Below are 72,089 nucleotides of genomic sequence, written 5' to 3' on the forward strand. Positions count from 1 at the left end.
TCAGCACTGCAGCCGGGATGCTGTTGGGGCCCATAGCTTTTGCTCTGTCCAGTGCGCTCAGCCATTTCTTGATGTAATGTAGGTTGAATTGAATTGGCTGAAGATTGGCATCTGTGATGGTGGGGACCTCAGGAGGAGGCTGAGATGGATCATCCACTCGGCACTTCTGGCTGAAGATGGTTGCAAATGCTTCAGCCTTGTCTTCTGCTCTCACGTGCTGGGCTCTGCCATCATTGAGGATGCAGATGTTCATTGAGCTTCTTCCTCCCATCTGTTGTTTAATGGTCCAACATCATTCACGACTGGATGTGGCAGGTCTGCAGAGCTTTGATCTGACCATTTGATTGTGGGATTGCTTTGCTCTGACTTTAGTATGCTGCTTCCACTGTTTAGCATGCATGTAGTCCTGTGTTGTAGATTTACCAGTTTGGCACTGCATTTTTAGGTACGCCTGGTGCTGCTCCTGGCATGCTCTTCTACACTCCTCATTAAACCAGGGTTTTCCCTTGGCTTGCTGGTAATGGTATAGTAAGGGGCATGTTGGGCCACTTCGTCTCCACAAGGACTGTGCAGTGGTAATTGCTACCAACACTATCACGGACGGATGTATCTGCGACAAATAGATCATAGAATCATAGAATGGTTACAGCACAGAAGGAGACCATTCAGCAGGTCGAGCCCATGTCGGTTCTCTGCAAGAGCACTTCAGCTCATCCCACTCCCCCGCCCTTTCCCCATAGCCCTGCAAATTTATTTTCTTCAGGTACTCATCCAATTCTCTTTTGAAAGCCACAATTGAATCTGCCTCCACCAGCCTTTCAGACAGTATATTCCAGATCCTAACCACTCGCTATGTAAAATACTTTCCCCTCATATCACCCCTTCTGCCAATCACCTTAAATATGTGTTCTCTGGTTCTTGACCCTTACTCTATCTACTCAGTCTAGACCCCTCATCATTTTGAACGCCTCTATCAAATCTTCTCGCAAACTTCTGTGCTCTAAGGAGAACAAGCCCAGCTTCTCCAGTCTATCCATGTAGCTGAAGTCCCTCATTCCTGGAGCCATTTTTGTAAATCTTTTCTGCATCCTCTAAGGCCTTCTCAACCTTCCTAAAGTTCATTGCCCAGAGTTGGACACAATATTCCAGTTGAGGCCGAACCAGTGTTTTATAAAAGTGGTTCATAACTTCCTTGCTTTTGTACTCTATACCTCTGTTTATGAAGCCCAGGTTCTCATATGCTTTTTTAACTGCTTTCTCAACCTGCCCTGCCATCCTCAATGATTTGTGCACATATACCCCCAGGTCTCTGTTCATGCACCCCCTTTAGAATTGTACCCTTTAGTTTATATTGCCTCTCCTCATTCTTCTGACCAAAATGTAACACTTCACAGGTTTCTGTGTTAAATTTCATCTGCCCATTCCACCAGCCTGACTATGTCTTCTTGAAGTCTATCACTATCCTCCTCACTGTTCAATATACTTCCAAGTTTTGTGTCATCTGCAAATTTTGAAATTGTGCCCTGTACACCCAAGTCTAAGTCATTAATTAATATCAAGATTTGGTGAGGACGAGATCAATTAGGTTTTTCCCCTCGTGTTGGTTCTCACACCACCTGCTGAAAGCCCAGTCTGGCAGTTATGTCCTTCAGGACTCGGCCAGCTCGGTCAGTAGTGGTGCTACTGAGCTACTCTTGGTGATGTATGTGCAGGTGGTCACAGTCTCAATCGCTGATAGCCTGCTGTCTGGAGTTGTAGGCTACCTTCTCCTGCAAGAAAGAAGCGTGTGTGTCATTGACAGTTTACTGATCTGTTTAGATAATGTGCCATGGTATGGAATAGCTGGTATGAAGTGTAGACAATGTGAAGTATGGGTTGCAATAGTGGTGAGTTTGTGAGTCTGAGGAGAAGCAGCTGTGGTGAATTATGGTGCAGTGATTGCAGGAGAGAGAATGTGAGTAGTGAGCTCCCACTCACTCAGTGCTTCTGCCATGGAGGAGTACTGATTCATCAGCTGAGGGCAGGAAGTAGGTCATATTCAGCAGGAGGTTTCCTTCCCATGAGACTTCATGGGGTCTGGAGTCAATGTTGTGTATTCCCAGGGCCACTTCCTCCCGACTGTATATCACTGTGCCGCCCCAGTGGACATACCCATGGATGGTGATGGAGGAGTCTGGGATGTTGGCTGACAGGTAAGATTCTGTGAGTAAGACCATGTCAGGCTGTTGCTTGACAGCTCTCCCAATTTTGGCACAAGTCCCCAAATGTTATTAAGAAGAACTTTGCAGTGTTGACTGGGCTGGGTGTGCCTTTGTCAGGTAGTCTGTCCAGTTTTATTCTTATTGTAGTTTTTCGTATCAGTTTGATACAACTGAGTGGCTTGCCGAGTCATGTTAGAGGGCAGTTAAGAGTCAACCACGTTGTTGTAGGTCTGCAGTCACACATACGCCAGAGCAGGCAAGCACGACGGGTTTTCTTCCCTAAAGGACACCAGTTGGGTTTTTACAACAGTAATGGTCATCCATTACTGATACTAGCTTTTTATTCCAGATTTAGTTATTTAGCTGAATTTAAATTCACCAACAGCAACGGTGGGATTTGAACTCATGTCTCTGGATTATTAGTCCAGGCCTCTGGATTACTAATACAAAAGCAAAATACTGTGGATGCTGGAATCTGGAATAAAAACAAAAAATGCTGGCAATCTCAGCAGGTCAGGCAGCACCTGTGGAGAGAAAGCAGAGTTAACGTTTCAGGTCAATAACCCTTCGTCAGAACTGGAGGGTGTTCGGAAAGAACAGATTCTTAACAAGCACTGAAAGGGGAATGGGAAGAAAGAGCAAAAGGTCAGTGGCAGTAGGTCATTATCCCGTCATTCACACCCTATCTTGACTAATGTTTTTCTAACTCCTGGCATTATCATTTGAATGTGGGCCATCATCCCTTTTGTCTCTTTAGTCTCTCCTGTCTTCCAACCTATCACAGACCTTCCTAGATGCTGCTTGGCCTGCTGAGATTTCCAGCATTTTCTATTTTTATTACCTCTGGATTACTAGTCCGGTAACATAGTGGAAATACCCCACGACATGACAATTTGGGTTCAGCTCGAATCACTCACCTCCAGATCTCATCACAGTCTTAATCCAGACATGGACGGAAGAGCTAAATGCTTCTTTAGTAGAAGGGAGGGAGGAGATCCTCTCTGCTGCTGGGGTCCCTGAAGAGGTCATTGCTAGGAGCTTAGCTCCAAGGACATGGCTGCAGTGCCGTAAAAATTTCAATGATCTCATCAGAGTTATCAAAGAAAGAAAACTGCTCTCTCACTCTCAGTTCACACCTCCACCACCTCCAGGCTCACTACTCAAAATACTACCCTTTCTCTCCCACAATCACTGCACCATGCTGCTCCTTCTCCCCAGACTCACACACTCACCACTACTGCAACCCTTACATCCCGACACCACACATTATATACACTGCATACAAGTTATTCTACCAAGACAGACACATTCTCTAAACACATCGGAAGACTGTCAGAACATATTCCCTTTTCTCTTGCAGGAGAAGGTTGCCCACAACTCCAGACGGCAGGCTGCCAGCGGTTGAGGCCAAACCCACCTGCACACCCTCAGAGAAACCATGCTGGCCAATGTTCCCATTAAGCTGGCGGTCTGGAGGTCTCACACAGGTCGTTCGCCGGTTTTTATATGGAAAAACCTGCGCATGTGCGATTATTTGAATGGACCGCATAGCCCATTACAGGGGCTACGCACCCAAAAAGAAATTAGCGGGAACATCGGTGCTGGCCATCATTGGGCAGGGGCAGTGTCATGTCCGTGGCATCTGGTAATGCTGGAGCAGACATCGCACACCTTATCCCCTTTTCCCTTTTTTACTTCTATCTTACCCTACACACTCTGCATGATACCCGCCACTTCTCTCCCTGCGCTCTCCCTTTACACTAAAAGCCAACCCTCATCCCTCTCTTTCATTTCAGGTGCTGAAGACATGGACATACCTCTACTACTTTAGAAATATGAGGCCAGCCTTCCTGGTGATGCAGCATCATTCGACCTCATCCTTGCAAAAACCAGCTCAGATATTGACACTATGTACACTTTAGAGGCTAGGCTAGAGATGAGGTATTCACGTGGTTAATCATCAGGCATAAGTGTGCAGGAGCTAGGGTAGATAGATGGGACGCTACAGATGTAGTGGACGAGATCGCATGCTAGCTCTGCTGAATGGGACTTAGATGCTGACTTTGAGGCCCCAGGCTGGAAGAAGGCTGATGGGCATATTTCAGGAAATGTTCTGATGAAAGGTCATCAACCTGAAACGTTAGCTCTGTTTCTCCACAGATGCTGCCTGACCTGCTGAATATTTCCAGCATTTTCTGTTTTTATTTCAGATTTCCAGCATCTACAGTATTTTGCTTTTTTACCAGGAAAATCTAGATGCACTGGGCAGACTGCCAGTGAGCTTGTGCACAATGCCACAGAGCATTGAGGAGTCTAACTCCATCTTGTGTCAGGGTTTCATGCTGAGCATGGAAACTATTCTGTTCAACATGGACCAAGTGGTCAGCTCCATCAACAGTGGCACCCCCTGTCATGGAGCCCCTACTGACAGCTCTCACAGCTGTCATGTAAGTTCAGATGGCTGACATCTTTGTTTTGGGGGCACTGTTGACAGGGACTTGCAAAGTGTCACAGAAGTCCTAAACTCTATTCTCTTATAGTGCCGTAAGTGTGCTGAGGTGCCACCCCATGTTAGCGTCATGAATTGCTGGGTGAGTTTAACATGTGTCAAGTCAGGTACTAGGACATACCAAAATTGGAAAAGGATTCCTTCCACAAGCCTACGATCCTTATTTGCTGAAGTTATTCATTGGCCCATAATTTGTGGTCGCCGTTGGCCCTGAAGAAAGCTGCCCAGTGAGAAGTTTGCCTCTCTTGACGTCCAATTCATTGTAGCGCTGTGTAATGGGGATTCCCAGCAAAGAGCTGCAGTGACATCAATAAGCTTTCTAAGCAGCCAATCACATTGAAGAATTCTTATAGAGCATACACCAGGAAATGAAAAGCTGCTTTTATCCGCAACTTTTTAAGTGTTACAGAGAGCGAAATAAAAATATCAGACTTTCACATGGGGATAAGGTAGAAGCTGAAATATCATGAACAAACTTTAAATATCTATCTTTTTTAATTGTAATTTTTATCATAATGGAGAATTTTTACACTCCACAAAGATAAAAATTAGCTTTTCAGGGCCATTACATAAGAACATAAGAATTAGGATGTGTAGGCCATTCGGCCCCTTGAGCCTGCTCCACCATTCAATGAGATCATGGCTGATCTTCGACCTCAACTCCACTTTCCTGCACTACCCCCATATCCTTTGATTCCCTTAATATCCAAAAATCTATCTATCTCTGTTTTGAATGTACTCAAAGACTGAGCCTCCATAGCTCTCTGGAGTAAAAAATTCCAAAGTTTCACCACCCTCTGAGTGAAGAAGTTTCTCCTCATCTCAGTCCTAAATGAACGATCCCATATTCTGAGACTGTGACCCTTGGTTCTAGACTCCTGAGCCAGAGGAAACATCCTCTCTGCATCTACCCTGTCAAGCTCTGTAAGAATTTTGTATGTTTCAATGAGATCAGCTCTCATTCTTCTAAACTCTAGAGAATATAGGCCTAGTCTACTCAATCTCTCCTCATAGGACAATCCCCACATCCCAGGAATCAGTCTGGTGAACCTCCATTGCACTCCCTCAATGGCAAGTATATCCTTCCTTCGGTAAGGAGACTAAAACTGTACACAATGCTGCAGGTGTGGTCTCACCAGGGCCCCATATAATTGCAGTAAGACATCTTTACTCTTATACTCAAATCCTCTTTTAATAAAGGCCAACAGACCATTTGCTTCCTTAATTGCTTGCTGCACCTGCATGGTAACTTTCAGTGATTTGTGTACAAGGACACCCAGGTCACTCTGAACACCAACATTTCCCAATCTCTCACCATTTAAAAGATACTCTGCTTTTCTATTTTTCCTACCAAAGTGGATAACTTCACATTTCTCCACATTATATTCCATTTACCATGTTCTTGCCCACTCACTTAGCCTGTCTCTATCCCCTTAAAATCTTTTTGCATCCTCCTCACAACTTACATTCCCACCTAGCTTCATATATTCATCAGCAAACTTGAATATATTACATTTGGTCCCCTCATTCAAATCATTGATATGGATTGTGAATGGCTGGGACCCAAGCACCGATCCTTGCGGCACCCCACTAGTTACAGATTGCCAACCCAAAAAGGATCCGTTTATTCCTACTCTCTGTTTTCTGTCCGTTAACCAATCCTCAATCCATGCTAGTATATTACCCCCCAATCCCGTGAGCCCTAATTTTGTTCAATAACCTCTTGTGTGGCACCTTATCGAATGCCTTTTGAAAATCCAAATACACCACATCGACTGGTTCCCCCTTTATCTATTCTGCTCGTTACATCCTCAAAAAACTGTAAAAGATTTGTCAAACACAATTTCCCTTTCATAAATCCGTGTTGACTGCCCAATCCTATTATTATTTTCTAAGTGCTTTGTTACCATGTCCTTACCAATAGATTCTAATATATTCCCTACTACTGATGTCAGGCTAACTGGGCTGTAGTTTCCCGTTTTCTCTCTCCCTCTTTTCTGAAATAGCAGGGTTACACTAGCTACATTCTAATCTGCGGGGACTATTCTTGTTATGCTCATAATAAAGTAATGTAACTGAATACTGTAGACAATGAGTAAGTGTGACCTTAGCTCCTTTATTCAAACTCCACAGTGCAGGTACAGCATGGGAGGCCTGTTTATATACAATGCTCCCAAGGGATTCTGGGATCGCTTGGGACTCCAACAGGTATGCCCTTTGGTGGCAGTATGCTACAGGTTGCCTAGGGTTGCATACATAACATCACTCCCTCCCAAAGTCAATAGTACATATATTTACAGGGTGAGACGATCTGGAGCTTTTCGCTCCCTTGTCGATCGTCTCGGTACAAATGCAGGTGTGTGGGTGAGTTGGTTGGTTCTTCGCTGGGCTGCTGGGCAACTGGCCTTGCCAGGCTGCTGGGGATGGTGAGTTTGGCTTCGTGGTCGACCGTGATTTCGGTTGCCACTTGTGTGTGTGTTGGAGTGTCGAAGTTGGTGATGTCCTCTTCGGGTTGCTCATGGCTGTTTGTGAATCGCAGTTTGGTTTGGTCCAAATGCTTTCTGCAAGTTAGTCCATTAGCAAGTTTGACCTGAAACACCCTACTCCTTTCTTTGGCTATGACGGTGCTAGCAAGCCATTTGGGACCATGTCCATAGTTGAGTACAAATACAGGGTAATTGACTTCAATATCGCGTGACAAGTTTGTGCGATCATGGTACATGCTTTGTTGATGGAGATCAAGGTGGACAAGAGAGAGCCTTGTTTTGAGTGCCCTTTTCATGAGCAGCTTGGCTGGGGGAACCCCGGTGAGCGAGTGGGCTCTGATGCGGTAGCTGAGCAGGACCCGGGACAGGCGGGTCTGCATGGAGCCTTCCGATACACGTTTCAAGCTTTGTTTGATGGTTTGGACTGCCCGTTCTGCCTAGCCGTTGGATGCGGGCTTGAATGGGGCCGATGTGACGTACTTGATCCCATTGTGGGTCATGAATTCCTTGAATTCAGCACTGGTGAAGCACGGCCCATTGTCGCTGACAAGGACATCAGGCAGGCCGTGCATGGCGAACATGGCTCGTAGGCTTTCGATGGTGGCAGTGGACGTGCTTGCAGACATTATTACACAACAATCCATTTTGAATAAGCATCCACAACAACCAAAAACATTTTGCCTAGAAATGGGCCCACAAAGTCAACTTAGATCCTAGACCACGGTTTGGAGGGCCATGACCACAAACTTAGCGGTGCCTCTCTGGGTGCATTGCTCAGTTGAGAGCAAGTGTTGCACTGGCGCACGCATGACTCCAAATCTGAGTTGATGCCGGGCCACCACACATGGGATCTGGCTATAGCTTTCATCATTACTATGCCTGGGTGGGTACTGTGTATTGTGTTCTTAACACAGATGAGGCTGCATACAGGGAGGTTCAAGTAACAGTGACCTCAGTCTTTAATAAGACACTCCAGAGTGAGGAACAGGCCTTAGGGGCTGGCTTATATACAGTGCTCCCAAGGGATGCTGGGATCCCTTGGGACTTCAGGGGATGAGCTCCCTGGTGGCGGAACATGGGAGTGCATGTTTTACAGATACACAACACTGTGTAGGTCACGTATGAAAGTTTCCCTGTCTCTCTTAGGCAAAACCACGCGATTGCCCCACAAAAGACAGTCTGCCTGTATGCACATTTCACCTTTGCGTTGCTGGAATGGCTTGATCTCTTCCTGCATCTCCGCTGGGAAGCTGGACCAGCTCCCATGGAGGATGCAGTTTTTTTACAAGGGACAGTAAAGGATCCTGGCTGGTCCAGGTCCTGATCTGGCGGGCCGTAATGGGTGACTTTTCGTTTTCAAATGCATCCAGCACCAAGAGCAAGTCTGCAGGCTGTGCCATTTCCACTCCGGTGGTGGGCAATGGTAGCTGAGAGCATCAGCGCAGTTCTCTGTGCCTGGTCTGTGGTGGATTACATAGTTATATGCAGACAGCATGAGCACCCATCTTTGGATGCGGGCAGAGGCATTGATATTAATTACTTTGCTCTCTGTGAATAGCGATATGAGCGGCTTATGGTCAGTTTCTAACTCAAACTTGAGACCAAACAGATACTGGTGCATTTTTTTCACCCCGTAAACGCATGCCAGAGCTTCTTTTTCAATCATGCTGTAGGCCCTTTTGGCCTTGGACAAACTCCTGGACGCATAGGCGACTGGTTGCAATGTTCCCGATTTGCTTGCTTGTTGTAACACACACCCGACCCCGTACGAAGATGCATCGCAAGCTAGCACTAAACGTTTACATGGGTTATACAGAGCAAGCAGTTTATTGGAACATAACAGATTTCTGGCTCTCTCAAAAGCAGCCTCTTGTAATTTCCCCCATACCCAGTCATCTCCCTTGCATAGCAACATATGTAGGGGTTCTAGCAAGGTGCTTAACCCAGGTAGGAAATTACCAAAATAATTGAGGAGTCCCAGGAATGACCGCAGTTCCATCACGTTCTGTGGTCTCGGCGCATTCTTGATGGCCTCCGACTTGGTGTCGGTGGGTCTGATGCGGTCTGCCGTGATTCTTCTCCCTAAGAACTCGACCTCTGGTGCCAGGAAAACGCACTTCAAGCATTTCAAACTGAGTCCCATGCAATCTAGCCGACTTAGAACCTCTTCCAGGTTCTTCAAATGTTCGATGGTGTCCCGACCTGTGACCAGTATATCGTCCTGGAAAATTACGGTGAACGGAACTGACTTTAGCAGGCTCTTCATGTTCCTTTGAAAAATTGCCGCGGCCGATCGAATCCCAAACGGGCATCTATTGTAGATGAACAGATCTTTGTGCGTGTTGATGCAGGTGAGGCCTTTCGAAGATTCTGCCAGCTCCTGCGTCATGTAGGCCGAGGTCAGGTCCAATTTGCTGAACGTCTTTTCTCCAGCCATCGTTGCAAATAGGTCGTCTGCCTTGGGTAGCGGGTACTGGTCCTGTAGCAAAAAATGGTTAATCGTTACTTTATAGTCCCCACAAATTCTGACTGTGCCATCGCCTTTGAGAACCGGAACAATCGGACTGGCCCACTCGTTGAACTCAACCGGCGTGATGATGCCTTCTCGCTGCGGCCTGTCCAGCTCAATTTCCACTTTCTCTTGCATCATACATGGCACCGCCCATGCCTTGTCGTGGATGGGTCTTGTACCGGGAACCAAGTGGATCTGCACCTTCGCCCCCGAGAAACTTCCGATGCCTGGCTCAAATGACGGGAACTTGCTCAGATCCTGGGCACATGAGGCATCGTCGACGGATGAAAGCGCTCAGATGTCGTCCCAGTTCCAGCAGATTTTTCCCAGCCAGCTTCTGCCGAACAGTGTGGGGCCATCTCCTGGTACAATCCATAGTGGGAGTTCGTGCACTGCTCCATCATAGGAGACTTTTACTGCTGCGCTGCCAATGACAGCTCTTTAGTGTAAATTCTCAGCTTGGTATGAATGGGGCTAAGCTTCGGTCTGTGTGCCTTGTTGCACCACAGCCTGTCGAAGGCCTTTTTGCTCATGATCGACTGACTCGCACCCGTGTCCAGTTCCATGGATACTGGAATTCCATCCAGTTTGACTTTTAGCATGATCGGTGGACATTTCGTGGTGATGTTGTGTACCCCGTACACTTCTGCCTCCTCGGTTCGAGTCTCTAGTTCAGCCTGATCTGCCATGGATCGATCCTCCTCTGCAACATGGTGGTTTGCAGGGTTTGCAGCTCGTCTTCACATTCGCTGGAGGTGTCCCATTGTTCCACAGCCTTTGCACACATAGTGTTTGAAGCGGCATTGATAGGCTCGATGATCACCTCCGCAGCGCCAACAAGGTGTTAACTGCCTCGCATTAATGTTTGATGGTGGACTCTGGGTCATCCGAGGTCGTGCACTTCCAGGCATGTATGTTCTGCCACGTACATTCCTGCCTGAAAACGACATTACTTTGTGTACAGTACTAGCCGAAACCTCTTTATGCAGCAAAATTTGTTTGGTGTTATCGCTGGTGGACATAAATGTCTGGGCTATCATTATGGCTTTGCTCAGGTTCGGTGTTTAAACAGTCAATAGTTTGTGAAGGATAACCTCATGGCCAGTGCTAAGCACAAAGAAGTCTCTTAGCATTTGCTCAAGGAATCCATTGAATTCGCAATGTCCTGCAAGGTGCCTTAGTTCGGTGACGTGGCTTGCCACTTCCTGGCCTTCAGACCATTGACACGTGTATAATCGATACCTTACCATCAGAATGCTTTCCTTCGGCTTTAGGTGCTCTCAGACCAGCGTACACAGTTCTTCATACGATTTGGTTGTTGGTTTCACTGGAGCGAGAAGATTCTTTATGAAGCCATAGGTTGTTGCCCCACAGACAGTTAGGAGGATCACCTTCGTTTGGCAGCGCTCTCGTCCCCTTCCAGTTCGTTGGCCACGAAGTATTGGTCGAGTCGCTCCACGAAGGCCTCCCAATCATCCCCTTCTGAGAATTTCTCCAGGATACCAACAGTTCTCTGCATTTTCACGTGATTGTTCGTTATCTCATCGCCAGTTGTTACGCTCATAATAAAGTAATGTAACTGAGTACTGTAGACAATGAGTAAGTGTGACCTTAGCTCCTTTATTCAAACTCCAGAGTGCAGGTACAGCATGGGAGGCCTGCTTATATACAGTGCTCCCAAGGGATGCCCTCTGGTGGCGATATGATACAGGTTGCCTAGGGTTGCATACATAACAGTTCTAGAATCAGTGGAATTTTGGAAGATGACAGCCAATGTATCTACTATCTCTCTAGCCACCTTTTTCAAAACCCGAGGATGTAGGCCATCAGGTCCAGGGGATTTATCGGCTTTCAGTCCCATTAATTTCTCCAGTACTATTTTTTTACTAATACTAATTGTATTCAGGTGCTCATTCTCGCTAGACCCTTGATAGTCCACTATTTTTGGACCAATGTTAATGTTTGTTTAGCAGTCAATACACTGATAAAATCCCAATTACAGCTATTCCAACAAAGTTGAACATTTAATGGGGTATTTAACAGCGATATTAACTTGGAAAAGCCCAAGTTTTCATCAGTTCACCGATTTCACTGATTACACTGATTGCCAGCTATGGGGGACGGGGGGTGGGGGGAAGGGGGTGATGCGGGGTGGAGGAGGAGTCCATGCGCAGCCTGTGTTGGAGCAGTGAATGACTGACTGCAACTTTAGGATTTCCGCAGTTTGATGCGCATGTGCTAAATCCTGAAGTTGCGGTCAGTTTCAGAGGGGTAATGATGGCGAACGCTGACAGTTCGTCATCATTACCCACTGCAAAATCCAGATCAATGTTTTAAATAGCTCTGAGGTGCGCTCTGGATGCTGATGGAGAAACTCGATCCAATATGACCGATGGCATGTTGGCTCGAAATGAGCACACACTTCCTGCTTACCATATTAATGACTTCTGCCCCCATTTAACACCCGAAAAGCAGGCATGGCATGATCAAATTTCTCACCCAATGAGTTTTAATTGCACCTGATCTCACCGATATAAGTTAAGTTATCATGCAGTTAAATGTCTTTGTTTTATAATTCTCAATTTGGATAGACACGTCTTCTTGAATATATTAGTCATGCCCTGCCTGTAAAGGGGAGGGGCATTTAGTTATTGTCCCAGTGAAACTCCCAATCCCACAAATTACTGATCTAGCACAATGGTATACTCAGGCTGCGCGTGGACCCCTCCTCTGCCCCGCATCTGCTGCCCCCCTCCCCACCCTCCATAGCTGACAATCAGTGTAATCAGTGAAATCAGTAAACTGATGAAAACTTGGGCTTTTTCATGTTAATATAGCTGTTAAATACCCCATTAAATGTTAAGTCTTGTTGGAATAGCTGTAACTGGGGTTTTATCAGAGTATTGACTCCCTGCTGGAGTGGAACTAAACTATAGAACCAGTGGGAACCCGTTCAACCTTTGTCGCCTCAGGCTAGATCCAAGACCATCTCATCGTCTCTCATCGAACTACAGTATGCGGACGACGCTTGTGTCTGCGCACATTTAGAGGCTGAACTCCAAGCCATCGTCAACATCTTCACCGAGGTGTACGAAAGCATGGGCCTTACACTGAACATCTGTAAAACAAAGGTCCTTCACCAACCTGACCCCGCCACACAGCACTACGCTCCCGGTCATCAAAATCCACGGCGCGGCCTTGGACAACGTGGACCACTTTCCATACCTCGGGAGCCTACTATCAGCAAGGGCAGACATCGGCGATGAGGTCCAACGCCGCCTCCAGTGCTCCAGTGCAGCCTTCGGTCACCTGAGGAAGAGAGTATTCGAAGACGAGGCCCTCAAATTTGGCACCAAGCTTATGGTCGACAGGGCTGTAGTGATATCAGCCCCCCTGTATGGCTCAGAGACGTGGACCATATATAGTGGACACCTCAAATCGCTGGAGAAATACCACCAATAATGTCTCCGCAAGATCCTGAATATCCCTTGGGAGGATAGACACACCAACAGTGTATGCAGGCACCTTTGGTAATGACTCCACGAGGCAGGGTATGGTACTTAAACTGTGTAAACTTTAGTCTTTATTTGCAATTCATGTGAGGAAACCAAGTTGTGAGCTCCCTTTTATACTCGGTTGCCTGCAGTGTGTAGGTAACTCTTAGGTCCCCAGCAGCAGCACCCTCTGGTGTACAGTAAGGTGTGTACAGTGTAAGGTGCATTCAGTGTTACAGATATCATATAACTATACAAGCATGCATATATAACAACACTCCCCCCTGCCACCCAATCATTTTTCAAGTTCTTATTGCCATGACCAGGGGAGGTGATCAGTAGTGGGCTTTGGGAGGTTGTGGTGAGGTTTGTGTGGGTGCCAAGTGTGATCCCTGTACTTGAGGCTGGCCTCATACATTTCCCCCCCTTCACACACAGACCATGTGGGTGTCACTGTTGTGGGATCCCTCAGTGGGGTAACCATTGCAGCAGTGGATAGGGTGCATACTCTGTGATGTGGGTGGTTGTATGGTGGTGGACAGGGCCACAGGACTGTGTGGGCTCCTTGTCCTCCAACTGGGATGAGAGTCTGGTCATCCCAGGGTTTGCCAGGAAAGCTGGCAGGTATTGGCCTCTCGCTCCTGGTGTTGGCCCTCGTGGCCAGGGGGTGTAGGGCTGGTCTGGGGCAGGTTGCCAGTGGTGGTGGCTGTGCTGCCCATTGACCACTGTCCCTGTAGTGGGTCTGCTCCCACTGGGGCATCACACTAGTTCCAAAGGTCCAGGCTGCATGGTTTGGTAGCCAGTTGGACCTGGGGGTCTCCCATGGGGGGATTCCTCTAGCATTTGCATGGTCCCTGTAGAACCCAGTGTCCTTTAACAGTGTTCTACCTGTATACATGACACCACGGCTCTGGTCATACATTGTCGAGTCTACATTATTGACTGCCTTTACAATGTTAATAACAGCATTTGCATCACTCTTTGGTATCATGGTCTCACTAGACATGGTTACATTCGGCATTTCAAACTCTCTGTCATAATCATCACACATAACAAGCTTGTTCTTAACCTTCCTTACACAAGCATTCATTTCATTTTTCACATTAGTTACACCAGCACCACAATTCATGGTTACATTATCAGACTTGCACCCTTTTACTGCATTTTTAGCTTTAAAGTCCCTGTCATCTTTAAGTTGAAACTGTCCCTTTAAATTTTTTGGGTTACCGGTCTCCTTTAAGGGAGCCTTCAAATCCGATTGGCTGCTCGGTGTCACGTGTCGCTCCTCCAATGCTGCCCCTCGTGGTCTGGTCGCGGCCATTTTGATTTTAGGTTCTTCTCCTCGTGGTGCAGCCGCCATCTTCTGGCTCTCCGCCAGGTAGGCTGTGGTGATTTTTCTTCCTCGGGTTCGGCCATAGACATCGGGAATCCACTTCTTTCAATGATGTTCGCCTCTTGGAGTCCTGCCCCGGCCTGGAAGGTGGAGTTTGGGTTTTTGGTCCTGGAGATTTCGCCGTGGTGTGGTCCTGGAGATTTTGCCGCGCAGTCGAGCTGGACAGTGGGATCTCTAGATGCAGCGATGGATCCATGTTCGATGTCGATTACTGGAGCCCGAGGCCATCGCCAATTCGACTGATTTGGACCGGGTTCATCCAATTCCTTCCCAGCAGCGTGGGACCATCTCCGGCAATGATTCACAGGGGGAGTTTGTTCAACAAGCCACCCTGGGAATCCACGCTGCCAATGATTTGAATTTTACCTTTGGTGTAGGTGAGCCTGGACAGGAGACAGTTTTGGTCAAGTGGCGGGAGTCATCCAAATATTTTCAACGGTCGTTTGGGTCATCACAGATTGGCTCGCCCCTGTGTCGATCTCCATGGAAACTGGGACCCCGTCGATGTCTACTTCCATCGTCCACGGAGAACTTTCGGTGGAGCAGGTATAAACTCCATACTCTTCTTCCAGGGGTTGAGCAGCTTCATCTTCATCTGTGTTGGAGCCCCGATGATCAGCCAACTCTTCAGTGATGCGGTGAGTAAAGCTTTTTCTGCACATTCTCTGAAGGTGTCCTTTTTCTTTGCAGCCTTTGCATGTATAGTCTTTGTAGCAGCACTGGTGGGCCCTGTGGTTTCCTCCACAGTGCCAGCATGGGGCCAGCCAGTTTGCCCCATGTGGCGGACTCAGGGTTGCGGGACTTGGGGCAGCATTTCTGCCTTTAGATGTAGCCATGCGGTGCACTGCATTCATCGGTTTAGAGTCCTGGGTCAGTATTCGTCTGGAGTCGCCGGCCGAAGCCATGTAGGCCTCGCTCACTTGAATTGCTTTCTGCAGGGTGATTGTGATGTCCACAGAGAGCAATTTGTGGAGGAGGCCCTCGTGGCCGATTCCAATGACAAATATGTCCCTTAGTGCTTCATTAAGGTGGTCTCCAAAATCACAAGGTGCAGCTAGTCTTCTTAAATGTGCAGCATACTCAGTAATTTTTTGGCCTTCGGGTCGCCGGTAAGTGTAGAACTGGTGTCTGGCTGTGAGGATGCTTTCTTTCGGTTTTAGGTGCTCCTGTATCAGTGTTACAAGTTCCTCATTGCTCTTGGTGGTTGTCTTCTCCGGGGCTAGCAAGTCCCTGACGAGACAATGGATGGTGGGCCCACAATTGCTAAGCAGGATGGCCCTGCGCTTTTTCGGTCGTGCAACCAGTGTGTCCCCATCCAGGTCGTTGGCTATGAAGAAATGTTCCAATCTTTCTACAAAAGCGTCCCAATCTTCCCCATCGATAAATTGCTGAAAGTTGCTGAGATTTGACATGCTGAGCATGTAATTCGTGATCTTGTCGCCAGTTGTAATGTATGCAGGCACCTTTGGTAATGACTCCACGAGGCAGGGTATGGTGCTTAAACGGTGTAAACTGTAATCCTTTATTTGCAGCTCCTCAAGTGAGGATGCCAAGCTGTGAGCTCCCTTTTATACTGGGTTACCTGCAGTGTGTAGGTAACCCTTAGGTCTCCAGCAGCAGCACCCTTTGGTGTACAGTAAGGTGTGTACACTATAAGCTACATTCAGTGTTACAGACATCATATAACAATACAAGCATGCATACATAACAGACTGACCATACTCAACCAGCTCCGTTGGGCAGGTCACATTGTCCACATACCCGACACAAGTCTCCCAAAGCAAGCGCTCTACTCAGAACTCCTATACGGCAAGCAATCCCCAGATGGGCAGAGGAAATGTTTAAGGACACCCTCAAAGCCTCCTTGATAAAGTGCAACATCCCCATCGACACCTGGGAGTCCCTGACCAAAGACCGCCCTAAGTGGAGGAAGAGCATCCGGGAGAGCGCTGAGCACCTCGAGTCTCGTCGCGGAGAGCATGCAGAAAACAAACGCAGGCAGCGGAAGGAGCGTGCGGCAAACCAGGCTCCCCACCCACCCTTTCCTTCAACGACTGTCTGTCCCACCTGTGACAGAGACTGTAATTCCTGTATTGGACTGTATTGTACATTGTATATTGGACTGTATTGGACCTGAGAATTCACTTTGAGAGTGGAAGCAAGTCTTCCTCGATTTCGATAGACTGTCTATGATGATACTCAGCTCTGTTATCATGTTGGAAGATCACAATTAAGCTGAGCAATAAAATTGCAGCAGGCAATGTATTATCCAAAGCAATCGCGAAGCATTAAACTGTCGTCTTCCTGTGTAGGTGGCGATGTTCTTGGAGTTGTTAAGTTCTGCTTTCTTCATACCACTCTGTAATTCTAAAGATGTTGTTGGCGGTTGCATTTCCGATTCTCGAATAAGCATCTTGCAAAGTAAAAGGCAGCCAATCGAATAGGTAGATGAGAGTAGCTTTGGTATTAACATACTAAGTGCAAGTAGATGGTGTTCGAATCTCTGAATTCAGTAGACTAGAGTAGGTTGCAGTGTTATTTTTTTTCAGTATATTAAACTCATATGGTTGACATTTTGCATTTCAGTACATTCGTGGATGACAATACTATACAGTTGACTGCTTTTATTTTCCCACCGTTGTATTGACTTGGTCCTCTAATTCAAATGTGATGCATTCACTTGCCGACGAAATCAAGGCTTTCTCAAAGTCTTCGCTCAAGAAACAGAGCACCCGAGTGACAACCATAACTGGGAAAAGACTGATCGAAACACTGAGAGATGCTCGAGTGCAGTTAGTAGAAGACGCCCATCAAACGGATGGAGCTTGTGGATATGTCGAGGACACCAGTCTTGATCTGAAAGTTGGAGTTGTCAGGCCGTGGCTTATGCTCGGTGAGCTAAACGTAACATTTTCTGAAGCTTCTGTTGATCTATTATTGCTCCATTGTTGCAGACTGTAGGATTGCTACATTTATTATGGTTGCTGAAGGGGGGGGGGGGGTAATAAACGTCTTAAGTTTTATATTTTAAAATAAGTTATTATTCAGTTAAAATACGATTGCAACAACGCCAAATTATCTTATAATACGGTGCGATACCCTTCCATTCTATAAACTAAAAGATTTGTAGTAAGACTTCTCGCCGTGCTAACCGGAATGAAACGTACTAATTGTGGCTCAGTTCACTAGAAAGGATTTATTTCTGAATTAAAATATTGCAAAAAGTCAAAGATTTCCCTGGCTACAGTCGGAGAAGGCAATAACCAGAGTGACAGGGCAGATGCACACACAGCGGTTTATGTACCTGTACAGGTCCAGAATGAACCAGTTCGGGGATGGCGTCCCAAACTAGTTTATTTTCCAATATGCCATTTGACAGTGAGGTGTTTTCCTGTGATTGTTTCCATATCTGATTGATGGGGCAAAAACTGCTTCAATAGAGTGTTTTGCATCTTTTTAATTCCTACAGTCTCTTTATGTAAGGACTTTAGTTCCCCTTTTCCAGTATTCTCCCGTATTCTAAGAATTCGTAGGTAGTACGACCGCATCTTAGTTCTCCTGTGGGGTCGTATATTTAAATGAGACTGCACTTTTCATCAGTCCGTGCAATTTATTTCACAAGTAAATGTAATATAATATCAGAGATTATTATTGTCAGAATTTATCTGATGATCTCTTATAAAATAACATGCTTGCGTAAATGAAATAACTGGTTTTACAGTATTGCAACGTGAGAAATAATTTACACAAGGTTTGAAAGATTCTGCAGGTTAAGTCCTTTTGATGGTGTCAGAACTTGCAATGATTCTCCTGTTATTAATCTAAGGTATATTTATTGAAAGATGCCATTAAAGAAGGACTGATTCTTGGTGACTTGTGATAATGTGATATCTTAATTTGTTGAAGACGAAATAAATTACGAGTAAACCAACAATTCTTGGATCACATGTAAATTCAGCACACTCTGAACTAGTATTTATGCCACTTGTGATACATTCATCATTTTCTATTTCCAGCTCATGCATACCGACTTGGTTTGTTGATAGATATTCTATCCAGCACTTCAGTGCATACAATTACATGGTAGAAAAGCTGCAATTTAGGATCAAGTTACTGTTTAGATCAACTGATTTCTAAAATGTTTAAGAAAACTGCATGGGCTAATGTTTGCCTGAATGACTTCATCCTAAGTTTGCTCCTGCATGGGTATTTGCATCTCCTGCCCTGTCCATGATTCTCCAAAATTAATAGAGTCACTGATCATTTTGTTTGTATTTATTTTTCTTCTAGCATCACAAGATGTGGCCCATGATTATGAGAAATTAAAAAATTATAAGGTAAAAAGAATTACATTAGATGTTGAGTGTTTCAGTAAAAACATCTTTGCCAGCAGTAGAGTGCTACCACAGAATAGATGTTGTGGGCTTGTGCATATAGTTACCTCAGGGCACTAAGCTACATTGCTGTGGGGAAGCAGGGCTTGTTACAGATGTAAAACTGGAGGTGAAATCACTACTGAGTGTCTCTGAACTATATACCTCTACACCTTCAAGCAGCCAAATCAGTGCAGCACCAGTGATGCTGGGAGCAGGTGGCTTGTCCACTGCTTTAGCTGCAGTTGCTGGATGGCTTGGGGGCAGTGGGTTGGGGTGGTGGGGGGTGAATTAAATGCTTGTACCCTCCAATCAAAAAGTGCAAATACTATGTTGACTGGATAATGAGCTCCCATGATGGCCTAGAGAGTAAAGGCACTGCCCGGGGTAGTATTGTCACGCAGACCAGTAGGTCTAGGTTCAATCATTGGTCAGTGCAGACTAAGGTGATTTTAGCTGGGGTGGCAGTTCAGACACTAGAATGAGTTTCAGCACTCGTTGGCTAAGGAGATGAAAAATATCCAGGGCTCCCTCTCCTGACTTCTGTACAGTTACCTCTGCTGGATAGTGACTATCTGTGACTACATCCTTATCCTCCTTACTATCTACACCTCCCAGACCATCTCCAGCCTTAGCCCCTAGGAAATAAAACTGTCCCAGATGACTTAACAACTTCCCTTCCTCTGGCCTTCAACTTGTCATGAAAATTGACCTGTTAAACAGTTCTCACATTTCTGCCTATGATGTTTCCTCCCATCCTGTTGCTTAGCAGCTCCCACTTCCATTTCTTACTTGTAGCTCCCACCCTTAAGTCTAAGGGCTCATCATCATAAGCAGTCCCTCAAAATTGAAGAACACTTACTTCCACTCTAAAAGTGATTTCTCAGGTGACTGTACAGTCCAATATGGGAATTACAGTCTCTGTCACCAGTGGGGCATATACTTGAGTACATCATGTGCATAACTGGTCTTGTCATCCAGCATCAAATTTGGTTGGACCATGTTGCGCACTATCTCACTTCCTTTCCATGGTTAAATCCTTGTATTACAGCAGAATCATACTGGAGAGCAAAAACCCACAACTCCTTTACTCGACGAAAAATCTGCCTCCTCCAATCTCCTTCCCTCACCCCTTCCACCCTGACTTCCAACACCCACTGTGAGGAGCATATGATTCTTTGAAAGGCTGAGACCAGTTGCTTTGGGAACTAACCTACGCCCACCGCCGCCCCCCCACCTCCCCCCGGCCTAGGCTGATCACCTCCTAACTCCACTCATCCTAACACAAACCCCTGTCTTTTCTCTCATCTTTCTCCAACCCTCCTCAAGCTAATTTCTTCTATGATATCCATCTTGTGTACTCATACCTTTTCCACCAACTCCTGACCACTCAACTACCCTTTCCTGGCCCCTGTGTTCTCTCTCTTCAGACACTGTCCCAAAACGTCATTATCAAATCCCTCTTGACAAAAGGCACACTTAACTTGCCCATCCCCTCTAAATACTGTCCAATCACTAACTTATTTTTCTTGTCCAAGGCGGTAAATATGCCATCACCTCCCAGCTACATGTTGACCTCTGCTACAGCTTGGAAACCCTTTAATCTGGTTTCCCCCTTGCCCACATCACTGCGTCTGCCCTGGTCAAAGCTGCCAATGGTTATCCTTTGTGACCATGGCGCTTTATTCCTCTTTGTCCTTCACTGCCTCTCCTCTATGGTACACCTCAGGGACTGCTCTTGTGTGGTTCTACATCTACCTTTCCCTCTGCAGCCATGGCATCTCCCGCAATGGCTTCTCTTTCTGCTTTCACACAGTCACCTCTAAATTCAACAACAACAACAATCTATATAGCGCCTTTAACATAGGTGCGTCACAGGAGTAATACGTGATCCTGACCAACGGATCCACCACAGACCCAATCCACGTCCGGACCAGGGTCAAGCAGGGCTGCGTCATTGTGCCAACCCTCTTCTCGATCTTCCTCGCTGCAATGCTCCACCTCACACTCAACAAGCTCCCTGCTGGAGTGGAACTAAACTATAGAACCAGTGGGAACCTGTTCAACCTTTGTCGCCTCCAGGCCAGATCCAAGACCATCCCATCCTCTGTCGTCGAACTACAGTACACGGACGACGCTTGCGTCTGCGCACATTCAGAGTCATCGTCAACATCTTCACCGAGATGTACAAAAGGATGGGCCTTACGCTAAACATCTGTAAGACAAAGGTCCTCCACCAACCTGATCCCACCACACAGTACTGCTCCTCCCCCAATCATCAAGATCCATGGCGCAGCCCTGGACAACGTAGACCACTTTCATACCTCAGGAGCCTATTATCAGCAAGGGCAGACATTGACAATGAGATTCAACATCGCCTCCAGTGCGCCAACTCAGCCTTTGGTCGCCTGAGGAAGAGAGTGTTTGAAGATCAGGCCCTCAAATCTGGCACCAAGCTTTTGGTCTACAGGGCTGTAGTGATATCCGCCCTCCTGTATGGCTCAGAGACGTGGACTATATACAGTAGACAACTCAAATCGCTGGAGAAATACCACTAACGATGTCGCCACAAGATTCTGCAAATCCCCTGGGAGGACAGACGCACCATTAGTGTTCTCGATCAGGCCAACATCCCCAGCATCGAAGCACTGACCACACTCGACCAGTTCAGTTGGGCGGACCACATTGTTCGCATGCCCGACATAAGACTCCCAAAGCAAGCGCTCTACTCGGAATTCCTACACGGCAAGCGAGCCCCAGGTGGGCAGAGGAAATGTTTCAAGGACACCCTCAAAGCCACCTTGATAAAGTGCAACATCCCCACCGACGCCTGGGAGTCCTTGGCCAAAGACCGCCCTAAGTGGAGGAAGAACATCCAGGAGGGCGCTGAGCACCTCGAGTCTCGTCGCCGAGAGCATGCAGAAAACAAGCGCAGGCAGCGGAAGGAGTATGCAGCAAACCAGGGTCCCCACCCACCCTTTCCTGCAACGACTATCTGTCTTACCTGTGACAGAGACTGTAATTCTCGTATTAGACTGTTCAGTCACCTGAGAACTCACTTTTGGAGTGAAAGCAAGTCTTCCTCGATTTTGAGGGACTGCCTATGATGATGAAGATGCGATTAAAAATTTGACACCGAGTCACATAAGTAGAAATTAGCTCAGGTGATCAAAAGCTTGGCAGAAGAGGTATGTTTCAAGGAGTGTCTTGAAGGAGGAAAGAGAGTTAGAGAGGCAGAGAGGTTTAGGCTGGGAGTTCCAGAGTTTGGGGCTTCCAATGGTTGAGTGATTATAATCAGGGATGCTCAGGAGGACAGAATTGGAGGGGTGCAGATATCTCGGGGAGTTAGAACATAACATAAGAAATAGGATTAGGAGTAGGCCATACGGCCTCTTGAGCCTGCTCTGCCATTCAATAAGATCATAGCTGATCTGATCATGGACTCAGCTCTATTTTCTGCTCCCCATAACCTTTTATCCCCTTATCATTTAAGAAACTGTCTATATCTGTCTTAAATTTATTCAATGTCCCAGCTTCCACAGCTCTCTGAGGCAGCGAATTCCACAGATTTACAACCCTCTGAGAGAAGAAATTTCTCCTCATCTCTTTTAAATGGGCGGCCCCTTAGTCTAAGATCGTGCCCTCTAGTTCTAGTGGAAACATCATCTCTGTATCCACCTTGTCAAGCCCCCTCATAATCTTATACGTTTTGATAAGATCACCTCTCATTTTTCAGAATTCTAATGAGTAGAGGCCCAACCTACTCAACCTTTCCTCATAAGTCAACCCCCTCATCTCCGGAATCAACCTAGTGAACCTTCTCTGAACTGCCTCCAAAGCAAGTATATCCTTTCGTAAATATGGAAACCAAAACTACACGCAGCATTCCAGGTGTGGCCTCACCAATACCCTGACTTCTCTGATTTTATACTCCATCCCCTTTGCAATAAAGGCCAAGATTCCACTGGCCTTCCTGATCACTTGCTGTACCTGCATACTATCCTTTTGTGTTTCATGTACAAGTACCCCCATGTCCCGCTGTACTGCAGCACTTTGCAATCTTTCTACATTTAAATAATAACTTGCTCTTTGATTTTTTTTCTGCCAAAGTGCATGACCTCACACTTTCCAACATTATACTCCATCTGCCAAATTTTTGCCCACTCACTTAGCCTATCTATGTCTTTTTGCAGATTTTTTTTGTCCTCCTCACACATTGCTTTTCCTCCCACCTTTTATCCTCAGCAAACTTGGCTACGTTACACTCAGTCCCTTCTGTTGTGGGGCTGGAGGAGATTACAGGGATAGGGAGGGGTGAGGCCACGGAGGGATTTGAAAATAAGGATGAGAATTTTGAAATCGAGGCATTGCTTAACCGGAAGCCAATGGAGGTTAACGAGCACAGGGGTGATGGGTGAACGGGACTTGGTGCGAGTTAGGACACGGGCAGCCGAGTTTTGGATCACCTCTAGTTTACGTAGGGTAGATTGTGGGAGTCCAACCAGGAGTGCGTTGGAATACTCAAGTCTAGAGGTAACAAAGGCATGGATGAGGGCTTCAGCAGTGGATGAGCTGAGGCAAGGGTGGAGACAGGCGAAGTTACGGAGGTGGAAATAGGCTGTCTTAGTTATGCTGTGGATATGTGGTCGTAAGCTCATTTCAGGCTCAAATATGACACTAAGGTTGCAAACAGTCTGGTTCAGCCTCAGACAGGATTTGGGGAGAGGGATGGAGTCAGTGTCTAGGGAAATTCCCCAAGGAGCCATATTTGGCCCCTCTCTTTGTCTACATGCTGTCCCTTGGTGACATTATCCAGGAGCGCGGAATCATAATAAGGACATAAGGACATAAGCATTAGGAACAGGAGTAGGCCATCTAGCCCCTCGAGCCTGCTCCGCCATTCAACAAGATCATGGCTGATCTGGCCGTGGACTCAGCTCCACTTACCCGCCTGCTCCCCGTAACCCTTAATTCCCTTATCGGTTAAAAATCTATCTATCTGTGACTTGAATACATTCAATGAGCTAGCCTCAACTGCTTCCTTGGGCAGAGAATTCCACAGATTCACAACCCTCTGGGAGAAGAAATTCCTTCTCAACTCGGTTTTAAATTGGCTCCCCCGTATTTTGAGGCTGTGCCCCCTAGTTCTAGTCTCCCCGACCAGTGGAAACAACCTCTCTGCCTCTATCTTGTCTATCCCTTTCATTATTTTAAATGTTTCTATTAGATCACCCCTCATCCTTCTGAACTCCAACGAGTAAAGACCCAGTCTACTCAATCTATCATCATAAGGTGAGCCTCTCATCTCCGGAATCAGCCTAGTGAATCGTCTCTGTACCCCCTCCAAAGCTAGTACATCCTTCCTTAAGTTATGTGACCAAAACTGCACGCAGTACTCCAGGTGTGGCCTCACCAATACCCTATACAGTTGCAGCAGGACCTCCCTGCTTTTGTACTCCATCCCTCTCGCAATGAAGGCCAACATTCCATTCGTCTTCCTGATTACCTGCTGCACCTGCAAACTAATCTTTTAGGATTCATGCACAAGGACCCCCGGGTCCCTCTGCACCGCAGCATGTTGTAATTTCTCCCCATTCAAATAATATTTCCTTTTACTGTTTTTTATTCCAAGGTGGATGACCTCACACTTTCCGACATTGTATTCCATCTGTCAAACCTTAGCCCAATCGCTTAACCTATCTAAATCTCTTTGTAGCCTCTCTGTGTCCTCTACACAACCCGCTTTCCCACTAATCTTTGTGTCATCTGCAAATTTTGTTACACTACACTCTCTCCCCTCTTCCAGGTCATCTATGTATATTGTAAACAATTGTGGTCCCAGCACCGATCTCTGTGGCACACCACTAACCACCGATTTCCAACCCAAAACGGACCTATTTATCCCGACTCTCTGCTTTCTGTTAGCCAGCCAATTCTCTATCCATGCTAATACATTTCCTCTGACTCCGCGTACCTTTATCTTCTGCAGTAACCTTTTGTGTGGCACCTTATCGAATGCCTTTTGAAAATCTAAATACACCACATCCATCGGTACACCTCTATCCACCATGCTTGTTATATCCTCAAAGAATTCCAGTAAATTAGTTAAACTTGATTTCCCCTTCATGAATCCATGCTGCGTCTGCTTGATTGCACTATTCCTATCTAGATGTCCCGCTATTTCTTCCTTAATGTTAGTTTCAAGCATTTTCCCCACTACAGATGTTAAACTAACCGCCCTATAGTTACCTGCCTTTTGTCTGCCCCCTTTTTTAAACAGAGGCGTTACAATAGCTGCTTTCCAATCCGCTGGTACCTCCCCAGATTCCAGAGAATTTTGGTAGATTATAACGAATGCATCTGCTATAACTTCCGCCATCTCTTTTAATACCCTGGGATGCATTTCATCAGGACCAGGGGACTTGTCTACCTTGAGTCCCATTTGCCTGTCCAGCACTACCCCCCTAGGGATAGTGATTGTCTCAAGGTCCTCCCTTCCCACATTCCTGTGACCAGCAATTTCTGGCATGGTTTTTGTGTCTTCCACTGTGAAGACTGAAGCAAAATAATTGTTTAAGGTCTCAGCCATTTCCACATTTCCCATTATTAAATCCCCCTTCTCATCTTCTAAGGGACCAATATTTACTTTAGTCACTCTTTTCCGTTTTATATATCTGTAAAAGCTTTTACTATCCGTTTTTATGTTTTGCGCAAGTTTACCTTCGTAATCTATCTTTCCTTTCTTTATTGCTTTCTTAGTCATTCTTTGCTGTCGTTTAAAATTTTCCCAATCTTCTATTTTCCCACTAACCTTGGCCACCTTATACGCATTGGTTTTTAATTTGATACTCTCCTTTGTTTCCTTGGTTATCCACGGCTGGTTATCCCTTCTCTTACCGCCCTTCTTTTTCACTGGAATATATTTTTGTTGAGCACTATGAAAGAGCTCCTTAAAAGTCCTCCACTGTTCCTCAATTGTGCCACCGTTTAGTCTGTGTTTCCGGTCTACTTCAGCCAACTCTGCCCTCATCCCACTCTAGTCCCCTTTGTTTAAGCATAGTACGCTCGTTTGAGACACTACTTCCTCACCCTCAATCTGTATAACAAATTCAACCATACTGTGATCACTCATTCCGAGAGGATCTTTTACTCGGAGATCATTTATTATTCCTGTCTCATTACACAGGACCAGATCTAAGATAGCTTGCTCCCTTGTAGGTTCTGTAACATACTGTTCTGAGAAACAATCCCATAAGTATTCTATGAATTCCTCTTCAAGGCTACCCCGTGCGATTTGATTTGACCAATCGATATGTAGGTTCAAATCCCCCATGATTACTCCCATTCCTTTTTCACATGCCTCCATTATTCCCTTGATTATTGCCCGCCCCACTGTGAAGTTATTATTTGGGGGCCTATAAACTACACCCACCAGTGACTTTTTCCCCTTACTATCTCTAATCTCCACCCACAATGATTCAACATTTTGTTCATTAGAGCCAATATCGTCTCTCACAACTGCCCTGATATCATCCTTTATTAACAGAGCTACCTCACCTCCTTTCCCTTCTTGTCTATCTTTCCGAATCGTCAGATACCCCTGTATGTTTAATTCCCAGTCTTGGCCACCCTGCAACCACGTTTCTGTAATGGCCACCAAATCATACCCATTTGTAATGATTTGTGCCGTCAACTCATTTACTTTATTTTGAATGCTGCGTGCGTTTAGGTAGTGTGTTTTAATACTAGTTTTTAAACCATGATTTTTAGTTTTGATCCCTCCTGCAGCCCCTTTATATTCAGTGACACTTTTTGTTTTTTGCCTTGGGTTTCTCTGCCCTCCACTTTTACTCATCTCCTTTCTGTCTTTTACTTTTGTCTCCTTTTTGTTTCCCTCTGTCTCCCTGCATTGGTTCCCATCCCCCTGCCATATTAGTTTAACTCCTCCCCAACAGCACTAGCAAACACTCCCCCGAGGACATTGGTTCCGGTCCTGCCCAGGTGCAGACTGTCCGGTTTGTACTGGTCCCACCTCCCCCAGAACCGGTTCCAATTCCCCAGGATTTGAATCCCTCCCTGCTGCACCACTGCTCAAGCCATGTATTCATCTGAGCTATCCTGCGATTCCTACTCTGACTCGCACGTGGCACTGGTAGCAATCCTGTGATTACTACTTTTGAGGTCCTACGTTTTAATTTAGCTCTTAGCTCCTTAAATTCGTCTTGTAGGACCTCATCCCTTTTTTTACCTATATCGTTGGTACCAATATGCACCATGACAACTGGCTGTTCCTTTTCAGAATGTCCTGCACCCACTCCGAGACATCCTTGACCCTTCCACATGTGTGCTGATGACATCTGGCTCTATGTTTCCACAACTTCCCTAGACCCCGTGACCATCTCTGCGCTGCCAGACTGCCTATCTGACATTAAGTGATGCATAAGCCTGAATTTTCCAAACTTGAATATTGGGAAAATAAAGCAATTGTTTTCAGCCTCCACCAATAACCGCATCATAAGATCAACTCCAACCTTGGCTGCTTGTTCCAGCTGAATCTAACTACATCCAACCATGGCGGTCTCTTTGACCCACAGCTAAGCTTCAAACACTGTATCCTAATCATCAACAGGACCACCACTTCCAACTCTGCCACATTGCTTGCCTCCGCCCCTACCTATCTCCACTGTTGCCTAAACATTTATCGATGTCTTTGTTACCTCTAGACTCAACTTCTCTAGCACTCTTTCTGCTGGCCTCCTAATCTCCACTCTTCATTAACAAATTATTCAAAACTCTGCTGCTCACATCCAATACCACACTAATCCTTGCTCCCCATCACTTCCAGTCACGCTGATCTTCTTTGGCTGATCGTCTCCAATGGACTGAATTAAAAAATTTTGCCCTTATCTACATTTCCCTCCCTTGCCTTGTCCTACCATAGAAACATAGAAAATAGGTACAGGAGTTGGCCATTCGACCCTTCGAGCCTGCACCACCATTCAATAAGATCATGGCTGATCATTCACCTCAGTACCCCTTTCCTGCTTTCTCTCCATTACCCCTTGATCCCTTTAGCCGTAAGGGCCATATGTAACTCCCTCTTGAATATATCCAATGAACTGGCATCTACAACTCTCTGTGGTAGGGAATTCCACGGGTTAACAACTCTCTGAGTGAAGAAGTTTCTCCTCATCTCAGTTTTAAAGGCTTACCCCTTATCCTTAGACTGTGTCCCCTGATTCTGGACTTCCCTAAGATCGGGAACATTCTTCCCGCATCTCACCTGTCCAGTCCCGTCAGAATTTTATATGTTTCTATGAGATTCCCTCTCATCCTCCTAAACTCCAATGAATACAGGCCCAGTCCATTCTCTCCTCATATGTCTTTCCTGCCATCCAGTCCCGGACCTTTGCATTCTTCAGTTCCATGAATCTGGTCTGCTGTGCATCCTTCCTCCCTCCCTCTGCTCCACCTTTAGTCGCGGAACTTAGAGCTGCCTTGACCCCACTACCTTTAAAAGCACTCTCAAAACATATCTCTTCCATTAAGCTTTTGCCCATCTCTTCTAACCCTTCCACAAAGATTCAGTGCCTACTGAAGAACTTTGGGATGCTTTTCTATCTCAACAGTGATTTACAAATGCAAATTGGTGTTAGTACCCGTGGACATGTTCTCGTTCATGATTTCCTACACTACAAGTACCTGATCAAATTATCTGGAAGTGGTTCAGAGACACTTTCCCTTACTGAGGAAGGGAAAGCCAGAGGCTGAGTCAGTCTGTGTGACTCAATGTGCATGTGCTAATGATCAGCCAATGGTCCAGACAGCTTATTATAGAGGGAATTTAAATGTGAAACAGACAGCTTTGTACCAATTAATTCTAACTGTTTTTCTCTCAAGATTTCTCACATCTTGAATGTAGGCTATGGAGTAGAAAATGCCTTTCCATGTGAGTTCATTTATAAAAGCATTTCCATACTGGACCTCCCTGAAACTGCTATCACGTCATACTTCCACGAATGCTTCCAATTTATTGACCAAGCAAAGGCACAGGTGAGAAATATAGGTACTATAGACAATATTAATTCCTTTTAATGAGAACACATTTAAAGAACATTTCAGATGAAAGAAAATGACTGACATTAATAAAATATACAAATATTTTAAATTGTTGATGTGTGTGCAATGAATAATTTATTCTTTTTTCCACTGAACTATGTTGACTTAGTTTACCTTTGACAAAGCAATGTATACAGGAAGAAATTGACTCCACACACACACTGGTGAACAACTGTTTTTTATTATTCATTGCTGAAGACTCGTGTGAAAGACTATTCCACTAATAGCCATTGCTCTTTTATAGTGTCCTTATCAGGCTTTAGATATCATGACTGGCAATATGAAACATTCAGATTCAAAAGTACTGGGGCAGTTTTAAAACCTTCATCAGGAATTAAGTATGATGGTCGTTTTGCAGAGAGAATGCACTTGAGATAAAAAAGAAAAAAATCAATAAAATGAAGCAATTTCAAAATCGAGTTCCTGCAGATGCCTAGAATTTACCCATAATATGATAATTGTACTTAATTTTAATCGGAAGCAAATACCCATTTGTAGTAAATATAAACTCTGCAGTAATAAACTGATCAGGGCTGGTTTAAATATAACATTTTATTTTTCATTCAAACTAGTGGATCTCCTGTGGCATTGCTCACTCAGTTATCTGTATGTGTCATGTTTGTGTTCTGTGTGTGTCGATCAGCTGCACTGCTTCCCAGTCTCTCTCTGTTTTGCTTCCCTCTGGTTTTCTCTTCCTCTTTCTTTCGCTCAGTGTGATGTTCTGCTTGCCTCTTTTTGCGGGTGTGAGGTGTTCGGTGGTGTGACAGGGAAGGGAGCAGTGGAGGGCCATAGGTAATATTTTTTATTAACAGGTCTAGTGTGCTGGTAGGGACGCAAGTTACGATGGATGAAGGGAGCATTTTCAAGTGGGCACCATTCAGGGGAGGGATGTTGCAAGGGTACAGGCCAGTGGGTAACGAGTAGAGTGGAGCAGGATTTGATAAAACTATAGGTTTGCTTTGCATTGGTGTGTGGCTGGGTGAGTATTGAGCTACAGATGATGGGAGGTAGATACGGGATGGAATGGCAAAATTTGCAGGTTGGCTTTTCGGTTGTGGATTTGAAAGTGGATGCGGACAGGGGTGTAGTAGATTCTGAGTCACAGGTAAAAAAAGAGATTTTGTCAAGTCATGGGATGGTACTAGAAAATAACATGAAGAGCTGTAACCACCTTGCACTACATCTGTTTCCCCAGCGCCATATTCCTTCCTTTCTCAAGTGTCCCCTAACCCGATGGTTCCTCTATCGTCTGAATGCACCTGTATTCTCCCTCCCTATGTTTCATTTGTGTTGCCTTCCCTTGCAGTCATTTCTCTGCCTTCTCCAATTCTGCTACTTATCACTTTCCCCCTTCCCATTGAAGCTTTCTGTGATCCTTTTCCCCTGACCACTCCTAACATTTCTGTTGCCTCCAATAATTTCTAACCCCTAATATTCCCTTTTTTCCATCCCTTTTCTTCCCTCTCTGCTCCTTTGTCCCCTTAACATTTCCCTTTGGTGCCCTAATACACTTAGTTTCCTTACAACATCCTGCCCCACAACATCCATGTCCTTACATTCCACTCCTCCTCACTTCCAAAATGTCTCTTTCGCAATCTGCCCTCCTTTGCTCCTTCCCAAGCCTGACTTGAAATTTTCACAAAACAAGTTGGGAAACTTTTAATGCTAGAACTACCAATCTGTTGGCAGCACTGATTAGCCTGCAGGCTGTAAAACAGCTGAGAGAGGAGGTGGAGGGGACAATGCAGCAGTTGGCAACAGTCTCCAAGTTGGTGAGTAGTGGAGAATAGACCAGAGAGTGTCCCATGGAGGCAGAGATGTGAGAAGAAGTCCATAAATTGACAGGGTTGGGTAGAGAATGCTGTTTGGAGCCCCGAATGCTGTTTGGAGCCCCAGATGCTGTCAAATGGCAGAGAATTGGAATGGTAGCATAGTAGTTATGTTACTGGATTAGTCATCCAGAAGCCTGGACTAATGATCCAGAGAGTTCAAATCCCTCTACGGCAGCTGGGGAATTTAAATTCAGCTAAATTAAATAAATCTGGAATAAAAAGATAGTGTCAGTAATGATGACCATGGGGCCGAACTTGGTTGAAGTTCCGCCCACAGCCGCCAAACTTCCGCTCGCCGATGCCGCGCAGAGATTTCTCCGGCGCTACTTGCTGCCACCCACCGATGCCGGAGGCTGGAAATCTGGGATTTACCTCAGGCACCATGGACTAAGATTGCTCTGCTGCCCACGAGAAGGACCGCTGGCAAAAAGCTGGTCTGAGCTGGCTGTGATTTGGGCGGCAGGGAGAATCGCTCAGTGCGCTGCAGTGCTTCACATGCCGGGTATTGAGCACATGCAGCAGCATTAACAGTGGCACAGAAATAGTAATGTGATGGGCCTCAAGCCGCACATAAAGAGTTGAGATATGTAACCAGATCAGACCGTTGAAGGGAAGGTGTGATGGAGGAAGGGGCAATGAGTGTTGAAAGATGATAAAGCCTTAATGGAGATGCCCTGCAAGAGTCTTGAAACCATTTCGGGCGGAAGATTTTTAGTGAGATTGTGACTGCGCATATGAAATGATCTTATGTCAGAGAAAATGTGCGAGAGTTAGAAGATGTAAAGCTCTGGCAGGTCTCGGCATGTGATAGTGAGAACAGCATGACATGAGGTGTGGAAGATGGAAAAATACATACAATGGATTGCAATTTCACTGATGCATAACTCATCTCAGGGGTCTCAATACGCGATGTTTGGCATGAGAAAAAGTTGGGAGAAGTGCAAGCCTTAATGTGTGCCCTGCAAGTAGTTCAACTGACTCTCGTTGAATGGAAGCCTTCTTGCATTGGTGACCCTTACTTGTCGTGGCGAGATAGTCCGATGGAAGGACCCATTATACAGTAGAATCAGAGGTGGAGGGTAAGATATATCGCATACAGTGGAACACCAGAAGGCACCACACATTATGCAAAAATGAGACACTGACCAAGAGTGGGTGAACAATGTGAATTTAGTAAAAAGTGCAACATTCCAAAAGTGAAAGAACATCATACCTTTAACGAGCATCTCCACCACCAACACCCACCCTTCTACCCGGCACCACCACCTCTCTTCCGCCCCCCCCCTCCCCCGATGTGAGGCCCATCATCCTCTTCTTCGCTCAGCCTCCAACACCACGCCACATCCCTGCCCCTCACTGCCTCTGTTTGATCAGGTTGTGCAGGAGGGCAGCAGGATCTCTGCAGACGTCTGTCTTGCCGAAAAGGTAGGGGGCGTGATTGATCGAGCCGGCATGCCCAGCTCCTCGGGATCTGTGTGCCATGAGGGTGTGGGCTCAGGGGCTTGCACGACCTGGCCAGAAGCCATCGCTTGCCTCATTGCCTCGACAGACTGGGTGTTGCGCTCCACCGCACTAATGAGCCACTCCATACTGTCAGTATGGTGTTGAGCAAAGGTCGCAATGCTGGTAGCTATCCCAGCCATGGTCTGCAGCAGATTGCGACCTAGCTTGGCATTCATCCTCGATAGCTGGACTATCTCATTAATGGCCATCTTTCATCCTCAGGTGATTGTTGGGTCTGTGTGGGTGAATGCGCCATGGTTGGTTTAATGCGACGGCTTCTGCGCCTGCTAGCACTTGTTCCTGGTCCGTCTGGTTCAAACCCCATGAATTCGGACCCCAACGCCGAGGCTCTCTGGACAGGTGGCACATATATCAGGACGCTAGTGTCTTCCTCTTGCAGCTCCTCAAGTTCATTTGGCTCTATCACAGGCCCTTCTCCCTCCTCTCCTTCCTGGTCTTCCTGACTCTGGGTGGCAAGGTGGGTGCAGTGGACATGGGTGATCTTGGGCGGGGGGAGGAGTTGGATGAATGAGCCGCTGTCTCGGGCTAGTGATAACGTAGGGGGATGGAGAACTTGGGATAATACTTCTCCTTTGTGTGCCAGAGGTGGATGGTGTGCATTGCTCGTTGCTGACCAACTCACCATCTGCAAGTGGAGGACAACATTTCATTCTATAGCTGGAGGGTGGGATTGGTCAGGATGACATATGAGCTGTCCAATCTCACATTGTGCCATCAAGGCTTTCCATTGCTACTTGGGCATACCAAGAATGGCCGACAAAGTGTGCGTGAAAATGCTTTTGACTTAATATTGCATGACCTTTCATGATGTAAGCGTCACGCACACTGGAGATTAGTTTAATCGTACCATGCTCTACATCGGGATCTGCATCAACCTTTGTGGTTGCACGGCGCTGCTCACCCACCAATGTCAAGGCACGCTCCTCCAGGCTGCTCAACTTTATGACCTCTGCTGGGCCCCCTCCCATGGCTCTTAGGCTTGCTGTCGTGGATGTCTTTTTCTTCTGCGGAAAGAAACGTTGCAGCCTTGACCCCTTTTGCTCATGCCCCACATACACACTCACATACACAGACACTTCTGGCACACAGCCTTTTGGAGTTGTACGAGAGGGCTCCAATAAATGGTAACTCACTCTTGCTGATGCCAACACATCGTTCCAACGTTTCCTACACTGGTCTCCATCCCGTGCAATGTTGCCCATTGAGGACATGGCCTCACCAATCTCACTCCAGATGTGTCTGTATTGGGGTGGTGGAGGCTTTCCACGACTAACCTGGGTGAGGTCTTTATACCTGCGCTCCACCTGATACAAGCTTCTCCAGTTCTTCATCGTTAAACCAGGGAGCTCTGGGCCTGGTTTTAACAGTGGTCCTTGAAGCTTTTAGTCCACTCATTTCAATTGCCTATATGGATGACTGCTGAATACTTTGTTGCTCTCTATTTCCAACACTCTCCCTTCTCCAACTGGCAAGTGCAAAGGAGTGATCAGCATTTAAGTGCATGCGCAGATGTCCCATCAGCCCGATTCGCCTCAACAATGACGTCAGCTGGCAAATTAAATTACAAACAAAAAACCCCATGCGCGGTGCACGGCCTCCAAAGTCTTCCAAGTCGATAGGCCTGCACATACCGCCCACTGCAGCTGCTGTCCGCTGACACCCACTCCTGGCTGCCAACTCCCGCTGCCGCCGACACAACCACGGCAAAGCTCACTCCTGACTGGCGCCGACGGCAGCGGACGGAAAAAAGGTATGGCCGCCCGGGGACCGCCGAGAAATGGACGAGCCTTAGAGTCGACCAAGTTTGGGCCCCATGAAACTATCGTATTGTTGTAAAAACCCATCTGGTTCGCTAATGTCCGTTAGAGAAGGAAATCTACCATCCTTACCTGGTCTGGCCTATATGTGATTCCAGGCCCACAGCAGTGTGGTTAACTCTTAAACTCCCTCTGAAATGGCTTAGCAAGCCACACAGTTGTAAAAAACCGCTATGAAAAACAATAATATGAATAAAGCTGGACGGAGCACCCAGCATAGACCTTGGTGCCGGCTACAGGCACGACAATGGCACACCCAGCCCAGTCAAACCTGTAAAGTCCTCACGAACATCTGGTGCTTGTGTCAAAATTGGGAATCAAGGAGCCCTAGTAAAACTGGGTCAATGGGAATTGGGGAAAAAATCTTACTGTCTGGAGTCCTACCTAGCAAAAAGGAAGATGGTTGTGGTGATTGGAGGTCAATCATCACAGCCCCAGGACATTGCTGCAGGAGTTCCTCACTGCAGTTTCTTAGGCCCAACCATCTGCTTCATCAATGACCTTCCCTCCATCATAAGGTCAGAAGTGGGGATGTTCGCTGATGACTGCAGTGTTCAGTGTCATTTGCAACTCCTCAGATAAAGAAGCAGTCCATGCCCGCATGCAACAAGACCTGGACGACATTCAAGCTTGGGCTGATAAGTGGCAAGTAACATTCACGCCACACAAGTAGCAGGCAATGACCATCTCCAACAAGCAATCTAAATACCGCCCCTTGATATTCAATGGCATTACCATCACCGAATCCCCCACTATCAACATCCTGAAGGTCACCATTGACCAGAAACTTAACTGGATCAACCACATAAATACTGTGGCAAGAACAGGTCTGAGGCTGGGTACTTTGCAGCAAGTGTCTCATCTCCTGACTCCCCAAAGCCTATCCACCATCTACAAGGCACAAGTCAGGAGTGTGATGAAATACTCTCCACTTGCCTGGATGAGTGCAGCTCCAACAACACTCAAGAAGCTCAACACCATCTGGGACAAAGCAACCCTTTTGATTGGCACCCCATTCATCACCTTAAACCTTCACACCGTGGCTGTAGTTTGTACCATCTACAAGATACACCGCATCAACTCACCAAGGCTTCCATGGCAGTGATGGGCAATAAATGCTGGCCTTGCCAGCAACACCCACAACCCAAGAATGAATTAAAAAAATGAGGCTACAGACAGTGAGAGGTGTAGAATGAGCAAGGAGAGGCCCTAAACATTGCTGGGCAACAGGAAGAAGGCTGTGGGATGGTGAGTGGCCGAAAACCTGCTGGGAGTGGATAAAAACAGGCAGGGGGAGATCAATGCTAAAGGGTGATGATTGGTAGGAAGCAGCTGAGAATAGGCAGTAAGAGGTTGATGGAGATCAGGGAAGCCATGTGATGGTAATAGACCACAATCTGGAGATGGATGCATTGTAGCAGCACCAATAGGGCTGGAGCGGGGAGATGGTGGACTTGGGTGCTACATAGCCATAAAAGCCATAGGGTAAATAAGATCAGAGAATTAAACATGTGGCTCAAAGACTGGTGTGGGAGAAATAGGTTTTGGTTCGTGGGACACTGGCATCAGTAGTGGGGTAAGAGGGAGCTGTTCCGTTTGCAGGGGGATGGGAATCTATGCAGGGGAGCAGAGGGAAGTAAAAAGGGGGCAGAAGCAAAAGGTAGGAAGGAGAAAAACAAGAGTGGAGGACAGAGAAATCAAGGGCAAAAATCAAAAAGGGCCATATTACAACATAATTCTAAAAGGACAAAGAGTGTTAAAAAAACAAGCCTGAAGGCTCTGAGTCTCAATGCGAAGATCATTCGTAATAAGGTGGATGAATTGACTGCGCAGATAGCTGTTAACGGATATGATGTAATTGGTATTATGGAGACATAGCTCCAAGGTAATCAAGGCTGGGAACTTAACATCCAGGGGTATTCAATATTCAGGAAGGACAGACAGGAAGGAAAAGGAGGTAAGGTAGCGTTATTGGTTAAAGAGGAGCTTAACGCAATAGTAAGGAAGGACATTAGCGTGGATGATGTGGAATCTATATGGGTAGAGCTGCGAAACACCAAAGGGCAGAAAACATTCATGAGAGTTGTGTACAGACCACCAAATAGTAGTAGGGAGGTTCGGGATGGCATCAAACAGGAAATTAGGGATGCGCGCAATAAGGGTACAGCAGTTATCATGGTGACTTTAATCTGCATGTTGATTGGGCTAACCAAACTGGTAGCAATATTATGGAGGGGGATTTCCTGGAGTGTATAAGGGATGGTTTTCTAGATCAATATTTCGAGGAACCAACTAGAGAACAGACCATCCTAGACTGGGTCTTGTGTAACAAGAGAGGATTAATTAGCAATCTGGTCGTGCGGGGACCCTTGGGGAAGAGTGACCATAATATGGTAGAATTCTTCATTAGATGGAGAGTGACACAGTTAATTCAGAGATTAGGGTCCTGAACTTAAAGAAAGGAAACTTCAACAGTATGAGACGTGAATTGGCTAGGATAGACTGGAGGATGATACTTAAAAGGGTTGACGGTGGATATGCAATGGCAGACATTTAAATATCACATGGATGAATTATAACAATTGTACATCCCTGTGTGGCGTAAGAATAAAAAAGGGAAAGTGGCTCAACCGTGGCTAATAAGGGAAATTAGGGAAAGTGTTAAATCCAAGGAAGATGCATATAAATTGGCCAGAAAAAGCAGCAAACCTGTGGAATTCCCTACTGCAGAGAGTTGTTGATCCAGTTCATTGGATAGATTCAAGAGGGAGTTAGATATGGCCCTTATGGCTAAAGGCATCAAGGGATATGGAGAGAAAGCAGGAATGGGGTACTGAAGTTGATGATCAGCCATGATCTTATTGAATGGTGGTGCAGACTCGAAGGGCCGAATGGCCTACTCCTGCACCTATTTTCTATGTTTCTATGTAAACCTGAGGACTGGGAGAAATTTAGAATTCAGCAGAGGAGGACAAAAGGTTTAATTAGGAGGGGGAAAATGGAGTATGAGAATAAGCTTGCAGGGAACATAAAAACTAACTGCAAAAGCTTCTATAGCTTTGTGAAGAGAAAAAGATTAGTGAAAACTATTGTAGATCCCTTGCAGTTAGAATCAGAGGAATTCATAATGGGGAACAAGGAAATGGCAGACCAATTGAACAAATACTTTGGCTCTGTCTTCAATAAGGAAGACATGAATAACCTCCCGAAAATACTAGAGGACCGAGAGTCCAGCGAGAAGGGGGAACTGAGGGAAATCCTTATTAGTCAGGAAATGGTATTAGGGAAATTGAAGGGACTGAAGGCCGGTAAATCCCCAGGGCCTGATAGTCTGCATCCCAGAGTATTTAAGGAAGTGGCCCTAGAAATAGTGGATGCATTGGTAGTCATTTTCCAACATTCTATAGACTCTGGTTCAGTTCCTATGGATTGGAGGGTAGCTAATGTAACGCCACTTTTTAAAAAAGGAGGGAGAGAGAAAACAGGGAATTATAGACCGGTTAGCCTGACATCGGTAGTGGGGAAAATGTTGGAATCAATTATTAAAGATGTGATAGCAGCGCATTTGGAAAGCAATGACAGGATCAGTGCAAGTCAGCATGGATTTATGAAAGGGAAATCATGCTTGACAAATCTTCTAGAATTTTTTGAGGATGTAACTAGAAGAGTGGATAAGGGAGAACCAGTGGATGTGGTATATTTGGACTTTCAAAAGGCTTTTGACAAGGTCCCACACGAGAAATTAGCGTGCAAATTTAAGGCACATTGTATTGGGGGTAATGTATTGACTTGGATAGAGAAGCGGTTGGCAGACAGGAAGCAAAGAGTGGGAATAAACGGGTCCTTTTCAGAATGGCAGGCAGTGTCTAGTGGGGTACTGCAAGGTTCAGTGCTGGGACCCCAGCTATTTACAATATACATAAATGATTTAGATGAACAAATTTGAATGTAATATCTCCAAGTTTGCAGATGACATTAAGCTGGGTGGCAGTGCGAGCTGCGAGGAGGATGCTAGGAGGCTGCAGGCTAACTTGGACACGTTAGGTGAATGGGCAAATGCATGGCAGATGACGTATAATGTGGATAAATGTGAGGTTATCCACTTTGGTGGTAAAAACAGAGAGACAGACTATTATCTGAATGGTAACAGATTAGTAAAAGGAGAGGTGCAATGAGACCTGGGTGTCATGGTACATCAGTCATTGAAGGTAGGCATGCAGGTACAGCAAGCAGTAAAGAAGGCAAATGGCATGCGGGCCTTCATAGCGAGGGGATTTGAGTATAGGAGCAGGGAGGTCTTACTGCACTTGTACAGGGCCTTGGTGAGACCACACCTTGAGTATTGTGTGCACTTTTGATCTAATCTGAGGAAGGACATTCTTGCTATTGAGGGAGTGCAGCGAAGGTTCACCAGACTGATTCCCAGGATGGCAGGACTGACATATGAAGAAAGACTAGATCGACTAGGCTCATATTCACTGGAATTTAGAAGAATGAGAGGGGATCTCATAGAAACATATAAAATTCTGATGGGATTGGACAGGTTAGATGCAGGAAGAATGTTCCCAATGTTGGGGAAGTCCAGAACCAGGAGACATAGTCTTAGGATAAGGGATAGGCCATTTAGGACCGAGATGAGGAGAAAATTCTTCCAGTGAATTGTGAACCTGTGCAATTGTCTACCACAGAAAGTTGTTGAGGCCAGTTCATTAGATATATTCAAAAGGGAGTTAGATGTGGCCCTTACGGCTAAAGGGATCAAGAGGTATAGAGAGCAGGAAAGGGGTACTGATGTTGAATGATCAGCCATGATCATATTGAATGGTGGGCAGACTCGAAGGGCCGAATGGCCTACTCCTGCACCTACTTTCTATGTTTCTATGACCTGGGGATCCTTGTGCATGAAACACAAAAAGTTAGTATGCAGGTACAGCAAGTAATCGAAACATCGAAAATCGGTGCAGGAGTAGGCCATTCGACCCTTCGAGCCTGCACCGCCATTCAATAAGATCATGGCTGATCATTCCCTCAGTACCCCTTTCCTGCTTTCTCTCCATACCCCTTGATCTCTTTAGCCATAAGGGCCATATCTAACTCCCTCTTAAATATATCCAATGAACTAGCATCAACAACTCTCTGTGGCAGGGAATTCCGCAGGTTAACAACTCTCTGAGTGAAAAAGTTTCTCCTCATCTCAGTCCTAAATGGCCTATCCCTTATCCTAAGACTATGTCCCCTGGTTCTGGACTTCCCCAACATCGGGAACATTCTTCCTGCATCTAGCCTGTCCAGTCCCGTCAGAATCTTATACGTTTCTATGAGATCCCCTCTCATCCTTCTAAACTCCAGTGAATAAAGGCCCAGTTGATCCAGTCTCTCCTCATATGTCAGTCCAGCCATCGCTGGAATCAGTCTGGTGAACCTTTGCTGCACTCCCTCAATAGCAAGGACGTCCTTCCTCAGATTAGGAGACCAAAATTGAACACAATATTCCAAGTGAGGCCTCACCAAGGCCCTGTACAACTGCAGTAAGATCTCCCTGCTCCTATACTCAAATCCCCTAGCTATGAAAGCCAACATACCATTTGCCTTCTTCGCCACCTGCTGTACCTGCATGCCAACTTTCAATGACTGATGAACCATGATACCAAGGTCTCGTTGCACCTCCCCTTTTCCTAATCTGCCGCCATTCAGATAATATTCTGCCTTCGTGTTTTTGCCCCCAAAATGGATAACCTCACATTTATCCACATTATACTGCATCTGCCGTGCATTTGCCCACTCACCTAACCTGTCCAGGACACCCTGCAGCTTCTTAGCGTCCTCCTCACAGCTCACACTGCCACCCCAGTTTAGTGTCATCTGCAAACTTGGGGATATTACCCTCAATTCCTTCATCCAAATCATTGATGTATATTGTAAAGAGCTGGGGTCCAAGCACTGAGCCCTGCGGCACTCCACTAGTCACTGCCTACCATTCTGAAAAGGATCCATTTATCCCGACTCTCTGCTTCCTATCTGCCAACCAGTTCTGCCAACCAACATTGAAAAGTTTTTCTGTAAACATTTAGAACGGAACAAACCCATCTAAAAATGTAAAACACAGGCCTGTCATGACATTGTTTCAAATTTATAATTATTTTACATAACATAAGAAATAGGAATAGGAGTAGGTCACCTGGCCCCTCAAGCCTGCTTCGCCATTTAATAAGATCATGACTGATCTGATCAGTTCCACTATCCTGCCCGCTCCCCATAACCCTTTATTCCCTAATCGCTCAAATCAGGAAGGCAATTGGAATGTTGACCTTTATTGCAAGGGAGATAGAGTATAAAAAGAGAGAAGTCCTGCTACAACTGTACGGGGTATGGGTGAGACCACACCTAGAGTACTGCGTATAGTTTTGGTCTCCGTGTTTAAGGAAGGATATACTTGAATTGGAGGCTATTCAGAGAAGGTTCACTAGGTTTATTCTGGAGGTGATGGGATTGACTTATGAAGATAGGATGAATAGGTTGGGTCTATACTCATTGGAGTTCAGAAGAATGAGAGGTGATCTTATCGAAACATAAAAGATAATGAGGGGGCTCGACAAGGTGGATGCAGAGAGGATATTTCCACTCATAGGGGAAACTAAAACTAGGGGGCATAGTCTCAGAATAAGGGGCCGCCCATTTAAAACTGAGATGAGGAGAAATGTCTTCTCTGAGGATTGTAAATCTATGGAATTATCTGCCCCAGAGAGCTGTGGAGGCTGGGTCATTGAATATATTTAAGGCGGAGATAGACAGATTTTTGAGCAATAAGGGAATAAAGGGCTATGGGGAGCGGGCAGGGAAGTGGAGCTGAGTCCATGATCAGATCAGTCATGATCTTATTAAATGGCGAAGCAGGCTCGAGGGGCCAGGTGACCTACTCCTGCTCCTATTTCTCATGGTGTTATGTAAAATAATTACAAATTTGAAACAGTGTCATGACAGACCTGTGTTTTACATTTTTAGATGTTTACATAAAAGCTTTTCAATGTTGGTCTGTAAATTGTTTTTAAGAGTTACGTTAACAACTTTCCAGTTCTGAGGAATCGCTCCCAAATATTTATGCTTCTCAAGGTAAGAGATGCAGTGCAGGAGAACAGAATGCTTTCCCAGTTTAGGCAGATGTAATGTGGCAAATTGAGGCAACAGTCTACTGTTTCCTGCTCCAACAGTGCACTTTTACCCCAATCACCAAGCCACACCCACCTACTGCCTCTGTACAATTTTCATTTATTTCCAATACCAGCCATCCTGTAATTTCTCTGCGGCTGACTGTCAATTTAGTGCCTAATTATGGATAATTTTGTTCTGGGTAGCTCCACCCATTATGAACCTCGTTGGGTCTGGCCAAACAAATCTCATTTTGGAAATAGGTAGCAGAGGCGAGTCCCTCAGCCCAACCTCCCTCCCACCCCCACCCCCAAAATTCCTCATTCTAGGCCGGATTCAAATTCAGTTGATTGAAATGAAGGCAGTGTTCAAATCCGTTGTTCAGTACCCTTGCTTCCTCGTTGCTTATTTGAAATGACTAATTTAGATTTATTTTTGTTTACTTTGTTGCCTTTTAATTCTCAGAAATGTTGGTGCAATGGTGCTCGTGGTACAAACATTTTATACATTAAACCAGAAAACAAACTGCAGCAATGGTTATTAAATTGTATCTACTCAAGGGAAAAGATAGGAGTGCATTGAAATCATAGGCTAAAACATCAAAAAATAAATCCAAAGGCTCAAAATCCTGACCCAAAGCCATTAGCAAGCGCCTTTTTTTAGTGGGGAGTGATGCAGTTATCAGATGTATTCTATGATTAAATCATAAAATTTGGGCAGTGTTAATATTTAATTTAATTACATACTGGGGAATATCATCGCTTCTATGGAGCCGATTTTCAGCAGCCCACCGCCCGCTACCGCCAACATTCCTCCTGCACATCCACCCACTGCCACTTTGGAGGTGGCCTGGAGCGGGCGAGAGGGTAGAGCCACCGGGAACCGCCCACTGATGTCAGCGGATGGCCGAGTGACGAAACTGAGCTCCCGCCTGCTGAGCTCCCAGATTCCTGTGGGTGGGAGTCAGTGGGACTCAGCCGCAGAACGGGGGTGGACCGCTGGTTGGAGGTTGGTCTGTCCCCGACGGTGGACGGTGTCTGAAGAACCTGAAAAACAGGTAAGTGAACATTAAAAAAAAATTCAACAGCATGGGGTCCCCTGAATGTCTTTGGATAGTGTTTGTATTTTTTATTTGTGATTTTTATTTTCAGGCCTTAGACCCTCCGTGGGCCCGACTCCATCCTCGGCGGCACTTGGGTGGCAAGAGCCTTTGCTGCCGAGAATGAGACCTCCCGCCCGCTGCTGCCCAGATTGGCGGCAAACGTCTTCCATTTGCTGCCCGCCGACCTTTGAGGGACCTTTTTCATGAATATCCCGTCCAAAGTACCGTCTGGTACCTCGGCAGCCATTGGTGGCACTTTGGGCGGCACTTGGGCGGGTGGAGGCCTTTTGAAAATCGGCTCCTATATATTTTATGATGCGCAGAAATAAGGACCTGTAATTATTGTTACCTTTTAGTTGAGTTTTGCACTGAAATGAAATGTTCTGTGCATCTTTTAAAATCATATACATAATTTAGAAACATTTATTTTGAAGATGCTGGATATCAGTGGTGTTGCTTGAAAACTGATCATATACTGCTGTATTTATTTTATGTAAAAATTTGCTATTGTCCGTGTAAAATTAAGAATGAATCGATTTATTTTTTAAACACTTCTATCTTAAAAATGATTTGCTTGTCTTGTTTTTCATTTTTTCTCTTCAAGAATGGGGTGGTGCTGGTTCACTGCAATGCTGGAGTGTCACGTTCTGCATCTATAGTCATCGGTTATCTCATGTGGGTACATGGACTCAGCTTTAAGGATGCTTTCTCAGTGGTGAAGAATGCAAGGCAGGCTACCAATCCTAACCCTGGCTTTATGGAGCAACTGAAGAACTACCAGCCAAAGAAATGAATAAAGAAAAATGGCCCTGAAGAAAAAGAACTGATAACTTTATGAATGCTGCTTACCCTCAGCAGGAAAGCAATGTCGAGACTGTGATTACACATTTCAACCTGTTGATTTTACAGTTTTTATTCATTATTGGTAATATTTTCATTATTAATATATATACATAAGTGAATATTAGCAACAGCATTTGAATTAATGGAATGCTAATGGTAGTTTGGATGCTGCTCATTTGCAATCTATAAACATCTAATTAAGTGAATGTTTTGCTAAGTAAAAGGAAGTTGTGCAGTTTTGTAAACTTAATGTCCTAGGCACAAGCCTGTAGATATGTTTACTAATAGGGATCAAACATGTTGTACAGCCTTTTTTGTGCATGTAGTGGTTTGTATTTGATAATTTTGGATCGCAATAACTTAAAAAAAACTATTTCTAGTTGTAAGACAGTATTTACCTGGTGTGTAATACTTAATGATAAAATATTTGTGACATTACATATTCTGAATATGGAAATGTTGCAAAGAAAATTACACTGAAAGAAAATCATAATGTATCAAATATTCTGTCAATATTTAAGAAACTTTATGAAATGAATTGTAGAAATGGTTAAGAAACCTAAATGCTGTGCATAAGGTCTGTTGCACGAATATATTTTCAGATTGCATCTCCTGCCATTAAAATCACCATGTACAATGGGATCCTGCCTTAAAATCATGTATTTTATTTATTTCATCATATTGTTTAAAAAATACTGTTTTAAATCATTATATGGCTTTCAGGGATCTTCAAATATACAAGTATAGCTTTAAATGGATATGAAAAAGGCAGACGTGCTCAAAAAGCACATGAATTTCATTCTATTAGTGAGTATAGCTTGGAGCATTATAATTACAAATTTATTAAAATATAATGGTGATTTCTGTATAACCAATACAATGGCTACTGATTGAAGTTAGTTTCGCTTGTTTTCTGCAATAATAGCCTGCTTCTTGCAGTCTTTTTTATGCAACGTATTTAATCTAATTGCTCATCTTTTTTGAAGGTTTTTACATAGATCTTGCTTTTGCCAACAGATCTATTCATTTTATATCATTCAATATATATCGAACAATGGGCTGCCTTTAAAGAGGAGATGGCTTGGGTACAGTCGAGGTACATTCGCATGAGGGGAAAACATAGGGCAACCAAAGCCAGAGCTCTCTGGATGACGAGAGGAAGATGAAGCAGAAAAAAATGTCAGGAAGAAAATACAAGTGAGAACTAGGTTGAATATTGAAAGTTCAGAGGGGAAGTCAAAAAGGAAATACTTGGACAAGTATGGATTAATTAAGGAAAGTCAACACGGATTTGTTAAAGGCAAATCATGTTTAACGAACTTGATTGAGTTTTTTGATGAGGTAACAGAGAGGGCTGATGAGGGCATTGCAGTTGATATGGTGTAAATGGACTTTTAAAAGACATTTAATAATGTGCCAGCAAAGTTGACGCCCATGGAATAAAAGGGACGGTGGTAGCATGGATACGAAATTGGCTAAGTGATAGGAAACAGAGAGTAGTGGTGAACGGTTGCTTTTTGGACTGGAGGAAGGTATATAGTGGTGTTCCCCAGGGGTCTGTACTAGGACCACTGCTTTTCTTGCTATATATTCATGACTTGGACCTGGGTATACAGGGCACAATTTCAAAATTTGCAGATGACACAAAACTTGGAAGTATAGTGAACAGTGAGGAGGATAGTGATAGACTTCAAGAAGACATAGACAGGCTGATGGAATGGGCGGACACGTGGCAGATGAAATTTAAGAAATTTAAGAAATGTGCGAAGTGATACATTTTGGTAGGAAACATAGAAACATAGAAAAATAGGTGCAGGAGTAGGCCATTCGACCTTTCGAGCCTGCACCGCCATTCAATAAGATCATGGCTGATCATTCCTTCAGTACCCCTTTCCTGCTTTCTCTCCATACCCCTTGATCCCCTTAACTGTAAGAGCCATATCTAACTCCCTCTTGAATATATCCAGTGAACTGGCATCAACAACTCTCTGCGGCAGGGAATTCCACAGGTTAACAACTCTCTGAGTGAAGAAGTTTCTCCTCATCTCAGTCCTAAATGGCCTACCCCTTATTCTATGTCCCTTGGTTCTGGACTTCCCCAACATCGGGAACATTCTTCCCGCATCTAACCTGTCCAGTCCCGTCAGAATCTTATATGTTTCTATGAGATCCCCTCTCATCCTTCTAAACTCCAGTGAATAAAGGCCCAGTTGATCCAGTCTCTCCTCATATGACAGCCCAGCCATCCCTGAAATCAGAATGCGAGAGAGAGGTGAGAGAGAAAGAGAAGGCGAGAGAGAGAAGGTGAGCGAGAGAGGGAGAGAAGGCGAGAGAGAGGGAGAGAAGGCGAGAGAGAGAGGGAGAGAAGGCGAGATAGAGAGAGAGAGAGAGAGATGGCAACAGAGAAGGCGGGAGAGAGGAAGAATGAGGAGAGGCAATATAAACTAAAGGGTACAATTCTAAAAGGGGTGCATGAACAGAGAGACATGAGGGCACAAAAGCAAAATACTGCAGATGCTGGAATCTGAAATAAAAACAAAATGCTGGAAATCTCAACGGGTCAGGCAGCATCTCTGAAGAGAAACAGAGTTAAGGTTTCAGGTCGATGACCCTTCAACAGAACCTGGGGGTATACAAATCATTGAGGGTGGCAGGGCAGGTTGAGAAAGCGGTTAAAAAGGATACGGGATACTGAGCTTCATAAATAGAGGTATAGAGTACAAAAGCAAGAACGTTATGATGAACCTGTATAAAACACTGGTTCGGCATCAACTGGAGTATTGTGTCCAATTCTGGGCACTGCACTTTAGGAAGGATGAGCAGGCCTTAGAGAGCGTGCAGAAAAGATTTATAAGAATGACAAGAATGACCAGGAGATCCAGGAGCTAATAAGCCAGAAGAGTAAGGCATTTCTGAACTGAAAGCAGCAACTCAATTCGGGAGCAGCAAAGCAGCTCTACAGGCGGCTGAAGGCCGAGGTCCAACAAAAAACCCGCGAACTAAAGAATAGATAGTGGGTGGAGAAAGCACAGCAGATCCAGCAGCTGGACGACAACCACGATGTGCGAGGATTCTTCAGCGCAGTCAAGACGATCTACGACCCAAGCACCCAAGGCCCCACCCCACTGCTGGCCAAGAACAGAGAGGTACTTATTAAGGACACCAAGGCAGTCAGTACCCGCTGGAAGGAGCACTTCGAGGATCCCTTTAAGCGAGACTCTGCCCTCGACGCGAGTGTCTTCGACTCCATCGTGCAGCATGCTACCCGCCACCATCTCAGCAAAACCTATGTCTTGCACAAGGTAGAAAAGGCCATCCAGCAGCTCAAGGTATCAGGAGTGAATGGAATCCCCACTGAGGCACTAAAGTATGGCAGAGAGGCACTATTGGCATGAATACATGACCCCATCTCTCTTATCTGGAAGAAGGACAGCATGCCAGGAGATCTCAGAGATGCTGTAATTGTGACCATCTTCAAAAAGCAGACAAGTCCGACTGCGGTAACTCCAGAAGAAGCTCTCTGCTCTCGGCCACTGGGAAAGTCATCGCAAGAATCCTCCTCAATCGTCTTCTCCCTGTGGCTGAAGTGCTCCACCCAGAATCGCAATGCAGATTCCATCCACTAAGAGGTACAACGGGCATGATCTTCACCACGTGACAACTACAAGAGAAATGCAGCGAATAGCATCAACCCTTGTACATGGTCTTCTTGGACCTCACAAAGGCCTTTGACACTGTCAACCATGAGGGACTATGGAGCGTTCTCCTTCATTTCGGATGCCCCTAAAAGTTTGTCACCATCCTCCGCCTACTCCACGATGACATACAAGCCATGATCCTGACTAGCGGATCCACCACAGACCCAATCCACATCTGGACCGGGGTCAAGCAGGGCTGCGTCAACGCACCAACTCTCTTCTCAATCTTCCTTGCTGCAATGCTACATTTCACTCTCAAAAAGCTCCCCGCTGGAGTGGAACTAACCTATAGAACCAATGGGAAACTGTTCAACCTTCGCCGCCTCCAGGCTAGATCCATGGTCGTCCATTCCTCTGTCATCAAACTACAGTATGCGGATGATGCTTGTGTCTGCGCACATTCAGAGGCTGAACTCCAAATCATCGTCAACACCTTCACCGAGGCGTACAAAAGCATAGGCCTTAAGCTAAACATCTGTAAGACAAAGGTCCTCCACCAACCTGATCCCGCCGCACAGCACTGCCACCTTGTCATCAAAATCCACGGCATGGCCTTGGACAATGTGGACTGTTTTCCATACCTCGGGAACCGACTATCAACAAGGGCAGACATCGATGACGAGGTCCAATATTGCCTCCAGTGTGCCAGCGCAGCCTTCGGTCACATGAGGAAGAGAGCGTTTGAAGACCAGGACCTCAAATCTGGCACCAAGCTTATGGTCTACAGGGCAGTAGTGATACCCGCCCTCCTATAAGGCTCAAAGACGTGATACAGCAGACATCTCAAAGTGTTGGAAAAGTACCACCAGCGCTGCCTCCGGAAGATCCTGCAAATCCACTAGGAGGATAGACGCACCATCGTCAGTGTTCTCGCTCAGGCCAACATCCCCAGCATCGAAGCACTGACCACGCTCGACCAGCTCCATTGGGCAGGCCACATCGTGCGTCTGCCCAACACGAGACTGCCTAAGCAAGAGCTCGACTTGGAACTCCTACACGGCAAGTGAGTCCCAGGTGGGCAGAGGAAACATTTCAAGTACACCCTCAAAGCCTCCTTGATAAAGTGCAACACCCCACCGGCACCTGGGAATCCCTGGCCCAAGACCACCCTAAGTGGAGGAAGAGCATCCAGGAGGGCACTGAACACCTCAAGTCTTGTCGCCGAGAGCATGCAGAAATCAAGCGCAGACAGTGGAAGGAGCATGTGGCAAACCAGACTCTCCACCCACCCTTTCCTTCAACCACTGTCTGCCTCACCTGTGACAGAGATTATAATTCCCGCTTTGGACTGTACAGCCACTTTTAGAGTGGATACAAGTCTTCCTCGATTTCGAGGGACTGTGAAGATGATGATAATGAAACACATACATATTTTAGGCACTCTAAATATATCAGCGACTATAGGTTGCATCAGATTTTCTAGGCACATAAATGTATCTGTACTGAGTGAATTAGACCTGTAAATGTACAGAGCCATATCAAGAATAGTCCAACATTTCTAACAGAAATGAACAAAACATTGTAGTTTTACATGCAGTTGATAAATTACTTGTGCACAGAAATTCAATTCGGAGACAATTCAATCACATCTAAAGTTTTGTCTATATTAATAATGGTTATTGAAAACTTTTAAGGGCAGTTCAGAAGCCTAAACAGCCTTAACTGGGACCTGTGTTGAAATCTTGACCTCAATTGAAATCTCCACTCAAGGTTTTCTCCGAAGTGATACTGTTCATCTTAGTTACTGGATCACGGAGCGGGAGAAAAATCAGTTGGGCAAAAGTAATTGCTGCAAAAGATTTTCAAGTGTACAACCTCGCAGATTGGCAACAATCAATTGCGAGAGCATTCCATGAAGATATCCCCAAGCTTGACTGTCCCACTCCTGATCGGTGATGATAAATGTGCAGTACTAACTGAAGGACATGGGGCGAGAAAATCGTCAGGTTTGCACCCATTTAGCGCCATTGTGAAGCAGAAAAAGTAATTTTTTTGCCACTAAATGAGTCGCACAAAATTTAGCGTCTGGGTGGAAAATTTGGCAGCGGTTTTTTGCCGGCGCTAAAAATGATCATCCGCCTGTTTTTTTTAAACCATTTTTATGATGTAAATCGGCATGCAATGCTGCGCTATCGCCATTTTTAGCGTCAGCCAAAAACGGAGCAGAAGTTCATTGCATAAAAGGATTTGGAGGCGAGACTGCATTTTACACAATGAGCTTTATGTGAGTTCATAGTTTGTTTTTAAGGATATTTAAGGACATTTAAAAGAATGGGTGCTATAATATCTCTGCCGTTATTCCTGACTACTTTTTTTATGCAGCATCGAGCTGGAAGAAGTCTTATTCAAGAGCACTTTGAGTGTAATCGAAGAGCTCACAGATGTATGGGGAGGAGGCCTTACCCACCCAGCAGTTTACATGGAACAGCACTCATACCTGCAGCTATCTGAGGCACAGTGCGTTCGAAGGCTGTGCTTCCAAAAAGAGGTGGTCACAGAGATATGCCAGCTCATAAAGGCAGATCTACAGCCTACAAGCCCTGCCCATCGAGATGAAGCTGACTGTGGCACTTGCCTTCCATGCCTCCAGCTCCTTTCAGGCATCAGCAGGGGACATATGCTCCATCTCACAGCACGCTACACGTCGCTGCATTTGCCAGGTGGCTACTGCACTGTATGCATACAGAATGGACTTCACAAAGTTCCCAATAAGCAAGGAGGCACAGAATGAGAGGGCTGTAGGTTTTGCACGAATTGCTGGCTTCCCCAAGGTTCAGGCTACCATTGATTGTATGCACATCGCCCTGCGAGCACCTTTAGAGGATCCAGAGGTTTACCGAAACTGAAAGGGATTCCACTCCCTGAATGCACAGATCGTCTGCAACCATACTCAGCGCATCATGGCAGTCAATGCCCAATCCATGAGGCTTTCATCTTGCGTGAGAGCACTGTCTCATACCTGTTTGAGCGTCAGCTACAAGGCCAGAGCTGGATGCTGGGGGACAAAGATTATGGTCTCACCACCTGGCTCATGATCCCCTCTGGAACCCTCAAACACAAGCCGAGCATTGCTATGAAACATAAAAACATAGAAAATAGGTGCAGGAGTAGGCCAATTGGCCCTTCGAGCCTGCACCACTATTCAATAAGATCATGCTTGATCATGCATTTCAGTACCCCATTCCTGCTTTCCTTCCATATCCCTTGATCCCTTTAGCCGTGAGGGCCACATCTAACTCCCTTTTGAATATATCTAATGAACTGGCCCCAACAACTTTCTGTGGTAGAGAATTCCACCTGCCCAAAACTCTCTGAGTGAAGAAGTTTCTCCTCATCTCATTCCTAAATGGCTTATCCTTAAACTGTGACCCCTGGTTCTGGACTTTCCCAACATCAGGAACATTCTTGCTGCATCTAACCTGTCCAATCTCGTCAGAATTTTATATGTTTCTATGAGATCCCCTCTCATTCTTCTAAATTCCACTGAATACAAGCCTAGCCGATCCAGTCTTTCTTCATATGTCAGTCCTGCCATCCCAGGAATCAGTCTGGTGAACCTTCACTGCACTCCCTCAATAGCAAGAATGTCCTTCCTCAGATTAGGAGACCAAAACTGTACACAATATTACCAAGGTCCTGTACAACTGTAGTAAGACCTTCTTGATCCTAGACGCGAATCTTCTCTCTACGAAGGCCAACATGCCATTTGCCTTCTTCACCGCCTGCTGCACCTGCATGCCAACCTTCAATGACTGATGTACCATGACACTCAGGTCTCATTGCACCTCCCCCTTTACCAATCTGTCACCATTCAGATAATAATCAGCCTTCCTGTTTTTGCCACCAAAGTGGATAACCTCACTTTTATCCACATTATACCACATCTGCCATGTATTTGCCCATTCACCTAACCTGGCCAAGTCACTCTGCAGCCTCTTAGCATCTTCCTCACAGCTCACACCACCACCCAGCTTAGTGTCATCTGCAAACTTGGAGATATTACATTCAATTCCTTAGTCTAAATCATTAATGTATATTGTAAATAGCTGGGGTCCCAGCACTGAACCTTGCGGTACCCCACTAGTCACCGCCTGCCATTCTGAAAAGGACCCGTTTATCCCGATTCTCTGCTTCCTGTCTGCCAATCAGTTCTCTATCCACGTCAGTACATTACCCCCAATACCATGTGCTTTAATTTTACACACTAATCTCTTATGTGGGACCTTGTCAAAAGCCTTTTGAAAGTCTAAATACACCACATCCACTGGCTCCCCCTTGTCCCCTCTATTAGTTACATCCTCAAAATGTTTTAAAAGATTTGTCAAGCATGATTTCCCTTTCATAAATCCATGCTGACTTGGACCGATCCTGTCACTGCTTTCCAAGAGCCATATAGCCACACGCAACATTGTCGAAAAGACAATTGGAGTACTCAAGTAGCGCTTCCGATGCCTGGATCACCCTGGAGGCTCCCTGCAATACTCTCCTCAGCAGCTCTCTGAGTTCATTGTAGTGTGCTGCATGCTACACAACTGAGCCATCATGAGGAGACAGGATTTGCCACTGGGGACTGCAGGACCACCTCAGGAGAGAGGGGAGGAGTGAGGGGGAGGAGGAGGACCACGAGGAGCCTGGTGATGAACCCATCCCACCACCCCCAACACCACCACAGGGGAGGCCTCGTGGAGTATTTGCCACTGCAAAAGCCTTACGCCAGTAGCTCATAATTCATCGCTTTGCCTGAACAGTGAACGGCACGTTTCATCGTTGCTTGCCCACTCTATCCCATCATGTTGACCATTCCCCCTCTTATTCTGGAAATGAGACACGACACAGGAATGGTTGTGGTGAACAAAAGAATGTATTTAACATATAGTAACTTGAATAAGATTTATTAAACATTGTAAACGTAATTTGGAAACTGAAATAAAATGTACTAATCATTATTGTGAACTTTCATAACTTAACAGAATTGGAAAACTTTTAAAACTTTTATAAAATAGCAACAACAAAACAGCAACAAAACGAAAGAACCCCTGCACCGAATATCTTTTACCTGCGGCCCCCTTCCCCCACCCCCTCCCTTGCGCCATGACCATACCCATGATGGTACCAACATGTCATGCAGCAACGCAGCCAGAGTCCTCCTATAAAAGGGGCTAGACAATGGTATATGTTGATCCCCTGGATAAGTTCAGGGTATGGAAGGCCCGGCTTCTGAGTGGCGAGCCTCTTGCTCGGCTTTGCTACTCACAGGTTATGTGGGTCTGGGTGCTGTGACACTTTGGACTGCAGTGCTGAAGGTCGAGACCATCAAAGGTGGGTGGTCATTGACAGCCGCGACAATCTGCGATGTGCCCTCCCTTGTGTCTGCCGATAGTGCTGCAATGCTTGCGGGAAAAACAACACAGACCTGCAGGAGCTGTCGACTGAGCTGGATGCTCTCCCTGGACAATCCCGCCATGTCCAGGTATGTGTCTACCTGTCTGTCAGCAGACCGACTTTGCTGACTCACCCGCCGGAGAAACGGCATACGGGATTCAACCCTGGGAATGCATGGCTGCACGCCACTTGGACCCGAGACCTCGGATTGGCCAAAGCCCGAGAATGTGTCTTCGTGGTCAGAGCTACTGGCCGCAGCTAAAAGAGGCGCTGATTGCATCGGCCCCCCTACCCCCACTCCCTCCGTAATAATTTCCTGAGTTTCCTCTTCTCGTGGAGGTTCCTTGTCCTCGGTGTTTTTGTGGTGCCTCTCCTGCACCTCCACACAATGGGCTGAGGTGGAGGCTTCCATTGGCGAATTTGGCGTCCTCATCTGGAAATAGAAAACAACGGACGAGTGGTTAGCAGCAGGAGAGGGGGCAGGGTGACATGAGGAAGGTCACAGAACACAGGCTCATTTGAAGGACTGGCGCTACTGCATTATATGTCTGCATCCCAGAGTACTTAAGGAAGTGGCCCTCGAAATAGTGGATGCATTGGTGATCATTTTCCTACAGTCCATCGACTCTGGATCAGTTCCTATGGACTGGAGGGTAGCTAATGTAACACCACTTTTTAAAAAAGGAGGGAGAGAGAAAACGGGGAATTATAGACCGGTTTGCCTGACATCAGTAGTGGGGAAAATGTTGGAATCAATTATTAAAGATGAAATAGCAGCGCATTTGGAAAGCAGTGACAGGATCCATCCAAGTCAGCATGGATTTATGAAAAGGAAATCATGCTTGACAAATCTTCCAGAATTTTTTGAGGTTGTGACTAGTAGAGTGGACAGGGGAGAACCAGTGGATGTGGTGTATTTGGAGTTTCAAAAGGCTTTTGACAAGGTCCCACACAAGAGATTGGTGTGCAAAATTAAAACACATGGTATTGGGGGTAATGTATTGACATGGATAGAGAACTGGTTGGCAGACAGGAAGCAAAGTCAGGATAAATGGGTCCTTTTCAGAATGACAGGCAGTGACTAGTGGGGTGCCGCAGGGTTCAGTGCTGGGACCCCAGCTATTTGCAATATACATCAATGATTTAGATGAAGGAATTGAGAGTAATATCTCCAAGTTTGCAGATGACACTAAGCTGGGTGATGGTGTGAGCTGTGAGGAGGATGCTAAGAAGCAGCAGGGTGACTTGGACAGGTCAGGTGAGTGGGTAAATGCATGGCAGATGCAGTATAATGTGGATAAATGTGAGGTTATCCACTTTGGTGGCAAAAACATGAAGGCAGAATATTATCTGAATGGCGGCAGATTAGGAAAAGGGGAGGTGCAACGAGACCTGGGTGTCATGGTACATCAGTCATTGAAGGTTGGCATGCAGGTGCAGCAGGCGGTGAAGAAGGCAAATGGCATGTTGGCTTTCATAGCTGGGGGATTTGAGTATAAGAGCAGGGAGTTCTTGCCGCAGCTGTACAGGGCCTTGGTGAGGCCTCACCTGGAATATTGTGTTCAGTTTTGGTCTCCTAATCTGAGGAAAGACGTTCTTGCTATTGAGGGAGTGCACTGAAGGTTCACCAGACTGATGCCAGGGATGGCAGGACTGACATATGAGGAGAGACTGGATCGACTAGGCCTGTATTCACTGGAATTTAGAAGAATGAGAGGGGATCTCATAAAAACATATAAAATTCTGATGGGACTGGACAGGTTAGATGCAGGAAGAATGTTCCCGATGTTGGGGGAGTCCAGAACCAGGTGTCACAGTCTAAGGATAAGGGGTAAGCCATTTAGGACCGAGATGAGGAGAAACTTCTTCACTCAGAGAATTGTTAACCTGTGGAATTCTCTTCCGCAGAGAGTTGTTGATGCCAGTTTGTTAGATATATTCAAGAGTGAGTTGGATATGGCCCTTACGATTAAAGGGATCAAGGGGTATGGAGAGAAGGCAGGAAAGGGGTACTGAGGTGAATGATCAGCCATGATCTTATTGAATGGTGGTGCAGGCTCAAAAGGCCGAATGGCCTACTCCTGCACCTATTTTCTATGTTTCTATGTAGCCCACAGACACTACATCACATTGCCCGAACCCAGCCTAGGGATTTTGCAGGACTTACCCTCAGTTTCGAACAGGGGATCAGCACACTCACGGGTAGTTGACCTCCCTGAGGCACTGATTAGAGCTGCCACACGCTCCTCTAGATCCATCTGGGATGGACTGCCGCTTGTGTGTTGCTGCTCCCGCCGGTTATGTGACAACTTTTCCTGGAAAGGTGGCAGAGGGCCCTTCTGCTCTTGTGACACACACAGATAGCCATCAAAGCATTTATATCATTCTGCGTGCATTTAATAAAGTCCCCTGTTTAATGACCCTGGTAGATGCACGTGGTTCATGAGGAAGACATCGAAGTGCAGAAACATCTTTTAAAATGTCAAAAAGCAGTCTTACTAATGTGCAACGATCATTCGTGGCAAATAAGGTGCAACACTAAGCCTACTTATACCAACATGTATCAGATTTACAATTTATGTGATGAACGAGTGCATGAATAAAAATATTACTTACTCTGTTGATCCTGCAATGGTCATTGAACTTTTTCTGACACTGCTCTACAGAACCAGTGGGAAGCTGTTCAACCTTCGCCGTCTCCAGGCTAGGTCCAAGACCACCCCAACCTCTGTCGCTGAGCTATTCTGAGGCTGAACTCCAGGATATAGTCAACGCATTTACTGAGGCATACGAAAGCATGGGCCTTACGCTAAACATTCATAAGACAAAGGTCCTCCACCAGCGTGCCCTTGCTGCACAGCACTGCCCCCCGGTCATCAAGATTCACGGCGCGGCCCTCGACAATGTGGACCATCTCCCATACCTCGGGAGCCTGTTATCAACAAAAGCAAACATTGATGCGGAGATTCAACACCACCTCCAGTGCACCAGTGCAGCCTTCGGCCTCCTGAGAAAAAGAGTGATCGAAGACCCGGCCCTCAAATCTACCACCAAGCTCATGGTCTACAGGGCTGTAGTAATACCCACCCTACTCTATGGCTCAGAGGCATTAACAATGTACAGAAGACACCACAAGTCGCTGGAGATATATCACCAACAATGTCTCCACAAGATCCTACAAATCCCCTGGGAGGACAGGCCCACCAACATCAGTGTGCTCGTCCAGGCTAACATCCCCAGCATTGAAGCACTGATCACACTCGATCAGCTTCGCTGGGCAGGCCACATAGTTCGCATGCCAAACATGAGACTCCCAAAGCAAGTGCTCTATGCGGAGCTCCTTCACAGCAAACAAGCCAAAGGTGGGCAGCGGAAACGTTACAAGGACATCCTCAAAGCCTCCCTGAAAAAGTGTGACATCACCACTGACACCTGGGAGTCCCTGGCCAAAGACTGCCCAAAGTGGAGAAAGTGCATCCGGGAGTCTCAACGCCAAGAGCGTGCAGAAATCAAGCGCAGGCAGCGGAAAGAGCGTGCGGCAAACCAGTCCCACCCATCCCTTCCCTCAACGACTATCTGTCCCACCTTTGACAGAGTCTGTGGCTTTCATATTGAACTGTTCAGCCACCAAAGAACTCACTTCAGGAGTGGAAGCAAGTCTTCCTCGATTCCAAGGGACTGCCTATGATGATGATATTATTGACTGAGGAAACCTCCTCAGCCACGCTGATCCACAGATGCCTTCGCACAGCTGGGAGGGGTTTACCAGCATCCCTCATCTGCTTTGCACAGCTGCAACCAGGGCCTCGTTTGTCTCATAACTGAACTTTTGGGTTCCCTGCCTGCTGGAGTCCCCTTCCATCATGGCTGCTCGGTCTGTGAAAAGTACTTTCTTCAGCCCTGGATATACTGCGCATGTGCGGGCGCACCTGACAGCTGACCAGAATCGTGGGACGAAGAAAGAAAAATCAGAGATAAAAAAATTTGGGAAAGAAAAAATTTGCGCACACACAGAAGGTCTGTTTTTTTTCTTGTAAATTTCTGCTCCGGCGCACAAATTCACTCGTGCAAGGCCGGATTTAGCACTATCGCTGGTCACCGTTTGGCGAATTTTGTGACATCCAGCGATAATGCTACCCCGGCACTAAAAAAAAATAACTTCACGATTATTGCCCAAAAATGGGCGAAATCGCTAATACCCAAATTTCTAGCCCAATATATGTATTAAGTAGAAATATCTACTCAATTTATTTTATTTTATATTCATAGATAACTTTCTGCAAAGGTTACCTTTATTGTTATTTATCCTTGACCCTATTTTACCTTCATTTATTTGTTCCTTTCCCTGATGTTACACAACATTCTGCAGCTAAGAAGATAGACAGGCAAACATCTCCCAGCCTATACCAATGATTCTCTACAACACAACATTCGGAGATAGACAAGATTCTGGTACAAAACAAATCAAGTAGTTGCTGTCAACCATGTTTTCCAATTATACACAGTGATTACGTCATAAAGATGTTCCATTTTTATTCCAATCAGATTAGGTCACAGTAACAGACACTAGCCCCAGGGATTCACTGTAATTTGAATTTCAAATCAAAATGTATATATTGTGAAATAATACACAAGACCAGCATAGTATGTGTTAGAAGGCTGGAATTCAACCACAAAGTTCAGATAAAAATAGAAAATGCTGGAAAAAATAGGTCAGTCAGAATTTTTAAAGAGAAAAGACAAGTTATGACGTTTAAGATATGTACCTTCATCATAACTGAAGACTGAAAGGTAAACAGCCACTTAAATAAGCTTGGCAAACACGGAGAGAAACAAGGTTTAGATGATGTCATAAACCACAAATTATTCATATGCAGTATATTGAAAGGCTGGATTGTGTCAAAACAAGAACAGGAAGCTTGATTAGGTTTTGAACACCAACTGAGTTTGCATTACAACTTTGAAACATACTGTCATGTTTCTTCACATGTTCTCCTTGGAGCAGAGAAGGCTGAGAGGAGATTTGATAGAGGTATTTAAAATCATGAAGGGTTTAGATAGAGTAAGTAAAGAGAAACTGTTTCTGTTGTCTGTAATGTACCTATGAATGACTCCACGAGGCAATGTGTTGTATTCAAACTGTAAGTGACCTTGGTCCTTTATTCGTAACGCCAGAGTGAGGCAGCCGCATGGTGGCTTCTCTTTTATACAGCCCCTGCCACCAGGGCAGGAAACCCCGGTCTCCACCAGTTGCACCCTCTCGTGGTGCCAGCATAGTATATACACAGTGTAAACATTATTGACAGTACATCAGGTAAACAAGTCTCCATCTTATGCAACTATACAGTTGCATATATAACATCACTCTCCCCCAAGTCCTTTGTGCCAATTACCTTTGCACTATGTGCTCTGGCTTAGCTCTCCCCAGACTTAAATGCCAATAGCCCTTGAACCTTGGCTGTGCTTTGGCTTGGCTCTCTCCCTGTTAACCCCCAAGTCCTTTTGCCACAATGTTGGGTAGTGGTTACCAGTTTGGATGGTTCGATGATGCAGTGGAGGTTCCAGTGGGTTCTGGGTGTGATCCATGTGTGTGTTCATGTGTCCATGGCTACACACATCCATTTCCGCACCACCCCCCCACCCCGGCACAGCGAGATCATGCAGCAGGCCTGTTACATTAACATAACTAGTCGTCTGATAGCGCCGCTGTGCCCCCTGCTAGCGGGGTAGGCTTGGTTCGCTCACCTAGCCAGGACTCGGGGCCTTTGCCGTTGTCTAGTGGGGGGCAGAGCCACTGATCCACAGATGTGTGTGACCTCCCTGTCCTCCTTTAAGGGCTGCAGAATCTTCTGCCTACTCTTTAAAGGTGTTGGAAACCTGTTCCAGGTCCAGTTTTGGGAACTCATTGGTTCTGTCCTTTCGCTCCCGGACATGGCCAAGGTAGCGACTGGGTCTTGGGGCTGCACCGTCTCCACCCGCGTGGTGGGCATCGGCGGCCAACTGCGTATATTGGCAACGTTTTCGTTTCCAGGTCCAGAGCAAATAGTGTCATTGGGTGCCTGCTGCATGGGATAGACCTGGAGCAGGGTATCAGGATCAGTGCCTTCACCCTCCTGAGGTCACTGGCCTATAACTTGTGGGGACACCTTGGGCAGGCATCAGGATCAGTGCCTATTCCCTCCCGAATTCGCTCACTTGCTACTTTTGGGGACACTCTGTTCCCGACATCTCGCAGCAACATTTTGTTCTTTACATTAGGAATAGTACTGACATCTTGCAACAACATTTTGTTAACAATCTTAATTGGTTTGTTACATTGATTGCCATGCATACAATGTCTCTTTAAGTTCATTTGGTTGCAGGTCTCCTTTAAGAAAACCCTGCTGGCTTTACCCCAATTAAATCCTTTGTTAGACATCATCTGTTGGTCCCTCAGTGTTGCACCTCGTGATATGGCCACGTCCATCTTTTTTTTTCAGCCACGCTGCACCTCCCTGCAGCAGGGACACCATCTTGCCTCTGTCTTCGAGGTTCACTGCCTTGATCCTTCTCTCCCGCGATTCTGCCACAAAAGCTGGGAGAGTGCCTGTGAGTTTCATCTTCCTCCCCAAGAGTCCTGCCACTGGAGCTGGGAAGGTACTTTTAGGTCGTGGTGCATAAGTTACCTCTGGATTGTTGCAGGTGATGGTCCAACGCTACTCGGAAGAAGGTGGATGGGGAAGCTCCAGTGGAAATGGGAAGACATCTTCATTCCAGCGATCGATGTCCCCCGTGCTCAGAGGCAGAACAAAACCTCACCTTCGCCTGGGCCAGGCACCAGAGAACAGACCAGCGCAGCACCTGAGGCACAGACCGTCCATTATGACTGCGTGGCAATGATCCGACCGGAACGACCTAAAAGTACCTTCCCAGCTCCAGTGGCAGGACTCCTGGGGAGGAAGATCAAATTCATAGGCACTCTTCCAGCTTTTGTGGCAGAATCGCGGGAGAGAAGGATCAAGGCAGTCGACCTCAAGGACAGAGGCAAGATGGCGTCCCTGCTGCAGCGAGGTGCAGCGTGGCTGAAAAATAAGATGGCCGCGGCAATACCCCGAGATGCAACACTGAGGGACCAATACGTGGTGTCTAACAAAGAATTTGATTGGGATAAAGCCAACAGGGTTCTTCTAAAGGAGACCAGCAACCAACTGAACTTAAAGAGACATTGTATGCATGGCAATCAATATAATGAACCGATTAAGATTGTGAAAATGTTGTTGCGAGATGTCGGGAATAGAGTGTCCCCAAAAGTAGCAAGCGAGCGAATTCGGGAGGGTAAAGGCGCTGATCCTGATGCCCTGCCCCAGGTGTCCCCACAAGTTATAGGCCAGCGACCTCAGGAGGGTGAAGGCACTGACCCTGATACCCTGCCCCAGGTCTATCCCATGCTGCAGGCACCCGATGACACTATTCGCCACGGACCTGGAAATGAAAATGCCGCCAATACGCGCAGTCGGCCGCCGTTGCCCACCACCCGGGTGGAGATGGTGCAGCCCCCAGACCCAGTCGCTACCTCAGCCATGTCCGGGAGCGAAAGGTCAGAACCAATGAGTTCCCCAAACGGGACCTGGAACAGTCAGGTTCCCAAAACCGTTAGGGAGCAGGCAGAAGATTCTGCAGCCCTTAAAGGAGGACAGGGAGACCACACACATCTGTGACTCTGCCCATCACTAGGCAACGGCAAAGGCCCTGAGTCCTGACAAGGTGATCGAACCAAGCCCACCCCATTAGCAGGGGGTGCAGTGCCGCCATCAGACAACTCGAACCCCGTCCGGTTGCTCTGGAACCAGCGTCCTTGCATACCTGCACTGTTACCTCAGTACTGACCATGACTGAACCATGAATGCAATCTACCCAATCCTGGCACAAGACCGTAAAATATAACAAATGTAAGTCACTGAACCAAGGTGTCACAATACAAACTTTTTTTTCCCTTCTTTTCTTTGTACTTGCACTGTGTCTGATCCTGTATGTTAATGTAATGGACCAACTGCATGATCTCGCTCTGGGAGGCGGGGGTGGGGGTGGAAATGGATGAATGTAGCCATGGACACACATATGGATCACACCCAGAACCCACTGGAACCTCCACTGCATCATCAAACCATCCAAACTGATAACCACTACCCAGTATTTTGACTTGGGGGTTAACAGGGAGAGAGCCAAGCCAAAGCACAGCCAAGGTTCAAGGGCTATTGGCACTTAAGTCTGGGGAGAGCTAAGCCAGAGCATATTGTGCAAAGGTAATCGACACAAAGGACTTGGGGGAGAGTGATGTTATATATGCAGACTATAAATATACTCTCTGTGCAGTCACTATATAGTTGCATAAGGTGGGGACTTGTTACCTGATGTACTATCAATAAGGTCTATACTGTGTATATACTATGCTGGCACCACGAGAGGGTGCAACTGGTGGAGACCGGGACTTCCTACCCCTGTGGCAGAGGCTGTCCACCAGAGGGCACTGAGGTGGGAAACCTGTGGGTCACCTGCATAGGTGTGCAGGGCCCAGTATAAAAGGCTGCTCACCATGCTTGTGCCTCACTCTGGAGTTACGAATAAAGGACCAAGGTCACTACACTATGAGTACAACACATTGCCTCGTGGAGTCATTCGTAAGTGCATTACAGACATAATAGTTTCAAAGTCATCTACCGACTCCTCTGCTAGACGGTGAGTCGTATTTCTTTTACACATACGCTTGAGGTGGCCTTTCGTGTTACAGGCTTTGCATATGTACTCAGCAAACCAACACTGGTGAGCCCTATGGTTTCCTCTGCAACGCCAGCATGGTGCTACTCGATTAGCACCTCTCGGTGGACTCTGAGTTCTGGAACCCTGAGGTCTTTACTCTCTGCCCTGGGCAGAGCCACGTTCTACAGTCTTGTCTGTGAAAGGCACCATTCTGTGTTCAGTACTTGCCAGGTTTGAGTCCACAGGATGAATCATTTGCTTGGTGCTGCAGGCTGAGGTCCTGAACTCCTGACTGATGCTGATGGCCTTCTGCAGGTTGACTGTGGTGTCGGCATATAATAGCTTGTGAAGGAGGTCCTCGTGGCCAATTCCTATAATGAAGATGTCTCGCAATGCTTCATTGAGGTGCGTGCCAAAATCACATGGTGCCGCAAGTCTCCTGAGGTCGGCAACATATTTTGCAATCTCCTGGCCCTCAGGTCTGCGGTGAGTGTAGAATCTATACCTGGTCATGAGGATGCTCTCTTTTGGTTTTAGTTGGTCGCGAATTAGTTCAGTCAGCTCATCATATGTATTATCCTTGCCCTTCATGGGTGCCAGCAAGTCCCTGATGAGGCGATAGACCTCAGGCCCACAACTGGTCAGCAGTATAGCCTTGCGCTTCTCTGCCGATGCGTCCGTCTCCCCTGCCGGGTCATTTGCCACAAAATAAAGCTCGAGCCTTTCCGTGAAGGCATCCCAATCATCACCCTCTGCAAAGTCTTTTAGTGTGCCAAAGGTAGCCATAATCGCGTGAAAGTCCATATTCTTGTCGCCAGTTGTTATGTCTGTAATGTACCTATGAATGACTCCATGAGGCAATGTGTTGTATTCAAACTGTAGTGACCTTGGTCCTTTATTCGTTAACGCCAGAGTGAGGCTTCTTTTTTATACAGCCCCTGCCACCAGGGTAGGAAACCCCGGTTTCCACCAATTGCACTCTCTAATGATGCCAGCATAGTATATAGACAGTGTAAACCTTATTGAGTATTCGGTAAACAAATCTACATCTTATGCAACTATATAGTGGCTACACCGAGAATATATCTATAGTCTGCATATATAACTGTTTCCAATGGCTGAAGGGTTGATAACCAGAGGGCACAGATTTAAGGTGATTGGCAGAAGAACCAGAAATGGCATGTAGAGAAACGTTTTTACGCAATGAGTGGTTAGTATTTGGAATGCAAAGCCTGATAGGGTGTTGGATACAGATTCAATAGTAGCCTTCAAAAGGGAATTGGATAAATACTTGAAGAAGAAAACATTGCAGGTACATGGGGAATGAGCGGGGAAGAGGGACTAACTGGATTGCTCTTCGAAAGAGCCAGTGCAGACTCGATGGGCCGAATGGCCTCCTTCTGTGCTGTTATTTTTTGATTCAACGATAATAATATTAGTGATGAATTTGCCGTGAATATATTTCTATTTTTAAAAAATCCTGAAATTATATTGATAGAGAATGGCTTCAGTGCAAACCCACTACAATTGTAAGCCGTTAAGCTTTGTACCCACGCCAAACTCCTGGGGTATCAACGCTCAAAGTAACTCTGAAGTGAAGTAAGGTGAGATGACCTCTTCGAGATTCTCGGTACTCTGTGCTCTAGTGTCAAGTCGGACCCTGACTTCGGTTCAGCTTGCATTTACATTATGACTAGTGTGTTGGTGCAAAACAGTTTTGCTTCACACTAATGCTACGCTTGCAGCCTTAGGAGCTTAATACTAAATGGAGACAAACTGGAAAAAGAATTATCAGCAGTTGGCAAAATTGGCCCACTGCAGTTAAACCCTTGACTATGGAGGGATTCTCTCTGCTACATCTCCACGAAAGCCCTGCTTCCTGTTCCACAATTTTGTCATGCCTGGGTGGAATACCTAGATATTATATTTTAACTATAAGGTATGTATACTCGCCATTACAATTGACTTTGAGTCCTCCCAAAAGTACTTCTAAATGACATTTCCCATGTCCACTCCTCACATCTGTAGGTGACACTGCTGTTTGCCAGGTCCATTAAGTAACCTTTTCCGTTCATCTTTCCCCAACTGTTTTTTTCTTCTTTTTTTTTTGTTCTATTTTCCCTGCTGTTTACTCCTTGTGGCTGCTACCCCACTTTCCTACTGCCCTGGGCCTACTACTTTCTTTTCTCTGTCTGCCATCCCAAAGTTTAGCATCATCATTAGTGCGGCTTGCTTCTGCAGCCACTCTCAGGCCTGCTGGCTCCTCTTTGCCGGTTTACCTGTTGTTTGTTTTGTAAATTGCCCCTCCCTGGCATGGCTTACCTCCTCAGTCCGGGCTCATGCCCTCCTGGCTGAAGGCTAGCTCCTTGATCCTGGATACCTGTGTACACTGCAAGAGGGGAAGGGTAAGAGATCACAAGAGATGGAGGGGTGGAAGTAGGGACAGGAGAATGCAGCGGAAAACCTGGGTAGGGAACACAACAAAGGTGAAAGCACAATAGAAGACAGATACACAGATGCAAAAGACCTCCAGTACATACAACGAAAAAGCAGATATAGAAATAGCAAATGACAGGCAAGAGAAATGCCCAGGAGCACAAAAACAGTGAAAACAGGTTAAACACTGAGGGCCTAAAATTCAGTAAAAGCTGGTGCTCCCCCAACCTATTTGGTGCTGTTAGCGCCAACATTTTTTTGTGGCTAAGCCACCCCATATTCAGCTCCCAAAGTGGAAATATGGGTTCCCGTGCTAATAAACCCTTCCAACGTGGATTTTTCAGCATTGTGGCTGTCTCAATTTGAGCGTTATGACCACTGAGAAATTCAGCATGCAGGTAAGGGTGGGAGATTCAACACTGTCTCTAGCGCAGCCTTCGTCCGCCTGAGGAAAAGAGTGTTTGAAGACGAGGCCCTCAAAACTGCCACCAAGCTCATGGTCTACAGGGCTGTAGTAATACCCGCCCTCCTGTATGGCTCAGAGACATGAACCGTGTACAGTAGACACCTCAAGTCGCTGGAGAAATACCACCAACGATGCCTCCGCAAGATCCTACAAATCCCCTGGGAGGACAGACGCACCAACATTAGCATCCTCGACCAGGCCAACATCCCCAGCATTGAAGCACTAACCACACTTGATCAGCTCCGCTGGGCAGGCCACATCGTTCACATGCCAGACACGAGACTCCCAAAGTAAGCGCTCTACTCTGAACTCCTTCACGGCAAACGAGCCAATGGTGAGCAGAGGAAACGTTACAAGGACACCCTGAAAGCCTCCCTGAAAAAGTACAACATCCCCACTGACACCTGTGAGTCCCTGGCCAAAGACCGCCCTAAGTGGAGGAAGTGCATCTAGGTGGGCGTTGAGCACCTCGGGTCTCATTGCCGAGAGCATGCAGAAATCAAGCACAGGCAGCGGAAAGAGCATCCAGCAAACCTGTCCCACCCACCCTGTCCCTCAACGACTATCTGTCCCACCTATGACAGGAACTCTGGTTCTCGTATTGGACTGTTCAGCCACCTAAGGACTCATTTTAAGATTGGAAACAAGTCTTCCTCGATTTCGAGGCACTGCCTGTGATGATGAAGGGTTTCTAATGAGCCAGCTGCTCCCTAGCCTATTTAAAGGCCAGGGTTTGCAGCAAGGCCCTGAGAGGGGAAGGAGTTTGGAAGGATGGCTGGTGTAAGAGGTGCAAGGAGAGCCAACAGGTTCACTGATATGGAGCTGGAGACACTGATGGACGGTGTGGAGGACAGAAAAATAATACTGTTTCCTGACGTGGGGAGACCTGGCAGACAGCCAGTACATAATGCATGGAGGGTGATTGCAGGGGGTGTCAGGCAACTCGATATATGTGAGGACGCACCTTCCCAGGAGGGTGATGGCCAGTCTGTACCTGGCCCTTTCAGGGTGGCGGTGGGTTGATGCTTCCTCGCTCTGGGGCGATGGAGATCCTCCTCCTCCTGCGCCTCCTCCTCCTCCTCCTCAGGTGGTATTGCTGGCTCGACCTCCAGCGGCTGTCCCCTCAGGATGGCCAGGTTGTGCAGCATGCAGCAGACCACGACGATTATGGAGACCCGTTGAGGAGAGTACTGCAAGGTGCCACCAGAATGGACCAGGCACTAGAATCTCTGCTTAACGATGCCTATGCTGCTCGATGATGCACCTGGTGGCACAATGAGGGTCATTGTCTGCATGCTCTGGCTCTGTCCTGGGGTTCCGCAGTGGAGTGAGCAGCCAAGTGGACAGGGGATATCCCTTGTGCCCAAGCAGCCAACCGCAATCCTGATTTGGGCTGGTGAAGATGGTGGGCACACTTGTCTGGCACATAATGAACGAATCATGGCTGCTGCCTTCCTTGCCCGCTGCCTCTCTGCATGGTGCTGACGGTGATGCCTTCTCCTGCGTGCTGCCTTGCTTCTGACCAGATGTACCAGGTATCGCCCTTCTAACACTCCTCTCTTCCTCAGGGTGAACCCTGCCAAGCAGGTCTCTGCAGCCCACAGGCCTCCACTAAAGAGTCAGACCTGAAAATTGTACAAAAGTCTGTGAAAACCTCTGAGCAACACTCAGCAGGTTTAATGGGGCCAAAACAATTAATAAAAGCAAAATACTGCAGCCGATGGAACCTGAAATAAGAACACTAATAATTAATAAAATGATATGAAAAGCTAAATACTGCGGTGATGGAATCTGAACTAAAAACACTAATAATTAATAAAACTATTTCTCTACCAAACAGACCCAATCACAGCAAAACTCCAGCGGTGTCGCATTCGTGCACCGACTGGATAAACCTTGTGGGGGCACTGCCGGGAAAAATCCTACTTTTTTAATGACTGAATTTTGCTGGTCTGGCCGCTTTTCAGCATGAGCTGAGCTCACTGCTGAAATCCTTCCTTTCCTGCAGCTTCACCCCGCCATTTCCGGCGGAAGTGCGCACCGCTCAAACCCCACCCCCCCCCCCGAGCTGAATATGGCTCAGGGAGGTAAAAACACCCGACTGCGGCGGCCGATCGATTTTTTTTTGATCAGTCGTCCAAACTCCGTGGTAGCTGTCCCTTCGGGGATGGTGAATTTCGGCGTCTGAGTGTATTCAACAACAACAACAACAACTTGTATTTTTATTGCACCTTTATCATAGTAAAACATCCCAAGGTGCTTCACAGGATTATTATGAGAGAAAACAATTTGACACCGAGCCACATAAGTAGAAATTAGCACAGGTGACCAAAAGCTTGGTCAAAGATGTAGGTTTTAAGGAGTGGCTTGAAGGAGGAAAGAGAGGTAGAGAGGTTTAGACTGGAAGTTCCAGAGCTTGGGGCCTAGGCAACAGAAGGTACGGCCACCAATGGTTGAGCAATTATTCAGGAATGCTCAAGAGGGCAGAATTAGAGGAGTGCAGACATCTCAGGGGGTTGTGGGACGAGAGGAGATTACAGAGATAGGGAGGGGTGAGGCCAAGGAGGGATTTGAAAATAAGGATGAGAATTTTGAAATTGAGGCATTGCTTAACCCAGGTCAGCGAGCACAGGGGTGATGGGTGAGCGGGACTTGGTGCGACTTAGCACATAGGCAGGCGAGTTTTGGATCACCTCCAGTATATGTAGGGTAGAAACATAGAAACATAGAAAATAGGTGCAGGAGTAGGCCATTCGGCCCTTCTAGCCTGCACCGCCATTCAATGAGTTCATGGCTGAACATTCAACTTCAGTACCCCATTCCTGCTTTCTCGACATACCCCTTGATCCCCCTAGCAGTAAGGACCTCATCTAACTCCTTTTTGAATATATTTAGTGAATTGGCCTCAACAACTTTCTGTGGTAGAGAATTCCACAGGTTCACCACTCTCTGGGTGAAGAAGTTTCTCCTCATCTCGGTCCTAAATGGCTTACCCCTTATCCTTAGACTGTGACCCGTGGTTCTGGACTTCCCCAACATTGGGAACATTCTTCCTGCATCTAACCTGTCTAACCCTGTCAGAATTTTATATGTTTCTATGAGGTCCCCTCTCATTCTTCTGAACTTCAGTGAATACAAGCCCAGTTGATCCAGTCTTTCTTGATAGGTCAGTCCCGCCATCCCGGGAATCAGTCTGGTGAACCTTCGCTGCACTCCCTCAATAGCAAGAATGTCCTTCCTCAGGTTAGGAGACCAAAACTGTACACAATACTCCAGGTGTGGCCTCACCAATGCCCTGTACAACTGTAGCAACACCTCCCTGCCCCTGTACTCAAATCCCCTTGCTATGAAGGCCAACATGCCATTTGCTTTCTTAACCGCCTGCTGCACCTGCATGCCAACCTTCAATGACTGATGTACCATGACACCCAGGTCTCTTTGCACCTCCCCTTTTCCTAATCTGTCACCATTCAGATAATAGTCTGTCTCTCTGTTTTTACCACCAAAGTGGATAACCTCACATTTATCCACATTATACTTCATCTGCCATGCATTTGCCCACTCACCTAACCTATCCAAGTCACTCTGCAGCCTAATAGCATCCTCCTCGCAGCTCACACTGCCACCCAACTTAGTGTCATCCGCAAATTTGGAGATACTGCATTTAATCCCCTCGTCTAAATCATTAATGTACAATGTAAACAGCTGGGGCCCCAGCACAGAACCTTGCAGCACCCCACTAGTCACTGCCTGCCATTCTGAAAAGTATCCGTTTACTCCTACTCTTTGCTTCCTGTCTGACAACCAGTTCTCAATCCACGTCAGCACACTATCCCCAATCCCATGTGCTTTAACTTTGCACATTAATCTCTTGTGTGGGACCTTGTCGAAAGCCTTCTGAAAGTCCAAATATACCACATCAACTGGTTCTCCTTTGTCCACTTTACTGGAAACATCCTCAAAAAATTCCAGAAGATTTGTCAAGCATGATTTCCCTTTCACAAATCCATGCTGACTTGGACCTATCATGTCACCATTTTCCAGATGCACTGCTATGACATCCTTAATAATTGATTCCATCATTTTACCCACAACTGAGGTCAGACTGACCAGTCTATAATTCCCTGTTTTCTCTCTCCCTCCTTTTTTAAAAAGTGGGGTTACATTGGCTACCCTCCACTCCATAGGAACTGATCCAGAGTCAATGGAATGTTGGAAAATGACTGTCAATGCATCCGCTATTTCCAAGGCCACCTCCTTAAGTACTCTGGGATGCAGTCCATCAGGCCCTGGGGATTTATCGGCCTTCAATCCCATCAATTTCCCCAACACAATTTCCCGACTAATAAAGATTTCCCTCAGTTCCCCCTCCTTACTAGACCCTCTGACCCCTTTTATATCCGGAAGGTTGTTTGTATCCTCCTTAGTGAATACCGAACCAAAGTACTTGTTCAATTGGTCTGACATTTCTTTGTTCCCCGTTATGACTTCCCCTGATTCTGACTGCAGGGGACCTACGTTTGTCTTTACTAACCTTTTTCTCTTTACATACCTATAGAAACTTTTGCAATCCATCTTAATGTTCCCTGCAAGCTTCTTCTCGTACTCCATTTTCCCTGCCCTAATCAAACCCTTTGTCCTCCTCTGCTGAGTTCTAAATTTCTCCCAGTCCCCAGGTTCGCTGCTATTTCTGGCCAATTTGTATGCCACTTCCTTGGCTTTAATACTATCCCTGATTTCCCTAGATAGCCACGGTTGAGCCACCTTCCCTTTTTTATTTTTACGCCAGACAGGAATGTACAATTGTTGTAATTCATCCATGCGGTCTCTAAATGTCTGCCATTGCCCATCCACAGTCAACCCCCCTAAGTATCATTCGCCAATCGATCCTAGCCAATTCACGCCTCATACCTTCAAAGTTACCCTTCTTTAAGTTCTGGACCATGGTCTCTGAATTTACTGTTTCATTCTCCATCCTAATGCAGAAATCCACCATATTATGGTCACTCTTCCCCAAGGGGCCTCGCACAATGAGATTGCTAATTAATCCTCTCTCATTACACAACACCCAGTCTAAGATGGCCTCTCCCCTAGTTGGTTCCTCAACATATTGGTCTAGAAAACCATCCCTTATGCACTCCAGGAAATCCTCCTCCACCGTATTGCTTCCAGTTTGGCTAGCCCAATCTATGTGCATATTAAAGTCACCCATTATAACTGCTACACCTTTATTGCATGCACCCCTAATTTCCTGTTTGATGCCCTCCCCAACATCCCTATTACTGTTTGGAGGTCTGTACACAACTCCTACTAACGTTTTTTGCCCTTTGGTGTTCTGCAGCTCTACCCATATAGATTCCACATCATCCAAGCTAATGTCTTTCCTAACTATTGCATTAATCTCCTCTTTAACCAACAATGCTACCCCACCTCCTTTTCCTTTTATTCTATCCTTCCTGAATGTTGAATACCCCTGAATGTTGAGTTCCCAGCCCTGATCATCCTGGAGCCACGTCTCCGTAATCCCAATCACATCATATTTATTAACATCTATTTGCACAATTAATTCATCCACCTTATTGCGGATACTCCTTGCATTAAGACACAAAGCCTTCAGGCTTGTTTTTTTAACACCCTTTGTCCTTTTAGAATTTTGCTGTACAGTGGCCCTTTTTGTTCTTTGCCTTGGGTTTCTCCGCCCTGCACTTTTCCTCATCTCCTTTCTGTCTTTTGCTTTTGCCTCCTTTTTGTTTCCCTCTGTCTCCCTGCATTGGTTCCCATCCCCCTGTCATATTAGTTTAAATCCTCCCCAACAGCACTAGCAAACACTCCCCCTAGGACATTGGTTCCGGTCCTGCCCAGGTGCAGACCGTCTGGTTTGTACTGGTCCCACCTCCCCCAGAACCGGTCCCAATGCCCCAGGAATTTGAATCCCTCCCTGCTGCACCACTGCTCAAGCCACGTATTCATCTGCGCTGTCCTGCGATTCCTACTCTGACTATCACGTGGCACTGGTAGCAATCCCGAGATTACTACTTTTGAGGTCCTACTTTTTAATTTAGCTCCTAGCTCCTTAAATTTGTTTCGTAGGACCTCATCCCTTTTTTTACCTATGTCGTTGGTACCAATGTGCACCACGACAACTGGCTGTTCTCCCTCCCATTTCAGAATGTCCTGCACCCGCTCCGAGACATCCTTGACCCTTGCACCAGGGAGGCAACATACCATCCTGGAGTCTCGGTCGCGGCCGCAGAAACGCCTATCTATTCCCCTCACCATTGAATCCCCTATCACTATTGCTGTCCCACTCTTTTTCTTGCCCTCCAACTTGAACTCGCCATTACTTATGCAGGAAATTCTTAATATTGGCCCAGAAATCCCAATCGAGGTCTTCCCGTGGGCAAACTACTGAAAAAAATGGAAAAAAAATGCGCACTTACCTTAAGGTGCTGCGCCCACTCGAGCTTCCGGTCCCGAGGCCTTCACTCCCTGCGCATCGGAGCGCGTGCACGTTGGGACGTCCGTATGCTGGAGCTGGAGTCACAAGGCTCTGGGCAGTCAAGGTAAAGTATTTTCTCATTCATAATAATGGGAAATCCGTAAGTTGGAGTTCTCATTATTATGAATGAGAACCCTCCCAAACACACACACTAATAAAAAATAGAAAAATAGTCTACATATTTAAGATTCATTTAAATTAAAGTTCTTATAAAAAAAAATCCCAACTTTTAAAAAAGTTTTTTTAATTATGCCTTAAAATAAACTTACCGCATTGGGGAGGGTTTTTAACAATAAAATATGTGTTCATATGTGTTTATTTAATTTAATTTTAATGTTTATGTATGTTTTTAAACAATTGCACCTGTAAAAATAGGCATATGCCTGCTTTTTCAGGCACAAGATTTTTGAGGCCATTTGCTGGGCAAGATATGTATAAGTATCGCAAATCTTGCCCTTGCAAGTGTCCTCGCTCCCGATCTAGCTACGATCGATCTGTTGCTCCAGCTTGACAGATCGGAAAAAATGGTTTTTAGCGTATGCACATTGCGCGCTGAAAACTAGCTTTTCCGATGCCTTCCCAGGTCCGTAGAAACTTCGTACAGGCCCGGGACATCGGAATTTCAGGTTCAGCAGGTATATTTAAGATTCATTTAAATTAAAGTTCTTATAAAAAAAAAATTCCCAACTTTTAAAATTTTTTTAAAATTATGTCTTAAAATCTTAGGTATAGCAGACATTTCTTGTATCACACCATGTCACACTTTGCAAATCTTCTGAATGATCTGAGCAACCGCATGGGAAATTATATTAACTCGTTTTGCATTGTCACTCTTGGTTATAAATCCCATGCCATATATTACCGGGATGTTGACAGCTATTATTTGTAGAGCTCACCCACCCATAGTATTAATGTTAGTTCGTGTGCCGGTCCTGTAGGTTTTTCCTCCTCGAGGGAATTTGGACATCTTTAAAAAATACGGTTTAGCGCAAAGTGTTTTACAATGGAGACGATTACTACTTGAGGAAGTGTCGTTGTAACAGCGCGACTCTGAAAGCCTGTCGACGAGCAGCCGCTGGAAGGAAATACAACAGAGGGAAGTGAGTGACACTGCTCCCTCCCATCGTGCAGCTCCGTTGCTGCAATTGGAGATTTTCTGCCATTTTTGAACGTGGACCGGTGTCTCGCGGCTCCAGTGGGAAGGAGCCACGCGCTCCAGGTCCACGTGTGCCGGCGCTCTAGAACCCTTTGTCATGGAGTTCCAAGGTAAGGTTGGACCCGGGGCCCGGAGCCCGGGAGCTGTGAGCAAAGGTTGAGCGCGCTCGCAGCCTATAGATGTCGGGAGTGCACGGGCTGGCCTGGGGGGGGGATGGGATGGGATGGGATGGGAGGGGAAGCCTTGCAGACAAACAGGAGCGCGAAAGTTCACAAGGTCCGCGCACGCTCAGATCCATGTCTGCCACATGATGATGTGTCTCGTTAAGCAAATACCTGGCTGCGGGGAAGTTACAGAATTCTTGG

General features: G+C 46.1%; 2 protein-coding genes across 6 annotated transcripts in view; both read left to right on the forward strand.

The window, feature by feature from the left end:
• Nucleotides 1–16,972: 16,972 nt before the first annotated feature.
• dusp19a (dual specificity phosphatase 19a) lies at nt 16,973–44,006 on the forward strand. Its single transcript, XM_070875826.1, has 4 exons — nt 16,973–17,488; nt 18,886–18,932; nt 28,869–29,021; nt 43,113–44,006. Exons 1-4 carry the CDS (start codon nt 17,266–17,268, stop codon nt 43,299–43,301), a joined length of 612 nt encoding a protein of 203 aa, XP_070731927.1. The 5' UTR covers nt 16,973–17,265; the 3' UTR covers nt 43,302–44,006.
• Nucleotides 44,007–71,648: 27,642 nt separating this feature from the next.
• The window catches only part of nup35 (nucleoporin 35), a 32,076-nt gene continuing 31,635 nt past the window's right edge, over nt 71,649–72,089 (forward strand). For 3 of the 5 annotated variants that reach the window (XM_070875822.1, XM_070875821.1, XM_070875825.1), the window contains exon 1: nt 71,649–71,834. Coding sequence is in view for 2 of the 5 variants with exons in the window: in XM_070875821.1 (XP_070731922.1) it covers nt 71,822–71,834 (13 nt within the window). In the remaining 3 variants the exon portion in view is untranslated. Of the gene's footprint in view, nt 71,835–72,017 lie in introns of those variants that run through there. The other 2 variants (XM_070875823.1, XM_070875824.1) reach the window with 1 other exon arrangement.

The sequence above is a fragment of the Pristiophorus japonicus genome, chromosome 3, assembly GCF_044704955.1.
Source record: "Pristiophorus japonicus isolate sPriJap1 chromosome 3, sPriJap1.hap1, whole genome shotgun sequence".
Taxonomy (NCBI): domain Eukaryota; kingdom Metazoa; phylum Chordata; class Chondrichthyes; family Pristiophoridae; genus Pristiophorus; species Pristiophorus japonicus.

What these genes read in the sequence shown, in the direction of transcription:
- dusp19a (XM_070875826.1), top strand. Translation starts at nt 17,266, where the DNA reads ATGCATTCACTTGCCGACGAAATCAAGGCTTTCTCAAAGTCTTCGCTC. An exon ending in AGAAATTAAAAAATTATAAG is followed by an intron (nt 18,933 to 28,868) that starts GTAAAAAGAATT and finishes TTTTCTCTCAAG; the next exon opens with ATTTCTCACATCTTGAATGT. An exon ending in TTGACCAAGCAAAGGCACAG is followed by an intron (nt 29,022 to 43,112) that starts GTGAGAAATATA and finishes TTTCTCTTCAAG; the next exon opens with AATGGGGTGGTGCTGGTTCA.